A 72,089-nucleotide genomic window follows, 5' to 3' on the forward strand; every position below is an offset into this window, starting at 1 on the left:
AACATATGGGTGAGCCAATCACAATCGATATATATATGTAACCACCAATCAACAGCTAGAAGCTAGGTTCTCTGCTGCTCCTGAGTTTGCTTAGATAAACCTTTCATCAAAGGATAACAAGAGAAGGAAGCAAATTAAATAATAGAAGGAAATTAGAAAGTTGTTTAAAATTGTATTCTCTATCTGAATCACAAAAGAAAAAATGTGGGTTTTATGTCCCTTTAAGTATAAAAAACAGAACTAGCTCCACAAGACCAAAACATTGCTTAAAGGGATACTGAACCCAATTTTTTATTTTGTGATTCAAATAGAGCATGCAATTTTAAGCAACTTTCTAATTTACTCCTATTATCAATCTTCTCTTGCTATCTTTATTTGAAAAAGAAAGTGCAGAACCCTGGACAGCACTTGTTTAGTGGTGGATGAAATTATCCCCCAATCAGCAAGAACAACCCAGGTTGTTCACCAGAAATGGGCCAGTATCTAAAACTTACACTCTTGCTTTTCAAATAAAGATACCAAGAGAATGAAGAACATTCGCTAATAGGAGTAAATTAGAAAGTTGCTTAAAATTGCATGCTCTATCTGAATCACACAAAAAAATGTGGGTAAAGTGTCACTTTAATATACAATAAAAAAAAAAGTTAAAGGGACACTCAGGTCAAATTAAACTTTAACTAATTTTAAACAACTTTCTAATTTACTTCCACTAACAAAAAGTGCACAGTCTTTTTATATTTACACTTTTTGAATCAGCAGCACCTACTGAGCATGTGCAAGAATTCACAGAATATATGTATATGCATTTGTAATTGGCTGATGGCTCTCACATGGCGTAGGGGGAGTAGAAATAGACATAACTTTGAAATTTGTCATAAAAAAATCTACTACTCATTTGAAGTTCAGACTATGGGGGTAGATTTACCAAGCCTTGCCGGAAACTTGAGTTAAGAAGCAGCGGTCATAAGATCACTGCTCCTTAACTCGTCCACCAGCTTTTAGTTGACGGACAGCAATCATTCCAATCAGATACAATCGGGATGATTGACAACCCCTGCTAGTGGCTGATTGGCCGCGAATATGCAGGGGGCGGCATTGCACAAGCATTTCACCAGAAATGCTTGTGCAATGTTAAATGCCGACAGCGTATGCTTTCTGCATTTAGTGATGCAGGGTGGACATAATTCTCTATAGCGAATCATGTCTGTCTGGGTATGATAAATCTACCCCTAAGTGCTATTGCATTGTATTTATATCATGCATTTGTTGTTTAAGCAAATCTAATGTATTTACTGGTTCTTTAATTCAGCAAATGTCTCATACAATCAAAAATATATGCCCCAAAAGTACAAGTCTTTTGAGAGAATAGGCTGAGAACTGATGAATTCCTCAGTTAGTGTCTGAAGCAAAGCACACACAAACTTTAGTCTGTATAAATAACTACCAGGAAAAAAAAAAACACACTCCTTACTCACAAGTGAGGAATCCTCAGTGCAGCTCTGTAGTGTTCCCAGAAACAGAAGCTAACAAGGGGGAGCCAGTCAGCACTACCCTGTAACATGCTATGAACTAAAGTAGTATTACTTTTGGCATATACTTTACATGTTGTGGCTTTTTTTTTACATTTTACATTTCAAGCTGCAGGGCAAAACTACTTTACTTTGGTTATAACTCGCCATGCTATTGTGTTTCCCCTTGTGCCTGCAGCTTTCTTCAAAGCTGTTCTCTTATTTTAACCCTTTACAAGTGCTGATTAGTGAATCTCTGCATCTTCACAATGGGAACAGCCATCTTGGAGTTTAAAGGGACAGTTTATTCCAGAATTGTTATTGTTTAAAAAAAAAAAAAAGATAATTCCTGTCAGGGCCGCCATCAGGGGGTGACAGGGGTGACTCCTGTCAGGGGCCCAATGGGCCAGGGGGGGCCCATGAGGCAAGAACTAAAAAAAAAAAAAAAAAAAAATTTTAATTTTGGCAGCCACCAGTGGGTACTACAGCAGAGTGCTAATTGAGCATGGGAAATGTTATTACAAGGAGTAAAGTATTAGTATTTGAGAGGATTTTTGAGTGTGCACTAAACCACTATGCACAGTCTGAGACAGACTAGGCACTTTGTTTGTACAGTGTGTGCCTGAGTCAGACAGCAGATCACTTTCATTTGCAGAGGAGGTAGGACTTACGTAGCAAATGTTTTTTGTTTCTTTGTGCAATTCTATATTTAAAGCTATGTAGAAATGTTTCCTCCTCAATACACAAATGGTAGGTGCCCTTTTGGCAGATATTAGTTTTTTTTATTACTATATATATTTTCATTACATTCCAGTTTACTGCCCCTTTATGCAAGGACTTTCCAGATGCAAGGAGACATTTTATCTAAGATTTTTACATCTGCATAAAATGAAATGAAGTGAGACAGGTTAACTTAACACTTTTCAGTTTACACTACAGCTGACTTAATTTTAAAATACATACCAACATGCCTAAATCCTGCATTAAACCAGATCTAATGGTATGAGTACCACAGCTTATGGTTCCACCAAGACCATATAGAGTACAGAATTTTAAAAATACATAAGTACAGATGACAGATGGGAACATTTATACACTATATTTGAAGTGGTGCTCTTGGTTGGGGAAAATGGGGAAAAAACAAACAAACATATGTTTACCTTTTAAAAGTGCTTTTCTTCATCTATCCATCTACCCAGATCATTAATGTACAATTTTGAATTCACATAATTATTTTTGTTTACACATTTACAAATATGATTCTTTAAAAAGTGTTCTCTTAATTTCTGCAATTTTTTTATCATGCATGTCACACACTGTTGATTTAGGGGATGCAAGGTGCATAAATGTTTCCTCTTGTGAGTGTTTCTGTGGGTGTCTGTGTTTATGTCTTTGTGCTTTGGTTTGTGTCTATGAGTGTGTATGTATTTTTTTTTCTGTGGGTCTCTCTGTGTGTATGTCTTTGTGCTTTTTCTGTGGATGTTTGTAAGGGTGTGTGCATATGCCTTTGAGCTTTTTCTATGGGTGTCTCTGCGAGGGTGTTTGTATGTTTGCCTTTGTGTATTTTCTCTGGATGCCTCTGTGAGGGTGGGTGTGTATATCTGTTTTCTGTGGATGTCTCTGTAAAGGTGTGTGTGTATGTATGTATGTCTGTGTTTTCTGTGGATGTCTCTGTGAGGGGGTGTGTTTTCTGTGGGTGTCTCTGTGAGGGTGTGTGTATGTCTTTGTGTGTTTTCTGTGGATGTCTCAGTGAGAGTGTGTGTATGTATGTCTTTCTATGTTTTATGTGGTTATCTCTCTGTGTGTGTATGTCTTTGTGTGTTTTCTGTGGGTGTCTCTCTGTGTGTGTGTATGTCTTTATGTGTTTTCTGAGGCTGCCTCTGTTGGTGTTTCCTTGGGTGTATGTGCAAGTTTGAAGTTTGAGTTTGTGTGTCTATTGTCTGTTCCTCTTTAGGACATTTTGAACTTACTACTGATTATTCACATCTTTCTACAGACTTTGAGACTAATGAGACCTTTACGGAAGTCACCAATCTACCATTTAACCTTTAAATTATTGTTTAGGCAGTTCAGGGCCCTTCCTTTCAGCCACTGCATGCTGTTGTCATCATTTAGTTGGCATCTTCCTTTACAAAAAGATAATCAGAACTCTATATTTTGTTTTCTAAATCTCCTTTTTTTTACAAAACTGTAGTCTACCTCATTACTTGTCAGGTCAATGTAATCAAGTGCTGAGTGTCTGTTTGGGTGTCTGTGTCTGAGTGTGTTTGTGTGTTTCTTTGCGTGTCTGCTAGAGTGTCTATATGTGAATCCTTATGTGTGAGTGTGTGTGTGTGTGTCTTTCAGTGTATGAGTGTGTTTGTGTGTTTGTATGTTACTACTTTTACAACGTTTCCAAGTTTAAATAGATACTCAAAAATAAAGTGCATATACGTTTTAGTCACCTGGTCAAAAATTGCACATGTCAAAGGGGAGGGCCCTGATCAATGGTTAAGTCAGGGGCCCCAAAATTTCTAGTGGCGGCCCTGATTCCTGTCATGAGATGCAGGACACAGCAATGATGGTACAACTCTATTTTATTACAGAGCATGGAAACATACATCTATTCAGGTTGATTGTACTAACTAACTGCGACACAGACTACCGGACCTAAGCCCTGCCTCCAAACTAGTGACATCACATCCTGCTCTCATCACATCTTCCCCTTTTTCAAAGGCGAAGCATACATTTGAATATAACAAATAACAAGGTATACGAACAGAGTATACAACAACATTTTTTTTTTTGAACAATATATAAACAAATAGGTTCAGAAAAAATAAACACATAAATTACATCCTGACTTGGACATCGGGGTAGACAACCCTAGTCCACAGTGACCATGGGATTATTCTGCCCATACTTCCGGTCACTGTTCTAGCTAAAGTCAGTCCCTATATCGGGCCAGAAGTTTCACCACTCTTCCGCTTGATGTAACTTTGCATGAACTGTCCTCTGATACAGAAGATGGTGAATAAGAGTCCGCTGGAGGCAAAGATATATCCCTGCTGTGATCTTGCTGAGGGGAAGGCACCTCTCTTAGAACAGGGGATCCCACCGGCGGTGGTACTGAGGCATCCAGTTCCAGACTCTCAGGTACAGGCTGAAGATGTCTTCGGTTACGGCGTGTAACCGTCCCTCCATCAGTAAGGACTGTATAAGACCTTGGTTCTGGAGAACGTCCAATTACCATAGCAGGCGTCTTCCATTTCTTCTCATCATCCAGTTTAATTCTGACACTTTGCCCCGCATTCAGTTCCTGTAAGGACCTGACAGAATGTCTCCTGTCGTAGAAGAAACGATAACCCTTTTTGGCCTCTTCATCCCTCCTAAGGACTTCGTCCCGAGGAACAGGGCCAGGCGGCTTGAAGACACCCACTGAGGGTAAAGTGGTGCGAATCTGGCGTCCTAGCATCAGCTGTGCCGGGCTAAACCCGGTGTCTTGAATGGGCATCGCCCTGTATGACAAGAGGGCTAGGTACAGCTCAGATTGCTTTAGAATGAATTTTGTTGTTTGAACTGCCCTTTCAGCCATTCCGTTGGCCTGCGGATAATGTGGACTTGACGTGGAATGTACAAAGTCATATTCCCTGCTGAAAGCACTGAACTCTGTAGAAGCGAACTGCATACCATTATCACTCACCAGCTCCATTGGAATGCCCCACCGGGCGAACAAGCTCTTCAGACGAATGATAACGGCTTGACTTGTGATATCATTCAGAGGTGCAATTTCCAAATACCTGGAATAGTAGTCGATCACAACAAGGAACTTTTTCCGGTGCAGTTCACACAAATCAGCAGCTATTTTCTGCCATGGCCCCGCAGGCAGCGGAGTAGAAATCAAGGGCTCCCTTCTCTGAGTAGGCCCGGGGTTCCCGGCAAAAGGCACATTTAGACACGTGATTTGCAATGTTGGAGCTGATCCCAGGCCACCACACAGCTATAGCTGCCCTTTCTCTGCACTTTGTAATGCCTAGGTGGCCATTGTGAATCATGTTTAACATCTCCTTCCTCATGCTGACAGGAATTACGATGCGGTCTTGGAACAGCACCAACCCCTCCAGCTCCGTGAGCTGTGACCTCTCTGGCTGGTAAGAACTTAAAGACATCCAGGCTGCCCGGCTCTCGGGCTAGCCTTCTTTTATGTACTTTATAACCTCTTGCAGATCTGTGTCCAAATATGTCTCTTTCTTTATCTCCTCCAGTTTCCTTGAAGAAATGGACTTAGAGGCCAAAACTGAATCAACATACACTTTCACATCAGATTCCGTGGAGGATTCTTCAGCAGCAGCCAGCGGGAGCCTGGATAGCGTATCCGCCACAACCAGTTGTTTCCTCGGCACATGCACTGCCTGAACATTGAACCTGAGCAGTCTCATTAAAAGTCTCTGGCATCTTAAGGGTGTTTTGTCGATATCATAAGAGTTTATTAGAGGGACTAGCGGTTTGTGGTCAGTCTCCAGACTAAATTTCTCCAAACCCACTATATAACGCTGAAAGCGCTCACAGGCCCAAACTGCAGCCAGGCACTCTTTCTCAATTTGAGTGTATTTTGACTCCGCAGCCATCAGTGAGCGGGAACAGTAGGTGATGGGCTGTAGTTTATTTTCATTTAACTGCAGGAGAGCAGCCCCCAACCCATAACTGCTTGCATCAGCACTAACCACAGTCTTTTTGGAAGGGTCGTAGAACCCCAGCACTGGGGCAGACCCCAGCAGGGACTTGGCCTGCATAAAAGCTTTTTCTTGTGAAGGTCCCCAGACCCAGGCAACATCTTTCTTTAGCAACTCTGTGATAGGGTGTAGAACTGTTGATAAATCTGGAAGAAACTTGCCCACATAATTTACAAGGTCCAATATCTGTCTCAGCTCATGTACATCAGAAGGACTTTTCATCTGTTCAATAGCACGAATTTTCTCGGGGTCTGGCTTGATGCCATCCCCATTGATTATATGCCCAAAGTAACATAATTCAGTTTTCCTAAAATGGCATTTCTCTTTATTTAACTTCAGCCCAGACTCTTTGATAGCCTGCAGCACACAACTTAAACGCTGATCATACTCCTCCGCTGTAGACCCATACACCAGAATGTCGTCCATGACGACTACCGTGCCCATGTGGTCACTTAGGAGAGTGCCCACGTGGTCACTTAGGAGAGTGCCCACGTGGTCACTTAGGAGAGAACTCATTTCTGGGGCAGAGGATATCCCGAAGGGGAGTCTGCAGAAGCAAAACCGACCTACCGGTGTGATAAAGGTAGTCAGTTTGCGGCACTTTGGATCCAGGGGGATCTGCCAAAAGCTGCTAGAAGCGTCTAATGTAGAAAAGAACTTCGCCCCAGCCAACTTTGGAGCTATGTCTTCTAATGTCGGCAGCACAAATCTCTCTCTCTTCACTGCCTCATTCAACCTTTTCAGGTCCACACAGATGCGCACCTTTCCATTTTTCTTTGCAACCGGAACAATAGGGGCACACCAGTCAGTTACCTCTTCAATAACCCCCATAGACTTCATGCGCATAAGCTCCTTCTCCACTTGAGGCATGAGTGGGAACGGAATTCTACGGGGAGTAGAAATACTGTATGGGACTGCGTCACTTTTAAGTGCTATAAGAACTGGCTTGCAATTCAGTAGGCCCAATTCGCCAAACATATCTTCGGAGATCTCATTTACTCTGGCCACGAGGCCCAAATCACAGGCTGCTTTTCTGCTCAATAAATTGCTAACACACTGGCCTCAAATCACATGCACCCACATGGGGAATTTCCTTTGCTTGTACTCACAGCTGGCAAGGAATGTCCCCACACAATCAATGCGGCCACCGGGACTATGGACATTTGTAGTAACCTTCGCCAGCTGGGGCTGTCGAGGCAGTTTCATAAATGCAGCAAAAGACATTACAGTGATATCTGCTCCTGTGTCAATCTTAAAATCAACTTTGTCTCCCATTACAGTAAAAGTAGCCTTCCAATCCTCCTCTGAGCTTGCCCGTTCCACAACAGACCCCACAAAAGACACTTCCTGACCCTCTTGGTCACTGTCCACCTGCATCTCCTTAATGTATTCAGTTTTACACACCACTTCAAAATGACCCATTCTGTTACATTTTCTGCATCTTTTATCTCTGGCCGGGCATATAACACTCTGATCATGGGCACGGTAGCACCGTGTGCATCGGGCATGCTGTGCCCATCCACTTCTAAGTCTATCCATTATTTTAGATCTACCGCTCACACTGTGCCTTTCACTAGCAGTTTTCCTGGACTGTTGCACTTCATCCACAATACTCTCAGACCTCAGATCAGCACTTTGCTTTTTCACCAGTTCACTCTGGCGGGCCATCCTAATAGCGCCATCTAATGTTAAATCAGGCTCTACCTGCAGCTTCAGTGAGACTTCAGCATCTGCAATCCCAATAACTATTCTGTCTCTGATTTGCTCCTCTTTAGCAACACCAAACTCACAGAATTCAGCTAGTTCATACAGGCTGCGCACAAATGACTCCACAGATTCTCCCACATGCTGATTACGTTTGTGAAAACAAGCTCTCTCATGAATCACATTTCTTTTGGGCACAAAGTGGGCACTGAGTTTATCCATAACTATATCAAAGTTAAATTCTTCCCCTTCTTGGAAAGTAAAAGCATTGAACACAGGCTCCACATCTTTCCCCATAGAGTATAAAAGAGAATTAACTTGTACTTCACCACTCTCCTTGTCCAGCTTGGAAGCAATCCTGAAGCGCTGAAACCGCTGACGCCATGTGGGCCAAGCTGCAGGCTGAGAGAAGTCAAAAGGCTCAGGTGGGGTAAACTTTGACATCGTCATCGATTAGGAACAGAATCGCAGGACAGAACTTCTGACACCATTTCATGAGATGCAGGACACATGCAGGATACAGCAATGATGGTACAACTCTATTTTATTACAGAGCATGGAAACATACATCTATTCAGGTTGATTGTACTAACTAACTGCGACCCAGACTACCTGACCTAAGCCCCGCCCCCAAACTAGTGACATCACAGCCTGCTCTCATCATAATTCCTTTATTACTCATTCTCCAGCTTTGCATAACCAACAGTTGTATTAATATAATTTGTACCAATGTGATTACCTTGTATCTAAGCCTCTACAGACTTCCCCCTTATCTCAGTTCTTTTGACAGACTTGCATTTTAGCCAATCAGAGCTGACTCAAAAATAACTCCACTGGAGTGAGCACAATATCCGCTATACAGTATGTCACACATGAACTAGCAGTGTCTAACTGTGAAACACTGTCAAAATACACTGAGATAAGAGGTGACCTTCAAGTGCTTAGAAATTAGCATACAAGCCTACCTAGGTTTAGCTTTTAACAAAGAATACCAAGAGAATAAAGCAAATTTGATATTATAATTAAATTGGGAAGTTGTTTAAAAATTGCATGCCCTATCTGTATCATGAAAATTAAATTTTGACTAGACTGCCCCTTTAACCCCTTGAGTGCTAACGACGGCTCTGAGCCGTCACAAATTGTCTCAGTCAGGTGCTAACGACGGCTCAGAGCCGTCGCTAGCACTCTCCCACCTTGAGGGAGATCTGGGGGCTCCCACCTGGATCTGGGGGCTCGCAGAGGCTTCACATTTCTGCGTGGTGACGTCACGCGCAATGATGTGATGACGTCACCAGGCAACTTTATTGAAAATGAAAAATACAAAGTATAGGAAAAGGGGGTATGCTGCTTAGAAGCCTGTATCTCAGGCATCTAAGAAGCTACAGACCCCCAAGACCCACCGTTTGAAAGGTAATTGCCTAACCTTTCCAACGGTGTAAGTCTTGGGTATCTAAAAAAAAAGTTCAAAAATGTTTTAGGTAAAAACATTAAAAAAAAAATCAGCTTAGCACCCAGGTGGAAAGTGCTTAGCACTCAAATATTCACGCACACTGTGACAGAAGTTCACCTTCCCAGATCTGTGATATTGTTGTCTACTTGAAAAGGATTACTGTGCATTGTACAGTACATAGCAGAAGCTGCACATTTTTGCAGTGGCTGCATTTCTCTATATTATTCCTAAGGGCTTTTCATATTTGTTATGTAACTTTTAATCTAAAGGTTCTGCTTTATATTATGTGAGATAATCCAAATTGCAAAATACAGCTGTCAAAAAGCCAATATCATCACTGATCTGTGAAAGCTCAATGCTTCTGTCTCAGGATGCAATAATACTTGTGCTACAAGATGGCGGCACCTTGAGCAACTGGCTTCTGTAATGGCTTAAAGGAATAGTCTAGTCAAAATTAAACTTTCATTATTCAGAGAGAGCAGGCAATTTTAAACAACTTTCTAATTTACTCCTATTATCATTTTTTCTCTGTTCTTTTGGTATCTTTCTTTGAAAAAGCAAGAATGTAAGTATAGGAGCCGGCCCATTTTTGGTTCAGCACCTGGGTAGCACTTTCTGATTGGTGTCTAAATGTAGCCACCAATCAGCAAGCTCTACCCAGGTGTTGAACCAAAAATGGGCTGGCGTCTAAGAAAAATTGATAATAGGAGACATTTAGAAAGTTGCTTAAAATTGCATGCTCTATCTGAATCATGAAAGTTTAATTTTGAACTATTCTTTTAAAATAAGAACATGGAGAGCTGCAGGTACAGATGGAAAAACACTATCATGGTGAGTAGTAACTATACTACTGTAGTTGTACCCAGCAGTTTAATGTCCCTTTAATTTAACATAAATACCAATGCTATTAGGCATTTGGAATTAGACAGGTATGGTGTAGCTTGTACTGTTTTTTAGCTCAATCACTAAACTTTGTCTTGTCGCCAATGTCATGTGTGATGCCATCTGTAATGTCATTTTTTTAAAAGCTCCCAAGGTGAGTTGTTTTAAATTTAGTGTTTTCATGATTATTGACATTTGATTGGGAACTTAACCAGTGTTATTAATACAAGATTTTTTGACATCTATCTATCTATCTATCTATCTATCTATCTATCTATCTATCTATCTACATATTATCTACCTATCTATCTATATATTATCTATCTATCTACATATTATCTATCTATATATTATCTATCTGTCTACATACTATCTATCTATCTGTTTATTATTTATCTATCTATCTACATATTATCTACAGTATATATCTATCTGTGTCTGTCAGTATGATCTATTTCTATTTCAGTATATTTGAGATGTGGTATATATGTTGGGGGAGAGAAATCTACAGAATTTATTTTTCATTATATGTGTGTATGTATGTGTAAATGTGTGCTAATGACAGTTTATTAGTACTATTAATATAAAATGTATTATTTCTATAATGTATAAGTTTTATTGTGTAAGTTCCATTGTCTTCATAAAATGCAATATAAAAAAAATTAATGTACATGGTAATGTTGTTTTATTTTACAAGAACATCAAATTTTGAGTTTAATTTCCCTTTAAAGCATACATGAGAACTAAGTCTGGGTGGAAAAATTAAGTGGTTGTATTTAAATGGTTGTTTGCTTTAAAAGCTAAAAAAAAATGGTGTTTTCTATTAGAAAAAAAGTTGAGGACAGCAAAAAATGAAAGACTAAGGAAAAAACATAACTGTGCTTTCAATAAAATGACAGGGTGTTGCTGAATAAGCATTGCATTAAAAATACAAACTACAATGTAACTGACACCTTGGGATTTTAATAAACACCATAAATGGTCCCAAGTATCTTTTATTGTATTATTTTGCTTCAAATGACTTGTTTAATTCAAGGGACAGTAACACTTTGAGATTTTCGTATATAAAATGTTTAGTTATGTATAATTAAATACTGAATACTGTTCTGCACGCATAAATTATATGTCGGAATTAATATATTACAACGTGTGCGCATTTGAAAGCAGTTTCACACACATGGGCAAAGCGGTAATTGTGTGACTGCAGTCACATGACTGCTAGACAGCAGATGTCGGAGATAGAATCCAAAAAACAATGCGCCTGCGTTAACTTTGGGCACATCAGAGCGCATGCGTTAGGCTTCATCCCTGTACCCGGAACTGCAGGGAAGCGAGAACCCAGGTTGCCCACCGTGATTGACTAATGCAAATTAGCCTCACGTGGGTTTGGAAACTTACATATTTTTGAACCGCAATAGCTGCTGAACAGCACAGAAAAAGCAGAGTGGGGTATTTGGAAAAATGTATCAATAGAATTAAACTGTATAATAACGAACAGAAAATTTCTGACCTTACCATCCCTTTAAGAGTGTGCAGTTATGTTATTCTATGACAACACAACACAAATGTCTTATACTTACAAGGTGTTTACTGTGCCTTTAAGCAGTAGAAGTACACATCTAAAGTCCAAATAAAGCATAAAATTAACTTACTGTGGTAAATATTTTATTTAATTATTTAGGAACTATGCTAGAATAAAACTGATTGCATTCTTTGTTATGAAAAACAAAAGACCCTGACTTCCATGTATTGAAAGCTAGAGAATATTAAACTCTTTACTAAAGGGACATTGAACCCACATTTTTTTCTTTTGTGACTCAGATAGACCATGCATTTTTAAGAAACTTTCTATTTTACTCCTATTATAATTTTTTCTTCATTCTATTGCTATCTTTATTTGAAAAAGAAGGCATCTAAGCTAAGGAGCCAGCCATTTTTTGGTTCAGACCCTGGACAGCACTTGTTTATTGGGATGTTAAATGAGATGACAGGGATATGGGGCTGTGGCTAAAAGTGATGACCCCCCTTAGGTCTTCCCAGCCCTTTTGAGCGGCGAGCGGCGGAACGGCTACGGCCGCTTTACTGGCAGCAGGGAGGAAGGGATTCTGATTTGCATTTAATGAGGGACAATGTAAATGGTGTTCTACCTGCAAATTTAGACACAAGTGCTCAGGTTGCGGAGGGGCCCATGCTTATGCCAAGTGTTTTAAGAAGGGAAAGGGGCTTGGGAAGTCCAATGTACCTGAAAAAGGGGTTGTCCCCAGTCAGAGTGGAAAAGATGGAGCGTTGGTTAGGTCGCTACGCAAATAAAAGGAGTTGTTGGGGAAAGGCAGCCGTTCTGCTGCATGGTTTTACTTTAGGTTTCTTTATCCCGTTGGTGGTTTTGAGCATTTTGCTGGCAACCTAAAATCCGCTAGGGAATGGCCACAGGTTGTTCGGGAAAAACTTATGAAAGAGGTGGAGTTAGGCAGAATGGCTGGTCCTTTTCAGTCTTTACCTTTCCCAGGATTACGGATATCTCCTTTGGGAGTGGTTCAAAAATGGGAGTCGGGAAAGTTCAGGCTTATCCACCATTTGTCGTACCCGAAAGGGAATTCGGTTAACGACGGTATTCCTGCCGAACTGGTTTTGGTAAAATATGTGTCTTTTGATAGCGCAATTGACTTAGTAAGGGTGGCTGGGAGGCACGCGTTATTGGCAAAGGTGGACATTGAGGCAGCTTTCAGGTTGTTACCGGTACATCCGGTTTCACATAGGTTGCTTGGGTGTTGCTTTGATTACTGCTTCTTTGTAGACCTCTCCCTCCCAATGGGGTGTTCCATCTCTTGTTCTCTATTTGAGAGCTTTAGCACCTTCCTTGAGTGGGTCGTCAAGGAGCTATCCGGTTTGTCGTCTGTTGCCCATTATCTGGACGATTTTTTGTTTGTGGGCCCTTCTGGCTCGTCGGCTTGCGAAGTTTTAAGGAATACCTTTTATCACATTGCCGAGGAATTTGGTGTTCCAATTGTGCTTGAGAAGTCTGAAGGCACAGTTACGGTCTTAAGTTTCTTAGGTATTGTCATAGATTTGGACCGCATGGAATGCAGGCTTCCGTGCGATAAAGTTCAGGATTTGATTCGGATACTCCAGCTTTTCCTCTCGTTAAAAAAGGTAAAATCGGTTGAGATGCAATCTTTGCTCGGTAAATTGAATTTTGCCTGCCAAATTATTCCCATAGGGACGGTCTTTTGCCGCAGGCTCTCCCTAGCTACGGTAGGGGTTAAACTGCCCCACCATTTCATCAAACTTACTGCCCCTATTAAGAAGTACTTGGGAGTTTGGAAGGTTTTCCTGGAGAACTTCAATGGGTCCACTTTAATTCAGGCTCCACGTGCCTCCAATGAGGAGCTGGGTCTGGTTACGGATGCTGCTGGTAGTAAGGGGTTTGGGGCGATTTTTGGAAATGAGTGGTGCGCTTCAGTTTGGCCTGCTGCTTGACAGGGGAGTGATTTGATTAAAAATCTGGTGTTCTTGGAACTTTTCCCTATTCTGGTGTCGCTGTTTGTGTGGAGTTCCTCTTTGAGGGTAGGTCGGTCTTGTTCTCCACCGATAACTTGGGTGTGGTATCAGCAATTAACTGTTTGCGTTCCTCTTCTCCTCTGGTAATGTGTTTGTTGAGAGTTTTCTGCCTGCAATGCATGAGGTTGAATGTGTTTTTTAGGGCTAAACATTTACCTGGGCATGGGAGTGAGGGCCTGCTAGGAAGTTGGATTTAATAAGTAGAAATCCCTGCGAGTACTCAATCTATACTTTTCTTCTTCTTTCTCCCTTCTTCTTTCTCTCCTCTTTAAGATAGATGCTCTTCTTATTCTTTCTTTCTCCTTTTGTGTCATGAGGCATATCTGATATAAAGGAAGTCTCCCTTTAATTTTACTTAAGGAAATAAATGGGTCAACCTGTGTTACCCTTGTATACAAGCAAGGTATTTTCTAACACTACTTTACATATTGTGTTTCTTGTGCTATTATTCTGCATTGTAATGTATGGCGGTTCTTGTATTATTGTTATTTTGCTTGTTGAGTTGGAAGACTTTAATAAATAAAAATAAAAAAATTTCATCTAAACATTTACCTGGGGTACAGAACTCAATTGCCGATGCGCTTTCTTGTTCACAGTGGCGGCGATTTTGAGAACTGGCTCCTTTAGCGGACTGCATGGGGCAGGATGTCCCGGAATCGTTGTGGAGCCTGGGCACGGAGGACTGGCCGATCTGGCGAGAGCCTCTTTGGCTCCGAGTTCATGGAATGCATATTCCAAAGTGTGGTTGGCCTGGGAGGAGTTGCTATTAAAGCAAGGTACTGTGGATGGGGACACGGCTTGCCAGGGGGTTCTTCTTGATTGGATGTGGAACTGGAAGCTTGGTAACCTGTCCTCCTCAGTAATGGAAAAATGGCTGGCTGCTCTGTCCTTCTGGTTTAAGTTGCTGAATGTCGTTGACATCACTAAATTATTTTGTATTCGGCAGATCATGAAAGGGCTTAAAAAGAACAAGTGTAAGGGCGATGGCCGTCTCCCGGTGTCTTTTTCTTTATTGATTAGACTATGGGAGGAGCTGAGGGTGGTGTGGGCTTCACGGTACAAGGTGTTACTTTTTCAGACGGCTTTTGCATTAGCCTTTTTTGGTGCTTTTCAAATTTCTGAATTGATCAGTTGCTCTCAAAGCACTCATGGTGGTTTGGGGGTGTCTGACGTTGTGGCTACGGACAAACAGGTGTCCATATTTATGAGGAAATCCAAAATGGATCTGTTGGGTAGGGATACATCAGTTATGTTGTTCCCTACGGGTTTGATATATGCCCATGCCTTGCACTGCAGAGGTTCCTTGAATTTAGGCCTCAGATGGAGGGTTTATTGCTGGTGCATGTTGACGGCATGGCGCTATCTCAGTTTCAGTTCAGGGCAGTGTTGGGGAAGGCCCTTGGCAATTTGGGTTTGAATCCTAGAGAGTTCGGTTCCCACTCCTTTAGGATTGGAGCTGCTACGGAGGCGGCGGGTTGGGTTTAAATGAAGATGTCATCAAGGGTGTTGGGAGATGGCATTCAAAAAGGTTTCGTTCAAATGTTTGTCCACAGTTGCAGGTTTAATGCCAATTGTTCTTTTGCAGATCCAATTCAGGTTTGGGTGGTGGGCCACTCTTTTGTTTACTGGGCAAGCAGAGCAGCTGCGAGTAAGCTGAATGGCTTACAGCTCGGATTTGGGAGAGAAAAGGCTTTGTTTCGTTGGTTTGGAATCCGGGGCCTTCGTTGGGACCAAGTTCTGTTAAAGGTTGTGAATAGTGCATGGTGCTTCCTTCCACCAAATATTCTGGTCGTTCATGCGGCAGGCAATGACCTGGGGTTTCTGCCTCAAAAAGAACTTGTGTGGAGAATTAAGAGGGACTGTGCGAGACTGAAGGTCTTATTTCCTAATTTGTTAATAGTGTGGTCTAATATAATTCCACGTTTGATCTGGCGAGCAGCCTGGGACCACTCTGGTTTGAATAACAGTAGGCGTAAGGTTAACAAATTGGTATGTTCCTTTATGAGGAGACTTGGTTGAGCAGTGGTCCATCATGATGATTTGGAGGATGTTGTGAGTGGTGAGTTCTACATGTGTGATGGTGTTCATTTGAATGAATTTGGTCTGCGACTTTTCATTCTGAATATCCAAGAGAAATTGAAATTGCTGATGTGAGGGGTGGCGGAACTGGGTGTAGTTGTCCTCCCAGTTTATGGCGGGTGTGCTAGTCATCAACATTTTCAGACCATGGCAAAAACTGGGGGTTTTGGTAGCCTCCCCAAGGGGTGGGAGAGCTGGGTAATTAGCTACTTGGGCATGGGGTCCCTTGGAGCTGAGTAGAAGTTAACAAAATAAGGAACGGACTTAGCACATTGCTATGCCCAGCTGGAATGTAAAGATGGCCTGGTCAAAAAGTTTAACCTTTAAAGTTCAAAGGTAAGGTTACATTGGTGCTAGCTCACAAAATATTTTTGCAATACTTTAATGTTGTTCTAAGAGTGGTTATTTATGCAGTCTGTTTATGAGCTCACTGGAGAAGGCAGCTGGGCATAAGGTCAGACCCTCTGCACAGGTAGGGGTTCACTGTTCCAGTGAGCTTACATTCTGCACCATGACCTACCCATTATATACTGTGTATATATATATATATATATATATATATGTGTGTGTGTGTGTGTGTTTTGTCCGACCCTTTGCGCAGCTAGGGGATGTGCACTGTATCATTGACTTTAAACTCTGCAGCATTACTTCCATATATAACAGCTAGGGGGTGGTCACTGTACCAGCACCAGGACCTCAAAATTATATATACATATATATATATATATATATATATATACACTCACCAGCCACTTTATTAGGTACACTTGTTTAATTGCTTGATTACACAAATTGCTAATCAGCCAATCACATGGCAGCAACTCAATGCATTTAGGCATCTAGACGTGGTGATACCAACTTACTGAAGTTCAAACCGAGCATCAGAATGAGGAAGAAAGGGGATTTAAGTGTCTTTGAACGTGGCTTGGTTGTTGCTGATCTACTGGGATTTTCACACACAACCATCTCTAGGGTTTACAGAGAAAGGTCCAAAAAAGAGAAAATATCCAGTGAGCAGCAGTTGTGTGGACATAAATGCCTTGTTGATTTCAGAGGTCAGAGGAGAATGGGCAGACTGGTTTGAGATGATAGAAAGGCAACAGTAACTCAAGTAACCACTGGTTACAACCAAGGTATGCAAGATACCATCTCTGAACGCACAACATGTCGAGCTTTGCAGCAGATGGGCTACAGCAGCAGAAGACCACACCGGGTGCCACTCCTGTCAGCTAAGAACAGGAAACTGAGGCTACAATTCGCACAGGCTCATCAAAATTGGACAATAGAAGATTGGAAAAATGTTGCCTGGTCTGATGAGTCATTCAGATTGTAGGGTCAGAATTTGGTGTAAACAACATGAAAGCATGGATCCATCCTGCCTTGTATAAATGGTTCAGGCTGGTAGTGGTGGTGTAATAGTGTGGGGGATATTTTCTTGGCACACATTGGGCCCCTTAGTACCAATTGAGCATCGATTAAACTCCACGGCCTACCTGAGTATTGTTTGCTGACCATGTTCATCCCTTTATGACTACAGTGTACCCATCTTCTGATGTCTACTTTCAGCAGGATAATGCACCATATCACAAAGCTCAAGTCATCTCAAACTGGTTTCTTGAACATGACAATTAGTTCACTGTACTCCAATGGCCTCCACAGTCACCAGATCTAAATCCAATAGAGCACCTTTGAGATGTGGTGGAATGGGAGATTTGCATCATCGATGTACAGCCGACAAATCTGCATCAACTGTGTGATGCTATCATGTCAATATGGACCAAAATCTCTGAAGAATGTTTCCAACACATTGTTGAATCTATGCCATGAAGAATTAAGGCAGCTCTGAAGGCAAAGGGGGTCCAATTCGGTACTAGCAAGGTGTACCTAATAAAGTGGCCGGTGAGTGTATATATTTATATATATATATATATATATATATATATACACACACACACTTTGTTCAGCCACTTAGGTACAGCCCTGCTGTGCACACAAATGGTTCGTTCCACTATGTTGCATGTCACTTGGCCACAGTTTTGGTATAAATACACCAGAACAACCTTCCTACTAGCAGTTAAGTGTACAAACTGCAGTGAGAATGGGGAAAGGCAGTTATCTGATGGACTTTGAACGTTGCGTGATAGTAGGTGCAAGGTGTGATGGACAAAGTGTATCTGAAACGGCAGTACTCCTGAAATTTCACGTACCACAGTTTCAAGGGTGTATTGAGAATGGTTCAATGAACAAAAAACATCCAGTCTGCGGCAGTCTTGGGGATGAAAATCACTCATTGATGAGAGAGGTCAAAGGAGAATGGTTAGACTTGTGCAAGCAAACCCACAGGCCATAATTTGAACGCATGTAGCTATGACGTATCTGGCAATGAGTGCCATAATGTCGCTGATTGGTGCTACTATGATCTCTAAAAGCTAGAACACTGCTGGTTGGTGGGATTACGATCTCCATGGGCCAGGACGACAATGATTGGTTGAATTACGATCCCCTTTTTTCACTGTCGATTTACTGTTTTGTTTACAGTTTTAATGATATTTAGCTGACTTTTATGTGTGGTTGGACTGAGAATGCCCCCCCTCCTTATTGGCAACACGGAGTTTCATGTTTTAATTACTTTTCACTATCCACTTGAATCACTATATACACTAGTTTTGTATTATAGATAGCTATTGGTCACTTGGTAAGGTGTGTTATGTAACTTTGGCCATGATTGGTCAAACTCGTGGGGAGGGCAGTTTGGTGCCTATTTAAGGCCTGCATTTTCACATTGTTAATTTGTCAGAGGAAGGGACTGTTACTGTCCCGAAACGTCACTAGTTTGAATTAAAACTTTTTGTCACAGTTGGAACCGTTCAGTGAGTGCTTCTTTGCTACATTTTATCTTCTATCTCATAGCACCCTGACAAGTTGCAAAAGTTGGTGAGAGTGCACTTACACCATTGCTTGGAATATTAACTTTTTGTGCAGTGCACCCACATTGGGGTTGTTCTTACAGCCAGATTAATCCTCCCCCTTCCTATCTGTTTCTTTGAGACACACTTGTCTTACCAACAACATGATGAACAGAGAAGACACAGACAATATGGACATTGAGGCCCCGATACATCAGAGTGGTATCACTTCAGAGGATAGATACGAGGATATCTTCACTTTTACAGATGAAGACGCAGAAATGATACGATTTGGCTCCATTGAGGAGCAACAAGTTGAGGAATCTACACAGTCCCTGTACAATACATTGATTAAGTTAAAACAAAGGGAAATAGACTTGAACCTACATGGCTCGTATCTCTCTGATTATCATAAAAAGAGGATGATACCAAGAGGGTTCAGAATCAGAAACATCCCGACCATTGGAAGATCTAATAACGAATTTTGCATCAATTGGTGCAAAATTCTGAACAAGTGCTCATTTGACCTAATGCTACTGGTCATCAGAGAAGTGGGTCGTCTGCTCCAGACAGTTAAAGCTGAAATACAGACATTTGAATTGGAAAAACTGAATATATTCGAATCTGACACCAATACCAACTGGCTCTCCAAACTTAGTCTTCAGATTAAGAGTTATAAACAGCTGATAGCTTTCAAGAATCGCAAGTTACAGACTGTCACACAGGACTATACATATAAATCTATCTATAGGTGGATGCTGTCCCCAGAAGATAGGATAACATACCGACCGAGACGTGAACGTAGATACACCAAGAAATCGATGACAACGGTGGATACTAGCTCTGGTGATAGTTCAGGCACAGAAACCCCATTGGAAAGTTCCACCTCCACTCAAAGAGGGGTCATGACCCGCTCAAGGGGCAATAGAGGTGAATGGGAGACCTCTAGTGCCAATCGAGCAGCTTTACCTCCATTGGCGGCTCATCCAACAGCCAACCGTTTTTTAGGAAGAGGCGGAGGCCACACACGAGGCGGGGGGGCATTGCCCGCCGCCACCAACAACGGAGAACATAGAAAATATTGTGATCAACATCAGTTCATGCACTTTGACTGAGTCTGAGTTGAGCTTATTGAATAAGGGCCTATCCTTCATGCCATCCATGCGGATTAATGAGTTTGATGCCTATATAGACATCAGAGAAATGGGAGAACCTCTAGTGCCAATCGAGCAGCTTTACCTCCATTGGCGGCTCATCCAACAGCCAACCGTTTTTTAGGAAGAGGCGGAGGCCACACACGAGGCGGGGGGGGCATTGCCCCGCCGCCACCAACAACGGAGAACATAGAAAATATTGTGATCAACATCAGTTCATGCACTTTGACTGAGTCTGAGTTGAGCTTATTGAATAAGGGCCTATCCTTCATGCCATCCATGCGGATTAATGAGTTTGATGCCTATATAGACATTCAGAGATTTGGCAGAAACTTAAGACTTAGAGAATTCTTTAACCATGATCAAGAACAAGAATGTGCATTTAGAGCTAAGGGTTCGTTTGATCCCTCCTCCAACAACTCCACTATCCACACTCTTACAAATTTCCTCACCAAATCCATCAAGGATAGACCAAAAATGAGGATTAGAGACAACCTCACCAAGAGTGAGAGGACAGCCCTTAAATCCTTGAAAGAAGACACCTCAATAGTGATCCGCCCAGCCGATAAGGGTGGGGCGATAGTCCTGCTGGACACCACATACTATAAGCAAGAAATCCTTGGACAACTTTCTGATAAGAAGACGTACATGCCACTCAGGGGTGATCCAACATTGAAGCTTAAGCTGAAAATTGACACCATACTAATGGAGTTCAAAGAAAGGGCACTTATCACACAACAAGATTACAATTTTTTATGCCGTAAACATCCAATAATCCCCTTGCTATATACTCTACCTAAGGTGCATAAAAATGCCAATAACCCCCCAGGGAGACCTATTGTCTCAGCGAGGGGTTCGCTACTCCAACCACTAGCACAGTTTGTCGATTATTACCTACAGCCTCTAGTTCAATCTATGCCATCATATATACGTGATTCGAATGACTTCATCACGGGCATCAAGAAGTTGGAGGATATCACTGATGGAGACCTTCTGGTCACTCTCGATGTGTCTAGCCTGTACACAGTCATCCCCCACCAAGATGGCATTACAGCTGTTACACAGGCACTTAGGAAGGCAGCATACATTGGCCCATCAGAAGAGGTACTCATCTGTCTCCTCTCACTATGCCTTATGGAGAACTATTTTCTATTCGACTCTACATTTTATTTACAGATCTCAGGGACAGCGATGGGGTCCAATGTGGCCCCATCGCTGGCCAATCTGTTTATGGCATTGTATGAAACATCCATCATGAAGGTCTTCAATAACGACAACATCAGGTATTACTGTCGATATATAGACGACCTGTTTCTGATATGGTCAGATGGAGAAGATAGTCTAATACGATGGATTAAGCATCTGAATACCCTTGAGAGTCCTATTAAATTTACCCATACAATCAGCCATTCCACGGTGGACTATTTGGATGTTAGAGTCTTCAAAGTGGATGGGAGATTGGGCACAACTTTATTCTGCAAAGCCACGGACCGAAATTCATTACTGCACGCCAGAAGTTGCCACCAACCCAGCCTTATACACAATATCCCCAAGGCCCAGTACCAACGGGTGATCAGAAATAATACCAATGGGATATTGTGCGAAGAACAACTACGGGACATGACACAGCGATTTATTGAAAGAGGATATAGGCAAAAGGATTTGCTAGAGATGAAATCATGTGTGCTATCAGCTGTGGAACCAGGAGAGGAGACTCCATCTAAACAAGATGATCAACTCACTTTCGTGACTACATATTCACCAGAGATCATACCATTAACCCATACCATTAAGGAAGAATGGAAACTGATTGAAGCAGATCACACTCTGCCTTTCAAGAATTGGAAGGCACCGAGGATAGGGTTTCGACGAGGAAGGAACTTGAGAGATCATCTTGTTAAAGCAGACGTCAACCCTGAAGGGGGTGCACGGACATGGCTGAGGACAAACAAGAAAGGGTGCTATCGCTGTATTAGCTGTGTGACTTGCAGTGGGATGATTACTGGCTCTAACTTTCGTCATCCGGAAAGCAACAAGACATACGAGATCAAGTACTATCTAACTTGCACTACTCAATTCGTAATATATCTTCTGAACTGCCCCTGCGGGAAATTCTACATTGGCAAAACAACTGACGATGCTAGGACGAGGATGGCCAACCACAGGTCCAGCATTCGCTTGGCCATAAGAAATAAAAAGGCACACCAGCCGGTGGCAAGACATTTCTTGGAGGCAGGCCACACCGTCAATGATCTGAGATTTCGACTGATCGACCATGTACCGATTCCACGGAGGGGAGGAGACAGAGATAACATGCTACTACGCAAAGAATCAAGGTGGATCTATGAACTGGGTACCCTCAGTCCCAGGGGTCTCAACACCCACACAGGATGGCAATGTTATCTATGAACTTTGAGGTCCAGGTTATATGAACTTTGAGGTCCACTTCATTGAGAGTTCATGATCCATTAGTCCTTATTCTTTATTCTTCTCTCTCCTCCCCATCTATTTATCTCTATATTTATTTCTCTCTACATTTCTTTATCTCTTTATTTATTTTTCTTTTCTTATTTGTTTCACAATTTTTATTTATGATTCCTTTTTTTTCTTTTTCTTTTCTGTTCTTTCTCTTTTTTCTCTTTCTTTCTTTCTCTTCCTTTGTTTGGTTCAGCTTTTCATTCTTCTTCTTTTTTCTTTTTTCTCCTTTATTCTTTTTATTGTTTTTTTTTGTTTCTTTTCTTTCATTTTCCTTCTTTTTATTTAATTTTTCTTTATATTTATCTTTTATTTTTATTTTTATTTTCATTCTTATTTCTATTCTTTATTTTTATGTTTATTTATATTTATTTTTATTTATTTTTATTTATTTTTATATTCATTTTTATTTATATTTATTTTTATTTTATTTAATTTATTTTTATTTTTATATTTATTTATTTTTTATTTTTATTTTTATTTATTTTTATTTTAATTTATATATTTTTATTTATATTTATTTTCATTTATTTCTATATTCACTTTATTTTATTTTTATTATTATTTATTTTTCTTCATTTTTATTTATTCCTATACCTCGAGTACATTTGATTGAACTATGAGCACAATATTACTGATGATGATGCTGATTCCTCTGTCCCATATTGCCCTTATGAAAAAATCCATATGTGGCCCTCTCAACATTATGTTGTAATTTCCCTGTCCATTATATGGACTTATTGATTTTATTTTGTCTTATTCTATTTAATTTTATTTCTCACTTTTTTTGACACCCCGTGTTGCTTTTCATTTGGGTGGTCTGTCTCACTCCGAACTGACATTCAGCACTATTTTGATTGTCAGATAGTTTTAAAGCCTGCAATGATTACATAATGTGCTGACAGTGATATACAGCTGACTTATTTGATATCATCCATTATGGGTGGGGAATGGCTGTCTTTTATTATGATAGAATTGACTTATTCCCTTTATTACTTGGCTTTAATTTTTGTATATAATTTTTGTATACATTTCACTTTAGGTTGATGATTGATGCACTGGAGGTGAACCTGTATTCAGGTAGTTCATACATATAGATGGATCAAAATCACACTTAGGTGCCGTTATGAGACAAAGCACGTATATTTATATTATTTTTTGTAGAGCTGGTCTGATAATGCCATTTCTCCCTTTGTATGTTAATGTGTGCATTTGATGATAACATAGCCAGTGCTAGCTACAAACAGATGAGTGGTAATGGTAAGAACTGACTAGGTGCGCTCATCAGTCATAGTGTGACACATAGATACAGTTAATACTCAGCGATGTTTTGACACGCCCATACGGGGGCGGACACACTACTGATAGGATAGTTTTCGGCATTGCATTTACTTTTGACAGAACGACTTTAGCTGAAGAACAGAGTGCGGTACTAACAGGGCTCACATATTGGTTTTAATCTGCGTGCATAGAGTTACAACTCTGATTTTGTAAGACACTGTCAGTTCGGTATCTGTGCGACCTAAGATGCTTGAGATGGTAGTTTTAACACTGATTCAGATCAATATTGGCTACATATTTAGATTTAACACTGTTTAGTTAAGGGCGGCCTCACTATTTTATTTGTTTATTATTGACATGCAGTGATCTGGTGAGTGCTATATTTGAGAGTTAGCTAGATGGGATATCCTTTGCTGCTGGAGGCAATATGCATCCCTAGTGACAGGTGGGCGTAGCTTGAACGCATGTAGCTAAGACGTATCTGGCACTGAGTGCCATAATGTCGCTGATTGGTGCTACTATGATCTCTAAAAGCTAGAACACTGCTGGTTGGTGGGATTACGATCTCCATGGGCCAGGACGACAATGATTGGTTGAATTACGATCCCCTTTTTTCACTGTCGATTTACTGTTTTGTTTACAGTTTTAATGATATTTAGCTGACTTTTATGTGTGGTTGGACTGAGATTGCCCCCCCTCCTTATTGGCAACACGGAGTTTCATGTTTTAATTACTTTTCACTATCCACTTGAATCACTATATACACTAGTTTTGTATTATAGATAGCTATTGGTCACTTGGTAAGGTGTGTTATGTAACTTTGGCCATGATTGGTCAAACTCGTGGGGAGGGCAGTTTGGTGCCTATTTAAGGCCTGCATTTTCACATTGTTAATTTGTCAGAGGAAGGGACTGTTACTGTCCCGAAACGTCACTAGTTTGAATTAAAACTTTTTGTCACAGTTGGAACCGTTCAGTGAGTGCTTCTTTGCTACATTTTATCTTCTATCTCATACCACCCTGACAAGTTGCAAAAGTTGGTGAGAGTGCACTTACACCATTGCTTGGTATATATATATATATATATATATATATATATATATATATATATATACACACACACTTTGTTCAGCCACTTAGGTACAGCCCTGCTGTGCACACAAATGGTTCGTTCCACTATGTTGCATGTCACTTGGCCACAGTTTTGGTATAAATACACCAGAACAACCTTCCTACTAGCAGTTAAGTGTACAAACTGCAGTGAGAATGGGGAAAGGCAGTTATCTGATGGACTTTGAACGTTGCGTGATAGTAGGTGCAAGGTGTGATGGACAAAGTGTATCTGAAACGGCAGTACTCCTGAAATTTCACATACCACAGTTTCAAGGGTGTATTGAGAATGGTTCAATGAACAAAAAACATCCAGTCTGCGGCAGTCTTGGGGATGAAAATCACTCATTGATGAGAGAGGTCAAAGGAGAATGGTTAGACTTGTGCAAGCAAACCCACAGGCCATAATTTGGTGAATCAGATCAGAATTCAACCTTGGTGTGGAGAAAAACATATCACAATGCACCACTAGGCGCACCTTGTCGCAGATGGGCTACAACAGCCCATTGAAGAGATATCTTAAAAGTCAATGTCGACATTTCGGCCCAAAGTCGGGTCTTTATCAAGACAACATGTCCTGAAAACATACAAAAACAGAGAAATGAAAATAAATGTACATATAAAAGAGTGTGACAACTATTATCTATGTACAAGTTAAAATCATTACAGACCTGTAATATATATACTGACTAGCCACCATCATAGTCTAAGAGCTTAACTATGTAAACTACTCATTAGGTATATGTATACTAATCAAGTGTCCAAATGAATAAATTATCATCAAAGTTATGGTCAGGCTTGACATAATGGATCAGCATATAGACAGACTCACAGAGATCACTCATATTTCAAGTAAATGGAGAGAGGAATAGACATACACAAATGTGTGCTGTGGGAAGTGTAATTATCCAATTAATATACGTAAAACAGCTAAATGAGAATAGGGTAAAGGAAACCAGCTGTGAGTATAGCAATATAAGGGTTCATGATATAACTAAATCACCTAGAATCTGCCAGTAAGTGTCATGATACCAGAGCTCGCCTACCAAACCACAGCATCAGTAGGAACCACAATCAAATACATGTACACTTAAGTGCACATGTATTTCTATGTAACTGAACCCCTGGCCAGTTCTTGGCATGTTATCTGTAAGTTCCGCTGTGGTATTGATGCAGCTATTGCATACTTCTGTGGTAGTGATTTATATTGTCCTCCTTTTGCACTAGATAGGTTAGGAGTCAGCTGTGGTTTCTACGACCCTATCTATAGCTCTTAAGGTTGTTTAAGTGTGAACCCAATTTGTTGCCAGAAAAAGATAAAAAGATTGTGTCTACCTATTCTTTGATTCACTGTATCCAGTGGGATACTATGAAAGTGAAATGTTCTTGGTCTGTTCTAACTTTGCCCACATATACTGTGGGACTCAGGTGATTATGCTGTGGGTCATTGTAACTATATTTTAATATGGCATAATACGAGCACAGAAGCAGCATCAAGCCACCCTCCCAGCTTCAAAAGGTAGAATAGTGTAAAAAGGGAAATGCCACGGAACTTATAAACTGTCGTAGCCGTGACATCACAACAGTAAAACAGCTGATAGTTAAATCATTACAAGTGCAAACCGGGTGATATAATGTACTAAAATACTAAAATATATGTAATTGTGTATAGATAGAAGGACAAAGCTATAAGGTTGGTGAACAATTTAGGACCCACAAACTGAGACCAAAACTGAACCGCTGATCATATCATTAAAACAGTAATTCATAAACAAAATGCATAAACCATATGCAATAAAATATAGTTACAATGACCCACAGCATAATTACCTGAGTCCCGGAGGCTAACGTGTTATAATGACGTGATCAAAACACGTGATACCACAATCGCAGTTAGGAAAATAGAGCCTGTATATCCCAAAGCAGCGATTCCCCAACGATGTGTACAATGTATACAGGTAAATGGGATACAGGAACAGCGTCCAAACAAGAGTACGGCTCCTGTGTGGTATGAGCTATAGTTTTTTTGGATGTTTTTAAACTAAATAAAGATGGACGTTTTCATCTAAATCTTGTTTGGACGCTGTCCCTGTATCCATTTATCTGTATACATTGTACTTTCAACAAAATATACCAAGAGAATGAAGAAATTTGAATAGAGGTAAATTAGAAAGTTGTTTAAAATTGCATGCTCTATCTGAATCATGAAAGAAAATTTGGGTTTCATGTCCCTTTAAGGAAAACTGAACAAAAAATGTAAAGTTTGCAAATTGCATAGTTTCCACTAAACACATTTATAATAAACATGCACAATTGAGAGCTCCCTAGTGAAATTGATTAGTGGGTATTTGGGTAGTAATTTAAATATTAATAAATAGTGATCCATTCCTTTTTTTATATATTTTATGCAGATAAAGAAATTCAGTAATGTCATCTAGATGTGTTTAGTTAGGCAACTGTTGTTAGCTAATACTCTCTGGGCAGCTTCGCTATACAAGTATGTGCTTACAGCAACATCATTATGGCACTTCAGATTCCTTACTGTGGAACAAGTAACCAGAAAACATGTTACCAATCCAGGTCCCTGGCATACACAAAATGAAAAAGTCCAAAAAAATAGGTTTTAATTTGATGCATATTTATGCAAATGTCTGTAAACTTAAGAAAAATAAAAAAACATCAATTTTGTTGGCAGAATCATAGGCCAGTTTTCCTTAAAATTTCATAAAAGTGTAACCTGATTTAGTTTGGAGGATAGCATTATGCTTATCCCAGGCTTTCTTGAAGTCGACCACCTCTGCTGGTTGCTGTACAGCTGTCTGACAGGGCTGTGAGTTTTATGGTGATTTTTATTTTTATATATATAAGCTTACTAGTACACTAGACATTTTCATTTAAAACATGCTTAACTTTGCTAGTCAATTCACATTATCATTTTGCATTTAACAAACAAAGTATAATAAAATGAATGTCTTTATCTATCTATGCATGTGTCCCTATTTGTGCTAATAGCAAACTATTCCAGTGTGTGAGTAGGAGGACCCTGTACAGAAAGTTTTAACTCATAGCACATTGGCATTAAAGGGACAATAAGGTCAAAATGTAACTTAAATCAAAGAACATGACATTTTAAACAAGTTTCCAATTTACTTCTTTGATTAATTTTGCTAGATCTCTGGGTAACCTTTATTAAAGAGTAGTTTTAGGTGACCTCAGGACCATGCACGTGTCTTTAGCCATTTGGCAGCAGTGTTTGCAACAATGTTAAAGCAGGGTGATACAACGTTGCAAATACTGCTGCCATAGACATATGCACACTCATAAGCTCCTATCACCCTGCCTAGGTTTACTCTTTAACAAACAATAACAAGAGAATATGCTCTCTCTGAATCATGAATGTTTAATTTGGACTTTACTGTCCCTTTAATCGGATACCTTTTTGTTTGCTGCTGTTAAAAAGGCAGTGTGAGTGAATATATATATAATATATATATATATATATATATAAAACAGTCTCATAGGTATGGGCACTCGCAGGATTTTAAAAATAATTCAAACTTTATTGAAGAGATTTCTTAAAAGTCAATGTCAACTTTTCGGCCCAAAGTTGGGCCTTTATCAAGACAATATGTCCTGAAAACATACAAAAACAGAGAAATGAAAATAAATATACATATAAAAAAGAGTGACAAAAAAAAAAAAGAAACACCATGTATCCCCTAAACATACTATAGTTCAATATTTGTCTATTAGAACTATTATCTATGTACAAAGCACGAGTTGAAACACAGTACCTGGGAAAACTTACAGTGAAGCATTACCCCACAAGTAACCGGAGGCTAGAAGGTAAGACACACGCAACTGATCATTTTGGAATACAATATACATTGGTGTTTTGTGATGCAGGGACAGTGAACCTCTGCAGCTTGATGCAGTGAATCTAATACTAATACTTGTGTTTTTGCTATTGCTAATGTCCTTCACATGTCAAGTTCCACATTGATACACCTGACTTGTTACATCTGTATCAGGAGTTTGTGTTTTAGTTTGGAATCAGTTCATCTTTGGTTGAAAAGCAGGGACATAAGCTCAGGAGCATGCACACTTTGGTGCCGATTTATTAAAGTGCGGATGGACAGGATACGATGTAGCGTATCATGTCCGCCGCACATCGATAAATACAGACGGCATACGCTGTCAGCATTTATCATTGCACAAGCAGTTCTTGTGCAATGCCGCCCCCTGCAGATTTGCGGCTAATCGGCCGCTAGCAGGGGGTGTCAATCAACCCGATCATATAGGATCGGTCATATTGAAGACCGCAGCATCAGAGGCAGCGGATCAGTTATGGAGTTTTTAGGCCGCTGCTTCATAACTGCTGTTTCCGGCGATCATGAAGGCTCGCGCAGAAACAGGGGCATCAAGCTCCATTTGGAGCTTGATAATTCGGCCCCCATATGTCAGCAGTTTTGCAATAATGTTATCTATTTACAAAAGTACTAGAGGGCAGCACTATTTCCTGCCATGTAGTGCTCCAAACACCTACCTAGGTATCTTTTCAACAGAGATTCCATGGGAACAAAGCAAGTTTGATAATAGAGGTAAGTTACATTTACAAATGTCATAAATATAATTTTTCCTTTGTCTGAAAAAGGGGAATAAAAGTGAAAATTAAACTTTTACGGTTCAGATTCTGCAGGCAATTTTGAGAGGCTTTTCAATTTACGTCAAATTACTTCTTTTCCAAGGTGTCCTTCCTAGGAAAGGATGCCCAGGTAGGCTCAGGAGCAGCAATGCACTACTAGGAGCTAGTTGGTGATTGTCAGCTATACGCATATGTCTGTTGTCATTGGCTCACCACATATATTCAGCTATGTCCCAGTAGTGCATTGCTGCTGGAGAGCTGACTTTACTTATATGTTTAACCTCTTTTTCAAGAGTTTAACACAGTTTTATGCATAGTAAAATGCAGCTCTAACACATTACAGTATTTTCATTTCGCATTTTTATGTCTCTTTAAATAAAAAGCTGTTTGCAAATAAATTAAAATGAATACTGGTTTCATACTTCACACTAATCATCACTGGCTGATGGGGACTACAGCCAATGATAAGAAAATATTGGTTTATTCAGGGCAGGAACATGTTTTTTTTTTTCGTACTGAAATTGAAATAACAATTTGAAATGCCCTCTTTTAGATGAAACAAAGAAAAAGTTGACTAAAATGTCCCTTTAAAGGACATATGTTTTAAAGTAATTAAGCTAGGTGCTACCTTCAATGGGCCTGCTATCTAGTATCTCACTTAGCTTAGTAGAGGCATGTCCCTTACAAACTTACAATGACAACTTACAGACAAAACTAAGACAAGACAAATCAGTGTGCCCTGTGCATGGAAACCGTGTATAGCAATTCACACAGAGCCGTAGGAAAATTACAAACACACTAAAATAATGGCTTGTTCAACTCCATCCCCCCACAAAGTAGAAACCCTAGACGAGGAAGGTGTTAATTGACCCCAGTTGGAGGAATGCAGGTTCAAGAAAAGGGCAAGGGGTGGGGACTTGGGCAGAGTCTATAAGTAGGGACTGTGCAATTGTTTGGCGCTCTTTTTCACTTACCTGACAGGTGAGAACAGCTGAAGTGACTATACTTACCATAGAGAATCTGCTGGATGAGTTGATGAGATGCAGGGGAGCTGAGTGGATCTGGAAGCAGCTTCATACGACATAGGTGCCTGGCAGAGGTCTGGAGGATGATGCTGGTGACAGCGGGTCCAGGAGAAGGAGGACGGTGCGTTTGGCACGCCCTCCGATGCGGCTGATTCCTGAGGAGGCATCTGGTTCCAGGAGGAGGTCCGCAGCGTGGCCTGGTAAGCTGAGGGCATTGGGTCTAGAAGAAGCGATGTGGAGGCAGCGGCGGGTGCCGGTGAGATAATGACGGCACACGGTGATGACGTCACTGTGCGCTGGGTTACGGCGAGACCAGAAGCTCCGGTCATTGCAAGCGGTAGGAATGAGGCCTGCAACGAAGAGAGATAGAATCGGGAGTGTGGCGGTTGAAAAAGGGTGCTGGCAGTGGCTGGTGGGGCATATTATGAGCAGTAGATTGGGGTTTTCTTTTGAAGGTGGGGTATGGCAGTAATATGGGAGTTAAATTTGGTCTAGGATATCAGGAACTTAGTTATATTTTTGGATGGAAGTTAAAGGGCTGTTTTTAGTACTGGGGTATGCTTGGGGGTATAGGGGTGTTTGTGTAGGGTAGCCTGAGTGGTTGGGGCAAGATTGGAATTTGTATAGAGAGGTTTAGGCTGCTGAGTGTATTATTAAGGGTTGTTGGGGGAGTTATCTGTGAGGGGGAGTTGATTAGGGGAAATGGTGCATATGAGTTTTTTTGGGGTGAGTGGGGAGAGGGGTTTATGTCATGAGGTGAGTTGGGGTATGTAGGGGCGGGCGAGTGTTAATTGAATAGGGGAGCTGGTGATGGGCGTGGGTTTAATGTTTTTCATTTTTCTATGCAGAGAATGTCTTAGATACACACGGCCTTTCTAGTGGAGGGGGAGAGGCCCCTACAGCGCAACGGGACCAGGTGACGAAGCCGCTGCTGGAATTGGATGCTGGCAGCAACTTTGAAGAGGAGGAAGTGGTGGAGGCCGCCTCAACGGGAGCGAGAATGACTGGTCAGGTAGGCGATATGTCTGCCCTAGCGCAGCTATTTCAATTCATTACACCTCAAAGGGGGTTTAGGGAGATGGGTTTAGGGGGGTCTGGGGAAGTAGGGGTTAGTGGGGGTGAAGATAGGGCAGGTTTGCAGGGGGTTAGGGGTTCAGGGGGGCTCTGGCACTCACACCCTCCCATGCATTTGAGTCCCTAGGAGCTGGAGCTAGTACTGTGTCAAGCAGGCACTGGAAGAGATTGTTGTCTTGCCTTGGCTGTCGCAGGTCACGTTCCCCTATTAGGAGGAAGGTGGAGGTCCACTCACCTATGTGGGTGAGGGTTGAAAGGTCGAAGGAGGGGAGTGTGAGGAGGGAGAAAGGGCGATCACCGCCAAAGAGGACAAGTGGTGGGCGCAGATCAGGGCGTTGAGAAGCGGATCAGAGAGGAGATGTTGGGAAGGTGACCCAACCTGGAGGAGCGGCTAGTCTGGAGGGATCGGGGATGGTGCCTCAGCCTGCAGGTGAGACGGCTGGGGGTGCCGGAGGGGCAGGGGCTGGATTGCTGAGTGGTGAGCGTTAAAAGCTGCTGAGTGGTTTGAAGGCATTAATGGCAAGTCTGGAGGCTCCAGAAGGGCGGGGATTTGATGGCAAAGGCATGGGTTTCGGTTAGTAGTGCGGCAGCAGCGGGGGCTGAGGTTCATGGGAGTGGCGTGGGTGCGGTTTCAATGGGGTCTGGGGCATCAGGGAGATCTTTGAAAGTGGCTGAAGAGGCTTTGAGGCGCCCGTACTTATGTTCCATTGGCCTGTTGGGAATTCATCTCACGAGTGAGGTAAAAGAAAAAATCTGGAAACTGGAGTTTCTTGAAAACTTCTCATTGTTACCTATGGATAAGGTGCTGGAGATCAAGGAAGATGACAAGTTGTAGAAAGGAAAGAAGGAGGAGGAGCGCAAGAAGAGATATCGTAAGCTACGGTGAGAGTAGAAAAAATGGTGGTGTGGTTCGAGGCTTGCGCCAGTAGGCCGGGGAGAGGGGAGGACGCGGAACTGCTGATGTCAGAGTTTAGTTCCTGGTTTGTTATCCCTTTTAAGGATCGGGGGTGGGATTTTTTCCAGTAATCTAAAATCGGCATGGGAATTCCCGGAAGTGGTGCGTGAAAAATTGTGGAAGGAGGTGGCTGTGGGTCGCATGGCGGGGCCTTTTGGGGCCTCTCTATTTCCCAATCTAAGGATATCTCCTTTAGGGGTGGTGCCCAAAAGGACAGAGGGTCATTTTCATATGATCCATCACCTTTCCTACCCAAAAGGTTTGTCTGTTAATGATGGCATTGACCCGGAGTTAGTCTCTGTTAGGTATGCTTAATTTAATAAGGTGGTTGACTTGGTGAGGAGGATGGGTCCTGGAGCTCTGATAGCCAAGGTGGATGTCGAGGTGGCATTTTTGGTTGCTTCCAGTTCACCCGCGGCTTCACCATTTGCTGGAATGTAGGTTTGAAGGGGAGATCTTTGTGGACCTGTGGCTGTCTATGGGGATCTTGATCTCTTGCTCTTATTTTGAAAAGTTCAGCACGTTTATAGTGGGTGGTAAAACAATGGTCAGGTTTGTTGTCAGTGGTTCATTACCTTGACGATATTCTGTTTGTGGGTCCTGCAAAGTTGGTGGTTTGTCAGAGCCTTATGGACATGTTTGGGATGGTGGCTGCAGAGTTTGGGATCACGGTGACTGAAGAAAAATCTGAGAGCCCAGTGACTTCCCTCAGTTTTTTGGGCATCAAGGTGGATTCTGTCCTGATGGAGTGTTGGCTTCCCTGGGACAAGGTGGATGATTTTAATTAATCTATTCAGAGGGCTTTGGGATCAGAGAAAATTAAACTACGGCAGCTTCAATCTCTGCTTAGGAAATTGAATTTTGCATGTCGCATCATTCCGGTGGGAAGGGTGTTCTGTCAGAGGCTGTCTTTGGCTATGGTAGGGGTTACAGCCCCTCATCACTGTATCCGGTTGATGAAGGAATTGAAGAAGGATCTGAGGGTATGGACTGCTTTTTTAGTGGACTTCAATGGCCAGTTGTTGATGCAGGAGGTTGGTTGGTCCAATGAACTTTTGTGTTTGTTTACAGATGCAGCGGGGGCACGTGGCTTTGAAGCTTACCTCAAGTGTAAATGGTGTGCAGAGGCTTGATCTGAGAGTTGGGAGGCCAAGGGGCTGACAAAAGAAAATTACATTTCTGGAGGCTGGTGGCGTTGAAGGTGTGGGAAGATGAGCTTCATGATAAGTGAGTGTGTTTCCATTCTGATAACATGAATGTGGTGTATGCAATCAACAACTTGACTGCCAATTCACCTCCTGTGGTGCGTCTGTTGCGGTTGTTTGTTCTGGAGTGTTTGAGACTTAATGTGACCTTTAGAGCTGTACTTTAAGTCAATTGCTGATGCTTTGTCCCGTTTTCAGTTGGAGCAGTTCTGGCTGGAGGTATTGGAAGTGGAAAAAGAGGGTGCAGCTAGCCCAAGGGAACTGTGGCTACTGGGCTTTTAGTAGTGTTGGATCTGGTAAAGGGGGATCTAGCTCAGTCTACGTGGAGGGCTTACACCTGGGTGTGACAGTTGTGGGAGTCTGTGGCTTGGAGCTGGGATTGGATGGTTTCCAGCAAGATCTGTTTGGATGTTTTTCTGGGCTGGTTTAAGCAATGGGGGGGTGGAGCAGCTTTCCTCCGCAGAGGTGCATAGGAGGATGGCTGCTATGGCTTTCTTGTTTCAGTTGGGCGGTTTGACTGACCTGACAAAACATTTTGTGGTCAGGATGGCGGTTCAGGGTTTATGCCGGGGTAGGGTCAGTAAGGATGGGAGGTGTCCGCTATTAAAAAAAGGTTGTTGGATTGTTATCTGAGGTTTTGTTTAGGGCTGCTTTTGTTTTGTTATTTTACAGGGCTATCCTTGTCTTGGAGCTGGTGGGCAAGAATAAGAAATTTGCAAGTGGGCTCCGTTTTCAGGATGTGCTTTTGAATAAGGGGGTGTTGGAGGTGTGGTTGCATCAATCAAAAACTGACCAAATGGGTAAGGGCAAGCTTATATGCTTGAACGTGGTTGGGGGTCATTGTTGCCCAGTTGGAGCGGTGTTGGAATTTTTGAAAGTGAGACCGGAAGGTAGGGGGGCATTCTTCATTCATGCGGATGGTTTGGTTTTATCTAGGTTCCAGTTCGTGGCAGTCTTTAGAAAGGCTTTAGGGTTGTTGGGTTTGAAGCTAGGGATTTTGGATATCATTATTTTCGCATTGGGGCTGCCACAGAGGCAGAGGGTTTGAGGTTGGAGCCTTCTGTCATTAAAAGAAATGGAAGATGGAGGTCTGAGTGTTTAGAATGTATGTGAGGCCCAGGTTAGTGGTGTAAAGGTGGGATCTAAATGTCCTTTTTTTCTGCAGGTCCGGTGGGGTGCTGGCTGATGGGACACTCTTACGTGTATTGGGCAAGGAAGGCAGCATCTGTAAAGGAAAATGGGATTCAGCTAGGTTTCTGCCGGGAAGAGTTGTCTTTGAGATGGTTTGGTATTAGAGGAATGGGGTGGGACCAGCTGGTGGGGACGATTGTGAATTATGCCAGGCTCTTTGCTCTCCTTCATATATTGGTAATTCATCTGGGGGGAATAATTTGGGCTTCATGTCACAAAAGTTGTTTGTTCATAGGATTACGTGGTCTTGAACAGGTTGAGTGTCTTATTTCCAGGGTTGATGATTGTGTGGTCAGACACTGAATGTAGGTTGGTGGGGAGTTTGGCTTGAGATGTAGCGAAACTGGAAAATTCTTGGTGAAAGGTGAATAGAATGATCAGCAGTCATGTTAGAAAGTTGGGGGTCCTTGCTTTGAGTCATGTTGAGTTTAAAGGGGGAGTCTGGGAGGTGTTTTTTCCTGTAGGATGGGGTTAATCTGAATGAGGTGTGGTTACACTTGTTCAACTTTACTTTGAAAGAAGGAATTGAAAGGGCCGAGGCTGTTTTGGGCAGTGATCGTCGGTAGGATGAGCTGTGGTGGGGTGCTTACCCTGGGTATGTTGGCTTATGCCATTGTGTGGGCAGTTGATATCTCCTGTTGGGGTGACAGGAGAGGTGTTTTATATGGGGAGGCATGCCTTATGATTGCAGGCACAGCAAAATGTGTTTTACAGGACAAGCTCTGTTTTTTGTTTACAAAGTTTATATGTTTGTGTTACAGTTTAAATAAACAAGCTGCAGCCTTTTTTATCCTATTTTGGAGTATGTGTTTTATTTGGGGTGTTTTTAAAGGGGTGATCGGAATGAATGGACAATGTGGGGTAAAGGTGAAACCCCGGACAAGGGCAATGGAGGAAGGGGTTAATTGACTCCAATTGGAGGAATGCAGGTATAGGAAAGGGGCAAGGGGTGGGAACTTGGGCAAAGTCTATTAGTAGGGGCTGTGCAATTGTTTGGTGCTCTTTTTCACTTACCTGACAGAAGAGAACGGCTGAAGTGTCCACCCTCCCTCTATGTTTTTCAGTATTATCTTTGTCGCAGCAGTGGCGGAGTGCTTGCCCTGTGTGTGTTGGCTTACGCCATTGTGTGGGCAGTTGGTACCTCCTGTTGGGGTTGACAGGAGAGGTGGTTTTCATGGGGAGGAGTGCCTTATGATTGCAGGCACAGCAAAATGTGGTTTACAGGTCAAGCTCTGGTTTTTTGTTTACAAACGCCTAGATTTAGAGTTCTGCGGCCAAAGGGGTGCGTTAGCTACGCGTGCTTTTTTCTGGCTGCACCTTTTAAATACCGCTGGTATTTAGAGTTCACAGAATGGCTGCGTTAGGCTCCAAAAATGGAGCGCATAGCATATTTACCGCAACTTCAACTCTCGATACCAGCGGTGCTTACGGACGCGGCCAGCTTCAAAAACGTGCTTGTGCACGATTCCCCCATAGAAAACAATGGGGCTGTTTGAGCTGAAAAAAAACACCTGCAAAAAAGCTGCGTTCAGCTCCTAACGCAGCCCCATTGTTTTCTATGTGGAAACACTTCCTACGTCTGCACCTAACACTCTAACATGTACCCCAAGTCTAAACACCCCTAACCTTACACTTATTAACCCCTAATCTGCCGCCCCCGCTATCGCTGACCCCTGCATATTATTTTTAACCCCTAATCTGCCGCTCCGTACACCCCCGCCACCTACATCCCTATCCCTATGTACCCCTAATCTGCTGCCCTAACATCGCCGACCCCTATATTATATTTATTAACCCCTAATCTGCCACCCCCACCTAACTACACTTATTAACCCCTAATCTGCCGACCGGACCTGAGCGCTACTATAATAAATGTATTAACCCCTAATCTGCCTTACTCCCGCCTCAATAACCCTATAATAAATAGTATTAACCCCTAATCTGCCCTCCCTAACATTGCCGACACCTAACTTCAAGTATTAACCCCTAATCTGCCGACAGGAGCTCACCGCTACTCTAATAAATTTATTAACCCCTAAAGCTGTCTAACCCTAACCCTAACACCCCCCTAAATTAAATATAATCAGCCAATCAGAATCAAGTTCAATCCGATTGGCTGATCCGATCAGCCAATCAGATTGAGCTCGCATTCTATTGGCTGTTCCGATCAGCCAATAGAATGCGAGCTCAATCTGATTGGCTGATCGGATCAGCCAATCGGATTGAACTTGATTCTAATTGGCTGATTCCATCAGCCAATCAGAATTTTCCTACCTTAATTCCGATTGGCTGATAGAATCCTATCAGCCAATCGGAATTCGAGGGACGCCATCTTGGATGACGTCCCTTAAAGGAACCGTCATTCTTCAGTTGGACGTCGTCGGAAGAAGATTGATCCGCGCTGGAGGTCTTCACGATGGAGCCGTTCCTCATCGGATGAAGATAGAAGATGCCGCTTGGATCAAGATGGTTGCCGGTCTGGATCGCCTCTTCTTCCCGGATAGGATGAAGACTTTGGAGCCTCTTCTGGACCTCTTCAGCCGCAGGATTATGGATCGCCAGCCCCCGCTTGGGTTGGATGAAGATATCGGAGCCAGGACCGATCGGTGATACCCGGCGAGGTGAAGATAAGGTAGGAAGATCTTCAGGGGCTTAGTGTTAGGTTTATTTAAGGGGGGTTTGGGTTAGATTAGGGGTATGTGGGTGGTGGGTTGTAATGTTGGGGGGGGGTATTGTATGTTTTTTTTTACAGGCTAAAGAGCTGAATTTCTTGGGGCATGCCCCGCAAAGGGCCCTGTTCAGGGCTGGTAAGGTAAAAGAGCTTTGAACTTTTTTAATTTAGAATAGGGTAGGGCATTTTTTTATTTTGGGGGGCTTTGTAATTTTATTAGGGGGCTTAGAGTAGGTGTAATTAGTTTAAAATTGTTGTAATATTTTTCTAATGTTTGTAAATATTTTTTTATTTTTTGTAACTTAGTTCTTTTTTATTTTTTGTACTTTAGTTAGTTTATTTAATTGTAGTTATTTGTAGGTATTGTATTTAATTAATGTATTGATAGTGTAGTGTTAGGTTTAATTGTAGGTAATTGTAGGTATTTTATTTAATTTATTTATTGATAGTGTAGTGTTAGGTTTAATTGTAACTTAGGTTAGGATTTATTTTACAGGTAATTTTGTAATTATTTTAACTATTTTAGCTATTAAATAGTTCTTAACTATTTAATAGCTATTGTACCTGGTTAAAATAAATACAAAGTTACCTGTAAAATAAATATAAATCCTAAAATAGCTATAATATAATTATAATTTATATTGTAGCTATATTAGGATTTATTTTACAGGTAAGTATTTAGCTTTAAATAGGAATAATTTATTTAATAAGAGTTAATTTATTTCGTTAGATTTAAATTATATTTAACTTAGGGGGGTGTTAGGGTTAGGGTTAGACTTAGCTTTAGGGGTTAATCCATTTATTACAGTAGCGGCGAGATTCGGTCGGCAGATTAGGGGTTAATAATTGAAGTTAGGTGTCGGCGATGTTAGGGAGGGCAGATTAGGGGTTAATACTATTTATTATAGGGTTATTGAGGCGGGAGTGAGGCTGATTAGGGGTTAATAACTTTATTATAGTAGCGGTGCGGTCCGCTCTGCAGATTAGGGGTTAATAAGTGTAGGCAGGTGGAGGCGACGTTGAGGGGGGCAGATTATGGGTTAATAAATATAATATAGGGGTCGGCGGTGTTAGGGGCAGCAGATTAGGGGTACATAGGGATAATGTAGGTAGCGGTGGTTTACGGAGCGGCAGATTAGGGGTTAATTATTGTAGGTAGCTGGCGGCGACGTTGTGGGGGGCAGGTTAGGGGTTAATAAATATAATATAGGGGTCGGCGGTGTTAGGGGCAGCAGATTAGGGGTACATAAGTATAACGTAGGTGGCGGTCGGCAGATTAGGGGTTAAAAAAATTTAATAGAGTGGCGGCGATGTGGGGGGGCCTCGGTTTAGGGGTACATAGGTAGTTTATGGGTGTTAGTGTACTTTAGAGCACAGTAGTTAAGAGCTTTATGAACCGGCGTTAGCCCATAAAGCTCTTAACTACTGACTTTTTTCTGCGGCTGGAGTTTTGTAGTTAGATTTCTAACGCTCACTTCAGCCACGACTCTAAATACCGGCGTTAGAAAGATCCCATTGAAAAGATAGGATACGCAAATGACGTAAGGGGATCTGCGGTATGGAAAAGTCGCGGCTGGAAAGTGAGCGTTAGACCTTTTAATTACTGGCTCCAAATACCAGAGGGCGGTAAAAACCAGCGTTAGGAGCCTCTAACGCTGGTTTTCACGGCTACTGCCCAACTCTAAATCTAGGCCATAGTTTTTATGTTTGTGTTAAAGTTTAAATAAACAAGCTGCTGCCTTTTTTATCCCATTTTGGAGTATGTATTTTATTTGGGGGGCTTTTAATGGGGTGAGTGGAATGAATGGACAATGTAGGGTCAATATACCATTTTCAGACACTGCATTAATATAAAGCATCCGGGTCAATTTAGTGCACCTGCTGAATCATTTCAAAATCACCATATTAATTTACACTGCACTAACCCCACTGCATTGAACATTACAGCAACCTACCCCCAGCAAGATAATTAACCCACCAATGGAGCCGCACTCTTAAAAGGATAGGAAAGTCAAAATTAAACTTGCATGATTCAGATAGAGCGTGTCATTTTAAGACACTTTTAAATTCACTTCTATTTTCCAATGTGCTTCGTTCTCTTAGTATCCCTTGTTAAAAAATGAATACGCACATATCATACACTAGTGGGAGCTGCTGCTAATTGATGCCTGCACACATTTGTCTCTTGTGATTAGCTAAATAGATAGTTTCAGCTTCCTGTCAGTTGTGCAATGCTGTCCCTTCAGCAATGGATAACAAGAGAATGAAGAAAGTTTGATAATAGAATTAAATTGGAAAGTTGTTTAAAATTGTATGTTCTATCAGAATCATAAAAGAATATTTTGGGGTTTACTATTCCTTTAAAAGACCTTCATTATAATCACTGATAAGTACACAACAAGGCCAGCTCGTGGGTGGAGCTAAGGAAAATTCTGTATATAAAGACTTATGGTTGACTGAGAGGGACAGTGCAGCATATCCCAGAATCAGGGACTGTCCCTCTAAAATAGGGACAGTTGGGAGGACTGCAAAATATGATATAAAAAAATAGGTACGTACGTATGCATGGTCTAGGGCAGGGTTTTGACATCTCAGTTCTGCGAAAAGAAATCGGGATAAAAATAAAGGAGGACAGTGGAACACGACGTGAGTGGTGTCAAACAACACAAAAAAATCGTCAGCTTCTTGTAATTCATCATGAGATGAGGAGAGAAAAAAATCGAATATTACCATGTATGCTATGGTTACATTTTAGGAAGTATTATGCATACACTTACATATCAGCTAGTAAAAAGCTAGTACATGCACGCCTATCCCATTTCCTTACATTAAACTCCCTCCTCGACCCACTGCAATCTGGATGTTGTCCCCATCACTCCACAGAGACAGCAATCGTTAAGGTTACCAATGACCTACTTACAGCAAAAACAAAAGGCCACTACTCTCTGCTTATCCTCCATCTGTCTGCAGCCTCTGATACTGTTGACCACCCTCTTTTGCTCCAAACCCTCCAATCCGTCGCCATTTATGCCACAGCCCTCTGGTTCTCTTCCTACCTGTCAAACTGTACCTTTAGTGTAGCCTTCTCTGGGGCCTCCTCTGCCCCATCACCACTTTCTGTTGGGGTACCGCAAGGCTCTGTCCTTGGTCCCCTTCTCTTCTCTTCTCAATATACACAGAATATTATATGCCAACGACACCCAAATCTACTTCTCTGCACCAGACCTATCTCCTTACTCACTAACTGTCTTTCTCACATCTCTTCCTGGATGTCCTCTCACTACCTCAAGCTAAATCTCTCCAAAACTGAGCTCCTTATCTTCACCCCTTCTTTCAAAATCTCCACCCCCCATTTCTCTATAACTGTCGACAACTTCATCATTACCCCTACCCCTGCATGCCCGATGTCTTGGGGTCACACTTGACTCAGATCTTTCTTTCACTCCTCACATTCAGTCCTTGGCTAAATCCTGCTGCTTATACCTTAAAAGCATCTCTAAAATTAGACATTTCCTTACACAAGACACAACTAAGATTTTAATCCACTCTCTCATCCTTGCCCGCCTCGATTACTGCAACTCTGTCCTCTCTGGTCTCCCCAGCTGCCGCCTAGCTCCTTTACAATCCATAATGAATGCCTCTGCCAGGCTCATCTTCCTTACACGTCGCTCTTCATCTGCTGCACCTCTTTGCCAATCCCTTCACTGTCTTCCTCTTGCCTCCAGGAATAAACACAAAATTCTCACTCTGACATACAAAGCCCTCAACTGCACTGCTCCCCCCTATATCTCAGACCTTGTCTCCAGATACTCTCCTTCCCGTCCCCTGCACTCTGCTCATGACCTCCTCCTCTCCTCCTCTCTTGTTACCTCCTCACACTCCCGCTTACAGGACTTCTCCAGACTGGCTCCCATCTTGTGGAACTCTCTGCCTCGCTCCACAAGACTCTCCCCTAGTTTTGAAAACTTCAAGTGCTCCCTAAAGACTCTACTGTTCAGGGATGCATACAACCTACACTAACCTTTCTTTATACCATTTCCTCTCCTCCATTGCTATCCCCTTGAACTCCCTTAGCATGTAAGCCTAAGAGCTATGCTGTTTGTAGATCACCTTCTTTAGAGTTGACTACAACAGTGTGACTCTTGGCAGGGCCCTCTACCCATCTGATCCCTATAAATGTTTCCTTGTATTCTGCCTATTCTTATAACGCTGTGGAAGGCGCTCTACAAATAACCGATAATAATAATAATATCAGAAAAAATACAGGTCTCAGTTTCACAATCTCGGATGTATGCACTAAATAAACAAACAACCTATAATCACGGTTAAAAAACAAACAAATTTGATAGTATGCCTTTATTACTTCCACATATTATTTTTAAACCAAGTGCCATAGATAACGATCAAATGCCACGAATCAGAAATAATGATAATGCAGTCTCTCTAGCCAAAATAGTTTGGTAATCTCTTATTTTAGCGTATTTTATTAGGAGCATCTGCCCACTTTAGTATTTTAGCGTTCTTAATTCTCAGTGCTGTCACTGGTAACACAATGTTTATACAATGATGCAGACTGCATGAAAATCTGTGAAGTTAACAATTGCATACCTTCAGTTTCAGTTTTAACAACTAGTATTATGCCCTGTAAAATTAACCCTTTATTGCCCACAGTAACTATTATACACTATGCAATTAACCCTTTATTGCCCACAGTAACTACTATTATGCACTGTAAAATTAACCCTTTATTTCCTACAGTAACTAGTATTATGCCCTGTAAAATGAACCCTTTATTGCCTAAAGTTTATCTGACATACCAAATTCAATCCTAGGGGCCGAATTATCAAGCTCCGAATGGAGCTTGATGCCCCTGTTTCCACACAAGCCTTCAGGCTCGCCGGAAACAGTAGTTGTGAAGCAGCGGTCTAAAGACCGCTGCTCCATAACTTGTCCTCTGCCTTTGAGGCTGCAGTCTTTAATTCTCCCGATCCTATACAATCTGGCTAATTGACACCCTCTGCTAGCAGCACAAATCTACAGGGGGCAGCATTGCACAAGCGACGGACATAATACTCTACATTGTATCATGTCCGTCCGCACTTTAGTAAATCAGCCCATAGAGTCATGTGTCTTACACTAATTCTACTAGTTTTTTTCCCTACAAAAAAATTCTAAATTACCTTGAATAACGGCGTGTCCCACATATGCACGCACTCATATACACAATCATATACCCTTACATTCAAACACTTATATACACAGACTGGAGTGCTTCCACCCAGTCAGAACTCACTCCAGTGGGCCCATGTCCCTTCGTACAGTGTCTGAGACCCTATAAGATGTGCCTATGTTTTCTCACTGATGTCTCACTGATCTACAATAATTAAATACTCTAAAATACTTAATTGTAATGAATGACAAACTCAGATGTGCCAGGTGTGCCTCAACCCAGTCAGAACTCCAATATGCCTGTGTACCTCTGTACGTTGTTTGAGACCCTATAAGATGTGCCTATGTGTCCTTACTTAAATTTCACTGACCTACAATAATAGGAATGAATGGTTAACTCAATTGTGCCTGGAGCACCTCCACCCAGTTAGAACTCACGCCAGTGTGCCCATGTCCCTCTGTACAGTGTCTGAGACCCTCTCAGGTTTGCCTATGTTTTCTCACTAAAGTATCACTTGCCCACAATAATTAAATACTCTAAAATACTTAATTGTAATGAATGATAAACTCAGATGTTCCAGCCAGGTGTGCCCCACCCAGTCAGATCTCAATCCAATGTTCCCATGTGCCTCTGTACAGTGTTTGAGACCCTAAGATGTGCCTATATGTCCTTACTGAAATCTCACTGACCTACAATAATTAAATTTTTAAAATACTTAATAGGAATGAATGGTTAACTCAGTTGTGCCTGGATTGCCTCCACCCAGTCAGAACTCTAGTGTGCCCATGTGTGAGACCTTGTCAGGTTTGCCTATGTGCTCACTTATGTCTCACTGATTTATAATAATTAAATACCCTAAAATACTTTATAGGAATGAATGGTAAATTCAGTTGTACCTGGAGTGCCTCCACCCAGTTAGTACTCAATCCAGTGACCCCGTGTCCCTCAGTACAGTGTCTGAGACCTTTTCAGGTGTGCCTATGTGTCCTCACTTAAGTCTCATTTACCCAGAATAAATAAATACTTCTAAAATACTTCATAGCAATGAATGTAAATGCAGTTGTGCCAGGAGTGCCTCCACCCAGTCAGAACTCACTCCAGTGACCCCGTGTCCCTCAGTACAGTGTCTGAGACCTTTTCAGGTGTGCCTATGTGTCCTCACTTAAGTCTCATTTACCCAGAATAAATAAATACTTCTAAAATACTTCATAGCAATGAATGTAAATGCAGTTGTGCCAGGAGTGCCTCCACCCAGTCAGAACTCACTCCAGTGCACCCGTGTCCCTCCTTACAGTGTCTGAGACCCACTCTGGTGTGCCTGTTTCTTCACTTAAGTCTCACTGACCTACAATTAAAACCGCTAAAACACTGCATTAAAGTAAACTGTAAATTCAGTACTATTTATAGTGCTTCTACCTAGTCAAAACTCACTCCTGTATGTCCATGTCCCTCTATACAGTGTCTGAGACCCTCTCATCCATATCTAGGTTTCCTCACTGACCTACAATAATTAAATACACCAAAATATTTCATAGGATTGAGTGGTAAACTCAGTTTACCTAGAGTGCCCATACCCAGAAAAAATTCACTCCAGTGAACTCTGGTCCTGCCTTACAGTGTCCGAGACCCTCTCTGGTGTGCCTGTTTCCTCATTTAAGTCTCACTGACCTACAATGATTAAATACACTAAAATACTGCATAGGAGTCAACAGTAAATTCAGTAGCAGTAGTGCCCACACTCAGTCAAAGTTCACTCCAGTGTGCCTGTGTCCCACCATACAGTGTGTGAGACACTTAAATCTATTTTACCTACTGTCAGGGTATCTGTGAAGTAACTTTAAATAAACTACGGATGTATCATATAATCTAATATTTAATTTAGTTAATACCTACTATGAATTGATTTAGCTGCATTGCGAACAAACACTGGAATGGGTGATACCAACCCCTCCCTTTTGCTCTCAACTACAGACTTGTAGAACAAAAGAAATATAGACAGGACTTCAAAAGATAAACAAACATTGGTTCCAAATTATAAGAGATAATGTCACATCTAAAGGGCCTTTGATCATGGTCTCAGAAGAGAGATAACTTCTAAAGAATTATTGCTGGATAGCCTTCCCAGATTGAAATCTCTAAATTAATTTAGCCAAAGAGATTCATTACTTAGATCACAGGAACCCCTGGAAGGAACAGAGGGTCCGTCTGCAAGAATAAGGGATTATACAAACTTACTCAGAGGATACAGCTGTCCTGTTAAATTACCCCTGATGAGATCTGATACGCATTCTCAGTTGAGAAGGCATCTGAACTCAAGTTACATACAGCACATGAGAAACAAGATCTTAGATAAAGAAATTGTGTCTAAATCCTCATAATAATTTAAAATAAACTGATCGTTTTTAAAACATACATATATATGTATACATATATGTATATATATATGATATATATGGAGAGAGAAAGAGATCTGAAAATTATACTATGTTAAATATATATATCTGTTGTATTGAATAATAACTGCATTGGTAATTAGTATATAGAAATATTGACCCATTTATTTCAAGATGAACACATTTTTCTTTGTTTTCCAGAAATCTAGTGAAAATTACAAGGAAAAACTGATGTGAAAATGAGATTTCTAAACAAGATGTCCTATGAACATTGATCATAAACATGAATCTATGCACTCAAAAATTATTAAAAACGTGAAATGTGCTGTATTTATTTAAGATGCAATACAATACCAGGATGTTGAATGCTATGATTTTGTGAAGAAGGATGGTTAACAGCGAGCTGCTTATTAATATGATTACTAGAAGTATAATCATATTTAATATTACAATAAATAGAGATAATGACACTATATGGTCCCATATATGTTGGTCAGATAAGTTTATTAATACTGAAAATTATAGTAAATAAAATAAACATTTTATAGTGTCAGGGTACAGGTAAATGACATTTATATATTATATATATATATATATATATATATATATATATATATATATATATATATATATGTACTAACATAGATATATGTAAATAGGGCAGGGGAATGTGTTTATGTATGAAACCACATTTTTATCAGGTATTATTAAAATAGGATTGAAATTCTGATGTCAGGATTTAACTCAAAACCCCCTACAAGATGATTTTGGCTGGGTGGAAACATGTTTATCATAATTGAAAGTTAGCATAGCCTTTGAAGCTCACCTCCTGCTATGTAAAAGACAACATTCTGGTGCCTAGATCAGGATACATGCTCATATATGGACTTCCTACCAACGAAGGTGCCGAGCCGTCTGGGAAGATGTTGAAAATACAAATGTTTTCCAAGGGAACTATGGTTTAGCAGCCATGTGTTAAGTGACCCCCTGTGAACTAAGGGCACATGTTAAGATGTAACTTTGAAATAAGGAAAATAAACATTTTTTTTAATGGATGCCTCAGAATGTATTAAATATAGAAATTTGGGAGATTGACTAATTTTCTAATATTACATGAGTATTTACTAAGCTTGGTAGGTAACTATTTTTAGTCGGTCTAAAATGTTTAACTGTATCAGAATAATAACCTCTGTACTGTTTTTATTTTTCAGACATATAATTTCAGATCTGCATAGAAAGGATTCATACATCCAAGATTTATTAGAAATGTGAAATATGGTATATTCATGTTAGAATACAATACAATACTGAATACAAAATAGGCTGTTAATTGTATATAAATGCCAGGATACTAATAAAATTGTAATGGATTTTAAGCTAATAATTAGCAATATAATTATTTTAATATAAAGTAATATTAAAAAGCACATGATGTTTCATATCAAAATGATCATAAAATTCACATGATACCACCCTGCCTGGAATTCAGATTGTAAGTGATAAATGCAATGTTATAGTATTGTTTAATATAATCATTATATCATATCATATCTAAATCATTATATGGGATATGTAAGATTTAGAAACAGAAATGCTAGATATGGTTAAAAGGAATCTGTTTTGTGTTGTCTGCTGCCCCCAATGGACAAGGTCCGGTGTTGCGATACAGGTATTACAGCCAGGAGATGATTGGCTGTTAAAGAATGCATCTCCTAGGCAACATACATTCACAGGGTGAACCAATCAGAAGGGACCAGCACGTGGGCGTAACCAAACAAGATTATATAACAGGAAAGTTAATGTAAGGAGGGCAGTTTTTTGTGATTTGCTTAGACTGGTGATTGATAACTGGCGGTCATACTTGGAACACAGTCACTTAAAGCAAGGAGCTAAAACTAACCTTGATCTATGCAAAATAACTTTCCTTCAAATGAGGACATCTAAAGATATTTGGAAAAGACTGAAATACAATTTGGTTCAAACTGGTGATGTATGATTGTCCTAACTTTTAATATTTTAAACAAAGGTTATTGGTAATATCATAGTCAAATTGAAATTAACAGATGAACACTCAGTATTTTAAAACTGGTATACATAGCCCTGTATAGTGTCAAATTTGTATCTTGTAGGCTAAGTAATTTATCTGTACAATTTCTGATGATTAGAATTGTATTAGGATAAAGTGCAGCTAAATAGCTTAATATATATATTGTTCTAGTGTTTATTAACACTGTTAATTGTATTGCTGAATATTAGTAGCTGTTATTTTAAGTCTCACTGTGATATTTTAGTCTCATTGTGTTAATTTGAATGAAAGGCTATTTGTAAATAAGGCTGGTTTTAAAGGTAAACTTTATGAGTTTTGTAAGAAGTATAGCATATCTTAATAGTCTTTTTAAACGCATATAATATTGTTTCATGTTCTGGTATTACAAATATATTCCAATATGTTCATAGATATTAACTAAATAAAAGAATTCAGATATTTATATTAATTTTAGTATTTTAATTTTATTTTCTAGTAGATGCATATTGATTGAGGGTTTATATTTTAAAGGATAATTATTAAATGTATTGTATTATAGCCCTGCCATAGACTGATATATTATTTGGAGAGCACTACTGAATATTCTTATAAATATACTGACATATTGTATGGAGGCACTTGCATGAGATTTATTAATATTTATCATATTGATATCATATATTTGTAGTAAATAGAAATTATAATAAAAGAGAGAAAAAAATTCATATTTCGAAATTAATATTTTGAAAATAAAAGATTTTTTTTAAAGATTGAAATATTGATGTTCATATTTCGAGATTGATATTGATATTTTGAAATATTGTTAAAGATTAATTTTTGAAAAATTGATAAAAATATAAATTTTTCATATTTCAAAATTAATCAAAAATATAAATTTTTCATATTTCAAAATTCATCAAAAATATTAATTTTTCATATTTCAAAATTCATAAAAATATTATTTTTTTCATATTTCAAAATTAATATTAATTTTTTTTTAAATATAAATTTTTTCTTCTCTTGTATTAGTGTTTTAATTTAACTAAATACTAAACCAATATAATAATGTCTATAGCCAGAAGTGACTCATTTAATTCTGTACATATCATTGAAAATGGTCCCATCACAATATCCCTTACTAAAGGTCAGGTCCTTAAGAAAGACATTATAAACCACATTAAAGAGAAGTTTAATATTGCGGGTGAATTAAATGATTTTATAGATATGCTTGAAATTAGGGCTAAAAATATTACCGTTAATAATAATATGTGGAATGAAAAAAATGAATTTTTCCAAGAATTATTAATGATTAATCAATGTAAGACTCTCAAAAAGTGAGACGAACTAATACTAAAATCTTGGCCCCTTATGATATGCATTATTGACGAAATGTCGCTTTGTGTCATAGAAAAACAATTGCAGATACAGGAGCTAGAAAGTAGTATTCGTTCCTCATGCAGACGCGAAGAGGATGTAAAAATAGCCAATAATAAAATGGATGAATTTGCCCAAAACCTAACCGCCTTAGATAAGCATAACATAGACTTACTCGCACAGATACAAGAATTAAATAAACAGCTTGCGCAAAGCCAGAAGGAACTAAGTGATTTAAAAAGGTCATATCGCCATAATGAAAACCCCTATATTAACAGTGAGAATAATGCAGATAATGCTAACTCCCTTAGAGAACGCGTCAGGGACGAGGTACAAACATATATAGAAGAGTATAGACAAATGACCCCTAATGGGTCAGAAATAGATTTCCCAAATAGACAATCACCTCATGATGTATATCCAGAGAACTGCTGTAACTCAGCTGGTGCAGGTGAGGGAAACTCTAATAGAGAATCCCAAAGTAAGTCTGATAAGGTCTATGATTCCCATAAAATAGTTACTTTCATACAGGGTGCAGTACCTATATTCTCCAATAAGGGAACAAAATCTGTAATTTATCACTTAGAGGCTTTTGAAAATGCATTAGCTATAATGAATGTTACAAGTGAGAAATTAAAAATGTAATTTCTGCCCTGGGTATTTGACAGTAAACATCACAAATTCTTTACTTCACTAAAGGATATGAACATTCATTCCTGGGGTGAAATAAAACAACAATGCAGAAAAGTATTCAGACAACATTGCACTAAAACTGCTGTGAAAATAGCGGTATATGGTTTAAAATGTAGTGTGAATCAGAGTCCCATCGAATTCTTTCTGAATTGAAAAATGCGTACAGTATGGCTGAAGATAATCCCAGATTTGATTGCTCAGAATTTGTAAATTTATTTTTTGAAGCTCTGCTTACACCCATCAAAATTAACTTAGCTAGAGATTTTGATGAGGACTGCTCATTGGAATGGCTGATCAAAGAGAGTACAAAATTATACTCTATTCAGCAGTCCAGTGAGCAGGGGGTTAAAAAGGAATCAAAACCCAAAATTGTAGCAAACAATTGTAGCAAAATTGTAATTGTGTCACCTAACCCCCTCAATTTGGAGTCTAAAAAGAAAACCTATGCGGAGGTGGCCAGTCAAAACAGGCCATCTCCACAGAGGTTTAACTCTGCCCCTTCCCCTACACGGGCTGAGGTGCAGAGAGACTATAACCAAAGTGGGGGACATAATCAGGTGAATAATTACTCACAAAGAGAATACTCACCAAATAATTGGAACCCACGCAAAGGTAGATACAATAGATGGCGAAGATATTCTCAGGGTAACCAGACACCCCAAGTATATAATGCTCCTCAAAGTAATAATACTGAACAAGCTGAACCCCAGGGGCAACCACGCCAGAATAGAAATAGCGGCCCTGATTCTGAGTGGATCCAATGGTCCAGGAATCACTATTATGGGGCATCAAGAGATAGGCCCAGGGGTAGAGGTAACTTGTACAATCAGGTAGATATGCTTTTTACCCAGTTAAATCGGTTGAGCGAACAATTCACTAATATGAGTCAACCTTCTACGGTTCAGCAACCGAACAATACTTTTTTAGGGGTACAGCCAGTGGTCAACAGTGGACCACAGGCACAGTCATAAATACTGCAGTATCACCTGAGAGGGAGGGGAGAGATATACAAAATGTAATGATAAATGTCAATGGTACTAATCATGTTATCTCCCCACAGACCAGAAACGGATAATTTAGCTTTGAATACGAGCAACCTCGGCCTGAAAGCATTAACCAATTTTTCCCTTTGCAGTGTTCTCTTAACCTTATTTCCACAGATGCAGTACACAAGAATCCAGCTGACCCTGTCATAGAGGAGACCGGTAGGTATGAAGCTTCCTCTGCACGGGAAAACATGGCGGATTCAGGTAACACATGGCGAAGCCCACAGATGTACAATAACAAAAATTTTACGTGTGAAATGGTAGAAACTGCAGGGAGATATTATGTATTAGCTGAGCTGCAAGATTCAGTCTCTAACCCTATCATGGGATTAATTGATACTGGGTCTCAGGCAACTATTTTATCCCACAGGTACTACACACAGCTAAATGAGCTAACACCCCACAAACCTAAAATAAAAGAATTTGATGGTTCTCTAATAGGAGTTGGGGGTGACTCCCTAAACGTTTACGGCACTGCCTGGTTAAAATTTAAATTGGGGAACAGGGTCATAAGACACCCTGTCATTATAGTGGATCTGCCAAATGATTGTTTAATTATTGGTAGTGATCTCCTGAAGCGATTAAGCACCATAATTGATTGCATAAATAATGTAATTTGGTCACAAGTAAAATGGCCAATAAATTATGAGCAATCTGGTATATTTCGCACCCGACATAGCTGTCACGTGGTGGAAGAGAAACCAGATGCTGTGGAGATTCATTTTAGGAATAACTCTATACCTGAAATCCCTATTTTACAAATAGATGATCAGACTCCTTTAAGTGGCTCTGATGGTAATACTTTTAAAATTTCGCCTGGAAAGATAGCGAATATTTCCCTAAATGGCGACATATTAACCATATCTCTCCACAAGGGGGATCATAAAATCCCTAAGGGGGGAGGCCACGCTCAATACCTCACAGGGATTGAGAGAGTTAAAGAGGATCTATTTATCCCTATACAAGTGCATGACCTTGGTACAACAAAATATGCCAAATTGAGTTTAAAACAGGAAGCTAGCTATATAAGTGAAGGCTTGTTAGCACAGATAGCTGAACCTAAAGTGATTAAATATCTTTATCCCCAAGACCACTGTGTCCACAACCTGGATAACCGGTTTGAAAACTATAACATCGCAGCTAAGTGCTTATTATCTATATCTATAGGAAATAAGTCAGTGAAGCACCTGTATTTAGTTTTAAATACTTCCCATAATCAAATATACATTGGCAATGATATCTTAAATAGATATGCCATACAAATAGATTTGATTAACTCTTGCCTCTGGAGCAGGTTAAAGGGGGACCCTGAAGTATTTCAGGATGAAAGTGCAGCCCGGAAATCAAACCAGCAATTGCCATATGCTGTGAATATGCAAGTGTCTAATGATGTTGTAATTCCTGCAGGGGCTGATAAATTTCTTTTACCTTTACAGGTAAAGAGAGGTCAGAAATTAAAAACTTATGAAACACTAATTTGCCTCTCCCATAGAATACAAAATCTGGGTGTTACTATGGCCCGCACTCCTTTGGTGAATATTGGAACTACTCCAATACATATTATTGTGCATAACATGACCCCACAGGATATAACCTTATCTAAAGGAACCACCATAGGATATGCACTGGAATCAAGTTATTACACTTTTGGATTCCAAAATAATGTAATTGGGCTAATACCTGAAGGATACTTAACTGAAGAACAATTAATAGAACAATCCTTTGCATCTATGCCAGAGGGTCTATTTAATATTCAGTCTATTTATCCCTTGAGCTCAGAGGAAGGCATCTGTAAAATTGAAGAAGCCGCTCTAGTATTTGATCAGCCAATCAAACATCAAGATTACCCCAATACCCAGAGTAAGGGGGCAATGTAAATTATAATCAAGGGGATCTCACCTCTAAATTGGAAGAAGCCTATGAAATAGGACAGCCTGCAATCTTTCCAGGATTTCAGCAAATAGTCGAAGAGCAAACATCCTTAGCTAATGGCTGTTCCAGCGATGATGAACGCCAAATGCTGCGAGAACTCCTGATGGAGTACAAGGATATTTTTGCTAGGGATTCTTATGACTGTGGTACTACAGACTTGCACATTGCAAGAATACAAACAGATCCCAATGCACCACCTGTCTTTGTTAAACAATACAGACTTCCTTTAGCCTCATATTTCTCTTGCAGAAATCATAAGGAACTTTGAGGAAAGAGATATTATCAGACAGGTGCACAGCTCTTACAACAATCCTATTCTAGGTGTTCTCAATCCCAATGGACAATGGCGTTTGTGTGCTGATTTAAGACAGCTAAACAAACGAGTGTACATGTCTGGCTGGCCTGTGCCATACATTGACCAGTGCCTAGTGCAAATACAGGGATCCAAAATATTCACTGCCATTGATTGTGCGCAGGGATATTGGACCATAAAGGTACATGAGGAGGACCAATATAATCTGGCATTCTCCTTCCAAAAGGTCCAGTATGCATTTCAGAGACTCCCTTTTGGGTACATAAATTCTGGACATGAATTTGCTGTATTCATGCATAAGGCTATGCCTGATGCACTGGAAAGGAGGACCTTATCTTATGTTGATGATGTTTTAATCAAAAGCACAGAATTTGAAAAACACATTGCAGAGCTTAAACATGTCCTCAGCCAACTTAAAAGGGCAGGTGTCAAATTATCCCTACAAAAATCTCAATGGTGCCGCACTCGTGTAAGCTTCTTGGGACATGAAGTTATTTCTGAAGGACTAAATCCTCAGAAGAAAAAGGTGGAAGCTATAGTAAATTCTAAAAACCCAACTAACTTAAAGGAATTGAGATCCTTCCTGGGTATGACGAATTATTCTTGCAAATTCATTGATAATTATGCAGAATCAGCTAAACCACTACTACTTCTTCTAAAGAAGGATGTGAAATGGCACTGGAGTGAGTCTCAAGAGACAGCCATACAAGAGCTGAAAAGAAAACTCACTCAAGCACCTTGCTTTGCGTACCCTGAAGGTGGTAAACCTTTCTTCTTAAAGACAGGTTACACGGATGTAAGCATGAGTGCTGTCTTATACCAAAAGCATGATAATTTAAGCAAAGCCATAGCTTAGCGAGCAAAACTCTATCCCCAGTAGAAATAAAATTTAGTGATTGCGAAAAAGCCCTCTTATCTACTGTATGGGCTCTACAAAATTTCTGCAGCTATATACAGGGCGAGAAAATTATTGTAGAAATGGCCCACCAGCCTTTGCTATATTTGCAAAGTGAGAGAATAAGAGATGGGAATTTGTCTAATAGCCGCATAACAGCGTGGACTCTTTCCTTACAAGGCTGGCCTTTAGAAATTCGCTACAAGCAGAATAAAAAGAATCCAGTCGCACAGGGGCTTGCTGAGCTCCACGACTGTACTGCTAGAGATCCTGGGGAAGAATTATCAGAAGATGATTTCCTGGAGGAACAATTGCTCCCCATATAAAATGTACAATGAGGACCATTGTCAAACATTACCTTGGGTATATGTTGATGGTTAATCTTACCATGCCACTATTGATAATTAGCGCCGATTAGTCACTGGCATTGGTATAACTTGGGCAAATGGATTCTCAAATATATCTATAGGTTTTAACATTGGACCAAGATCCAGTCAAGTTGCAGAACTCACTGCTGTTCTAAAAACAATTGAAATGGCTATTGGGCATGATATTCATGAATTTTTGGTCATAACTGACTCAAATTATGTGCGTGACAGTTTGTTGAATACCTGCCAACTTGGAAAAGAAATGGTATGCAGAAAAAGCAATAACAAACCAGTCAAGCATGGCACTGGAAAAAGACCAAGGGTCATTCCAGGGTTCTAGGCCCAGATAAGGAAGGCAATGATCTTGCGGATTCATTAGCCAAACAAGGAGCCATAACTGGGGAACTCCTTAATATTGACCACTTAATGGGTGCAATTCAGGTAGAAGCCATTACCAGAAACCAGGCAAAACAACAGAGTGAACCTAACCTGGTACAATGGAGTCAGGATTCTTCTAGTGAGGACCGGATCACTAGTCAAAAAGAAGACCCCATTGTAGGCATCTTCTATAAACACATAGAAGATCCTGAAAGCAACCCCATCTCAAAAGATGATTGTATTGGCAAAGAAGATCTTAGAATCTTAACGAAGTCCAGATCACAATTCAAGTTACAGGATGGTTTGTTAATTAGAACTTCCAAAACTGGCATCCAGCAATGGGTAGTACCCACCAAGTTCAGAGGTCTAATGCTTCAACATGCCCATGATGCTCCCACATCTGGTCATCATGGTGCCCAACTCACATATGAAATATTGCATGATTACGCTTTTTGGCCACACATGTTGAAAGATGTTCAAACCTACTGTCAAGGGTGTTTAATCTGCCCACAGTTCCAACCCACTGCACCAACGCATAGAGCGTCATTGCAGAAAAGGGGGATGGTAATGCCATGGTCAGATTTACAAATTGATTTTATTGGTCCAGTAACAAGGTCATCAAGAGGTAAAATGTAAAACTCTTGAGAAAACTTAGGTTTCAACTCTTGGGAGAATCACAACTGCAGATGAAAAAATATATATATTTGTATCACCAAGACAATTGGGCTATTATGACAGCATAGGCCAAGCAGTCTGAGGTGAAATATAATAAACTTAGGTAAGTTGCTGTTAATGCAAGCACAGCAAATAAAAGCACACTGATTTCTCAGATCTGTTATTGCCTCACAGATAGGAATCAGTGTAGAATTGCAAGTAATTATAAAAGTCTTTTATGGTCACTAATAAGCAACACTAAACTTCCTTTATATACCTGCCTGCAATAAATTGAGAGATTATGCAGGAGTGGTTGTTTGTACAAAAAAGAAGAGAGAGAGCAGCTTGATGTTTCTAGTTGTACTGTCTCTTTAAATAGCACACCAGAGCAGGTCTTGTGAATAAGCAAGTAAGTTGAAAGGAGCACAAAGTTTGTATAAGCAGAGTAGAGCTTTAGTTGTTATGGCTGTATATATATGCAGTTAAATGGAAAGCAGATTCTATTTAAGCAAAGCACTCTGTGCTGTTAAGCTCAAGATGTATTGTGAGCTTAAAACAGATAAATAGTCCTTACTTTACAATGGTAGTCTCCCAGGCTTGTCTGTGTAATGCAGCAGGGAATGCACACAGCTTGAACTCCAGGCAGGCTGACAGGTTTAGTTCAGTACTTCAGTAGAAATAAATTAAGCTTGTAATTTTGCAAAGCAATGATATCCGTTTGCAAACAGGTGGCAGAGGTGCAATGAATCCAATTAGGAAGGATCAAGAAAGGAGTCTGAAATGAAGGCTTAATTTCCAAGTAGCAGGAACAAACAAACAAACTGTGAAACAGTACTATCTGCAATAACTAAGCACCTGTTTAATGTCAGGTGATCCCTTAAGTAAAGGGAAAGGTAAAACCATGTGATGTGGAAATGGAAGGAGAGATGCAAAACACGGAGTGGAATCCTAACATAACAAATACATGTTAACCGTTAAAAGTTTGTGAGTGAAACAGGTAAAGACTGGGATGTAAAACTACCTCTAGTCCTAATGGCATTAAGAGTAACTCCAAGTAGTGCTACCAAGATGTCACCTTTTGAACTGATGACTGGTAGAAGAATGGTTCTACCTCAGCATCTGCTGTACCGTACATCAGACCAAAACTTGATAAACGCTGCCAATACACATCAATACGTGGAGAACCTAAAAAAGCACCTGCAATATGCCTTTGCATTTGCTCAAAGGAATTTAGAAAGAGCCGCAACTCCCACTAAAACCTATTATGATCTCAAAACGTCCAAAAAGAAATATAAAATAAGTGATAAAGTTTATCTTTATAACTTTGTAAGAGATCAGGTTAGGGAGAAGAAATTTCTTCCCTCATGGAAAGGTCCTTTTGTCATTACTGACAAAATATCTCCAGTAGCCTATAAAATAAGGATTCCCAAAAATGAAAGTTTCATAGATAAATGGGTCCATATCAATCAGCTGAGAGCATGTCATCCTAGATCCCAACTACAAGTCATAGAGGGAGAAGGAAGTGTCATATCCCCAAATGCGCTAAAGACATACTGTAGTTTAAAAATGCCTAGCTGATAAGCATGAAGGCTAAAAAATGACGGACTTTCTACATAGAAGGCTGTCTATGATGTATACGGTCAACATCCCCGCCGAGTACCACTAACTTTGATCCAATTCAAATACATGTGTCCTACATATATTTGAATTCAAAAGGGGGAATTAGGTCAGGGAACAGGTAAATGACATTTATATATTACAGGGAGTGCAGAATTATTAGGCAAATGAGTATTTTGACCACATCATCCTCTTTATGCATGTTGTCTTACTCCAAGCTGTATAGGCTCGAAAGCCTACTACCAATTAAGCATATTAGGTGATGTGCATCTCTGTAATGAGAAGGGGTGTGGTCTAATGACATCAACACCCTATATCAGGTGTGCATAATTATTAGGCAACTTCCTTTCCTTTGGCAAAATGGGTCAAAAGAAGGACTTGACAGGCTCATAAAAGTCAAAAATAGTGAGATATCTTGCAGAGGGATGCAGCACTCTTAAAATTGCAAAGCTTCTGAAGCGTGATCATCGAACAATAAAGCGTTTCATTCAAAATAGTCAACAGGGTCGCAAGAAGCGTGTGGAAAAACCAAGGCGCAAAATAACTGCCCATGAACTGAGAAAAGTCAAGCGTGCAGCTGCCAAGATGCCACTTGCCACCAGTTTGGCCATATTTCAGAGCTGCAACATCACTGGAGTGCCCAAAAGCACAAGGTGTGCAATACTCAGAGACATGGCCAAGGTAAGAAAGGCTGAAAGACGACCACCACTGAACAAGACACACAAGCTGAAATGTCAAGACTGGGCCAAGAAATATCTCAAGACTGATTTTTCTAAGGTTTTATGGACTGATGAAATGAGAGTGAGTCTTGATGGGCCAGATGGATGGGCCCGTGGCTGGATTGGTAAAGGGCAGAGCTCCAGTCCGACTCAGACGCCAGCAAGGTGGAGGTGGAGTACTGGTTTGGGCTGGTATCATCAAAGATGAGCTTGTGGAGCCTTTTCGGGTTGAGGATGGAGTCAAGCTCAACTCCCAGTCCTACTGCCAGTTTCTGGAAGACACCTTCTTCAAGCAGTGGTACAGGAAGAAGTCTGCATCCTTCAAGAAAAACATGATTTTCATGCAGGACAATGCTCCATCACACGCGTCCAAGTACTCCACAGCATGGCTGGCAAGAAAGGGTATAAAAGAAGAAAATCTAATGACATGGCCTCCTTGTTCACCTGATCTGAACCCCATTGAGAACCTGTGGTCCATCATCAAATGTGAGATTTACAAGGAGGGAAAACAGTACACCTCTCTGAACAGTGTCTGGGAGGCTGTGGTTGCTGCTGCACACAATGTTGATGGTGAACAGATCAAAACACTGACAGAATCCATGGATGGCAGGCTTTTGAGTGTCCTTGCAAAGAAAGGTGGCTATATTGGTCACTGATTTGTTTTTGTTTTGTTTTTGAATGTCAGAAATGTATATTTGTGAATGCTGAGATGTTATATTGGTTTCACTGGTAAAAATAAATAATTGAAATGGGTATATATTTGTTTTTTGTTAAGTTGCCTAATAATTATGCACAGTAATAGTCACCTGCACACACAGATATCCCCCTAAAATAGCTATAACTAAAAACAAACTAAAAACTACTTCCAAAACTATTCAGCTTTGATATTAATGAGTTTTTTGGGTTCATTGAGAACATGGTTGTTGTTCAATAATAAAATTAATCCTCAAAAATACAACTTGCCTAATAATTCTGCACTCCCTGTATATATATATTTATATATATATATATATATATATATATATATATATATATATATTTGTACTAACATAGATATATGTAAATAGGGCAGGGGAATGTGTTTATGTATGAAACCACATTTTTATCAGGTATTATTAAAATAGGATTGAAATTCTGATGTCAGGATTTAACTCAAAACCCCCTACAAGATAATTTTGGCTGGGTGGAAACATGTTTATCATAATTGAAAGTTAGCATAGCCTTTGAAGCTCACCTCCTGCTATGTAAAAGACAACATTCTGGTGCCTAGATCAGGATATATGCTCATATATGGACTTCCTACCAACGAAGGTGCCGAGCCGCCTGGGAAGATGTTGAAAATACAAACGTTTTCCAAGGGAACTATGGTTTAGCAGCCATGTGTTAAGTGACCCCTTGTGAACTAAGGGCACATGTTAAGATGTAACTTTGAAATACAGGAAATAAACATTTTTTTTTAATGGATGCCTCAGAATGTATTAAATATAGAAATTTGGGAGATTGTCTAATTTTCTAATATTACATGAGTATTTACTAAGCTTGGTAGGTAACTATTTTTAGTCGGTCTAAAATGTTTAACTGTATCAGAATAATAACCTCTGTACTGTTTTTATTTTTCAGACATATAATTTCACATCTGCATAGAAAGGATTCATACATCCAAGATTTATTAGAAATGTGAAATATGGTATATTCATGTTAGAATACAATACAATACTGAATACAAAATAGGCTGTTATTTGTATATAAATGCCAGGATACTAATAAAATTGTAATGGATTTTAAGCTAATAATTAGCAATATAATTCTTTTAATATAAAGTAATATTAAAAAGCACATGATGTTTCATATCAAAATGATCATAAAATTCACATGATACCACCCTGCCTGGAATTCAGATTGTAAGTGATAAATGCAATGTTATAGTATTGTTTAATATAATCATTATATGGGATATGTAAGATTTAGAAATAGAAATGCTAGATATGGTTAAAAGGAATCTGTTTTGTGTTGTCTGCTGCCCCCAATGGACAAGGTCCGGTGTTGCGATACAGGTATTACAGCCAGGAGATGATTGGCTGTTAAAGAATGCATCTCCTAGGCAACATACATTCACAGGGTGAACCAATCAGAAGGGACAAGCACGTGGGCGTAACCAAACAAGATTTCCAATGATTATATAACAGGAAAGTTAAATGTAAGGAGGACAGTTTTTTTGTGATTTACTTGCACTGGTGATTGATAACTGGCGGCCATACTTGGAACACAGTCGCTTAAAGCAAGGAGCTAAAACTAACCTTGATCTATGCAAAATAGCTTTCCTTCAAATGAGGAGATCTAAAGATGTTTGGAAAAGACTGAAATACAATTTGGTTCAAACTGGGGATGTATGATTGTCCTAACTTTTAATATTTTAAACAAAGGTTATTGGTAATATTATAGTCAAATTGAAATTAACAGATTTAAATGAACACTCAGTATTTTAAAACTGGTATACATAGCCCTGTATAGTGTCAAATTTGTATCTTGTAGGCTAAGTAATTTATCTGTGCAATTTCTGATGTTTTAAATTAGAATTGTATTAGGATAAAGTGCAGCTAAATAGCTGAATATATATATTGTTCTATTGTTTATTAGCACTGTTAATTGTATTGCTGAATATTAGTAGCTGTTATTTTAAGTCTCACTGTGATATTTTAGTCTCATTGTGTTAATTTGAATGAAAGGCTATTTGTAAATAAGGCTGGTTTTAAAGGTAAACTTTATGATTTTTGTAAGAAGTATAGCATATCTTAATAGTCTTTTTAAGCGCATATAATATTGTTTCATGTTCTGGTATTACAAATATATTCCAATATGTTAATAGATATTAACTAAATAAAAGAATTCAGATATTTATATTAATTTTATGGTTTCTAGTAGATGCATATTGATTGAGGGTTTATATGTTAAAGGATAATTATTAAATGTATTGTATTATATCCCTGCCATAGACTGATATATTATTTGGAGAGCACTACTGAATATTCTTATAAATATACTGACAATAGGTTGGATAATTAAGCTGTAGCAGCATCACTGATGGTAAGACTGCATATCTGGTTGTTTGTTGCCCCCTAGGGGATTGAGACTGGTATGATAGCCAAACGAATTGACTGTTTAAAACATATGCCAAACCAAATAGCCTATGAGATTTTCAGATCCCAGAGCGAATCAGAGACAAGCTCCGTTAGAGCCAATTCAAAGACAAGCTCCAAGGGCCTATCATACCAATTTCACCAATGATTAGAATAAAAATGTGTGGGGTATATCATGTGAAATAACCTCAGGCAAAGGAATAGGAGAGACTGTCTGTTTGCTAAATTTTTGACTTATAACCTTCCTGCCATATTGGGACACCGTCACTATAAGCAAAATTGGGCTACCTTTTATTATCCATATTGCAATACCTTTATTCATATGAGGTGAAACAAGAAAATTTGGAAACTGAAACATCGATTTGGTTATTTGGGGTAAAGTATACACAATTGATAAATATATACAGTATATATATATATATATATATATATATATATATATATATATTAAAAGTATTTGGTAACTATAACTAGACTGCAGTTAGTAATATTAAAATGGCATAATTTGTATTTTAAGCTCATGTTCATAGTCCTGTGTAGTTTAACTAGTCATATTTAGTGCTAAGTAATTCATATTTGCAACTGTATATATATTTTAGAACTTGCCTTAATTGTAGGTAACATAAGATTTATTTCAGCTCAGATAACTTGTCATAGAAATTGTCTGTTAAAGTATCTTGTTATATTGTTTAACTAGGCACTGTGAAAGTTAGCGATCCATACTCTGGTATTTTATTGTGGTATTTAAATGTGCTCATTGTGAATAAGGTAAATTGTAAAAGTATATTTTTATGATCTTTGTATAGAATATTATAATAGCATAAGTGTGGATCATTTGATTAATAATCTGGTTTTCTATAAATATAATTCAATGTGTTTATAACTTTAACTAATATAAAGAATTTAGGAATAAAATATTGATTTTAATTGTTTCATATATGCATTTTATTGGGGTTTGTTTTAAAGAATAATTATTAAATAAATTGTATTATAACCCGGCCATATACTGCCATACCGCAGTAGATATTATTAAATTTATCACATTGATATAATATATTTTGTAGTAAATAGAAATTATTATCTCCAAAAAAAAATTATTATAATTATTTTTAACTTTTAAGATTAATTTTTTTTTTCTTTCTCTTGTTGGTCAAAATTGTATTAGCGTTTAAATGTAAGTAAATACTAAGCCAATATAATAATGTCTGTTACTAGACAACATAGTGTTGAAATATGTTCCCCAAGATTACCCCTCACTCAGGGCGATGTCCTTAAGATGGACATTATAGGCTAATTGTATTAGCGTTTTAATTGTATTAGCGTTTTAATGTAAGTAAATACTAAGCCAATATAATAATGTCTGTTACTAGACAACATAGTGTTGAAATATGTTCCCCAAGATTACCCCTCACTCAGGGCGATGTCCTTAAGATGGACATTATAGGCTACATTATAGGCTACATTAAAAAGAGGTTTAATATGGTGGGTGATTTAAATGATTATATGGATATGCTTGCAATTAAGGCTAAAAATGTTGCTATTGATGATGGACGGTGGAATGAAAAAGTGAATTATTCCAAGAATTATTGAAAATTAATCAATGCAAAAATCTCAAAAAACGTGATGAGCTAATACTAAAATCTTGGCCCCTTGTAATATGCATTATTGACGAAATGTCTACACTTCTTATAGAAAAGGAATTGCAAATACAGGGGATAGATAATGATATTCGCTTATCATGCAAGTGAGAATAGAGTTTAGAAAAGGCTGAAAAATAAATTGTTACATTTAAGCAAGACATGGACGCCTTAGATAAGCATAGCCTAAATTTACTAGCGAAAATACAAGAGTTAAATAAACAACTCATGTAAAGCCAGAAAGAACTAGGGCCTAGATTTAGAGTTCGGCGGTAAAAGGGCTGTTAACGCTCCGCGGGTTTTTTTCTGGCCGCACCATAAATTTAACTCTGGTATCGAGAGTTCAAACAAATGCTGCGTTAGGCTCCAAAAAAGGAGCGTAGAGCATTTTTACCGCAAATGCAACTCTCGATACCAGAGTTGCTTACGGACGCGGCCGGCATCAAAAACGTGCTCGTGCACGATTCTCCCATAGGAAACAATGGGGCTGTTTGAGCTGAAAAAAAACCTAACACCTGCAAAAAAGCAGCGTTCAGCTCCTAACGCAGCCCCATTGTTTCCTATGGGGAAACACCTCCTAAGTCTGCACCTAACACCCTAACATGTACCCCGAGTCTAAACACCCCTAACCTTACACTTATTAACCCCTAATCTGCCGCCCCCGCTATCGCTGACCCCTGCATTACACTTTTAACCCCTAATCTGCCGCTCCGTAAACCGCCGCCACCTACGTTATCCCTATGTACCCCTAATCTGCTGCCCTAACATCGCCGACCCCTATGTTATATTTATTAACCCCTAATCTGCCCCCCACAACGTCGCCGACACCTACCTACACTTATTAACCCCTAATCTGCCGAGCGGACCTGAGCGCTACTATAATAAAGTTATTAACCCCTAATCCGCCTCACTAACCCTATCATAAATAGTATTAACCCCTAATCTGCCCTCCCTAACATCGCCGACACCTACCTTCAATTATTAACCCCTAATCTGCCGACCGGAGCTCACCGCTATTCTAATAAATGTATTAACCCCTAAAGCTAAGTCTAACCCTAACACTAACACCCCCCTAAGTTAAATATAATTTTTATCTAACGAAATAAATTAACTCTTATTAAATAAATAATTCCTATTTAAAGCTAAATACTTACCTGTAAAATAAATCCTAATATAGCTACAATATAAATTATAATTATATTATACCTATTTTAGGATTAATATTTATTTTACAGGCAACTTTGTAATTATTTTAACCAGGTACAATAGCTATTAAATAGTTAAGAACTATTTAATAGTTACCTAGTTAAAATAATTACAAATTTACCTGTAAAATAAATCCTAACCTAAGATATAATTAAACCTAACACTACCCTATCAATAAAATAATTAAATAAACTACCTACAATTACCTACAATTAACCTAACACTACACTATCAATAAATTAATTAAACACAATTGCTACAAATAAATAAAATTAAATAAACTATCTAAAGTACAAAAAATAAAAAAGAACTAAGTTACAGAAAATAATAAAATATTTACAAACATAAGAAAAATATTACAACAATTTTAAACTAATTACACCTACTCTAAGCCCCCTAATAAAATAACAAAGCCCCCCAAAATAAAAAATTCCCTACCCTATTCTAAAATACAAATATTACAAGCTCTTTTACCTTACCAGCCCTGAACAGGGCCCTTTGCGGGGCATGCCCCAAGAATTTCAGCTCTTTTGCCTGTAAAAAAAAACATACAATACCCCCCCCCCCAACATTACAACCCACCACCCACATACCCCTAATCTAACCCAAACCCCCCTTAAATAAACCTAACACTACCCCCCTGATGATCTTCCTACCTTGTCTTCACCATGCCAGGTTCACCGATCCGTCCTGGCTCCAAGATCTTCATCCAACCCAAGCGGGGGCTAGACATCCACTGAAGAAGTCCAGAAGAGGGTCCAAAGTCTTCCTCCTATCCGGCAAGAAGAGGACATCCGGACCGGCAAACATCTTCTCCAAGCGGCATCTTCTATCTTCTTCCATCCGATGACGACCGGCTCCATCTTGAAGACCTCCAGCGCGGATCCATCCTCTTCTTCCGACGACTAGACGACGAATGACGGTTCCTTTAAGGGACGTCATCCAAGATGGCGTCCCTCGAATTCCGATTGGCTGATAGGATTCTATCAGCCAATCGGAATTAAGGTAGGAATTTTCTGATTGGCTGATGGAATCAGCCAATCAGAATATAGTTCAATCCGATTGGCTGATCCAATCAGCCAATCAGATTGAGCTCGCATTCTATTGGCTGATCGGAACAGCCAATAGAATGCGAGCTCAATCTGATTGGCTGATTGGATCAGCCAATCGGATTGAACTATATTCTGATTGGCTGATTCCATCAGCCAATCAGAAAATTCCTACCTTAATTCCGATTGGCTGATAGAATCCTATCAGCCAATCGGAATTCGAGGGACGCCATCTTGGATGACGTCCCTTAAAGGAACCGTCATTCGTCGTCTAGTCGTCGGAAGAAGAGGATGGATCCGCGCTGGAGGTCTTCAAGATGGAGCCGGTCGTCATCGGATGGAAGAAGATAGAAGATGCCGCTTGGAGAAGATGTTTGCCGGTCCGGATGTCCTCTTCTTGCCGGATAGGAGGAAGACTTTGGACCCTCTTCTGGACTTCTTCAGTGGATGTCTAGCCCCCGCTTGGGTTGGATGAAGATCTTGGAGCCAGGACGGATCGGTGAACCTGGCATGGTGAAGACAAGGTAGGAAGATCATCAGGGGGGTAGTGTTAGGTTTATTTAAGGGGGGTTTGGGTTAGATTAGGGGTATGTGGGTGGTGGGTTGTAATGTTGGGGGGGGGGGTATTGTATGTTTTTTTTTACAGGCAAAAGAGCTGAAATTCTTGGGGCATGCCCCGCAAAGGGCCCTGTTCAGGGCTGGTAAGGTAAAAGAGCTTGTAATATTTGTATTTTAGAATAGGGTAGGGAATTTTTTATTTTGGGGGGCTTTGTTATTTTATTAGGGGGCTTAGAGTAGGTGTAATTAGTTTAAAATTGTTGTAATATTTTTCTTATGTTTGTAAATATTTTATTATTTTCTGTAACTTAGTTCTTTTTTATTTTTTGTACTTTAGATAGTTTATTTAATTTTATTTATTTGTAGCAATTGTGTTTAATTAATTTATTGATAGTGTAGTGTTAGGTTAATTGTAGGTAATTGTAGGTAGTTTATTTAATTATTTTATTGATAGGGTAGTGTTAGGTTTAATTATATCTTAGGTTAGGATTTATTTTACAGGTAAATTTGTAATTATTTTAACTAGGTAACTATTAAATAGTTCTTAACTATTTAATAGCTATTGTACCTGGTTAAAATAATTACAAAGTTGCCTGTAAAATAAATATTAATCCTAAAATAGGTATAATATAATTATAATTTATATTGTAGCTATATTAGGATTTATTTTACAGGTAAGTATTTAGCTTTAAATAGGAATTATTTATTTAATAAGAGTTAATTTATTTCGTTAGATAAAAATTATATTTAACTTAGGGGGGTGTTAGTGTTAGGGTTAGACTTAGCTTTAGGGGTTAATACATTTATTAGAATAGCGGTGAGCTCCGGTCGGCAGATTAGGGGTTAATAATTGAAGGTAGGTGTCGGCGATGTTAGGGAGGGCAGATTAGGGGTTAATACTATTTATGATAGGGTTAGTGAGGCGGATTAGGGGTTAATAACTTTATTATAGTAGCGCTCAGGTCCGCTCGGCAGATTAGGGGTTAATAAGTGTAGGTAGGTGTCGGCGACGTTGTGGGGGGCAGATTAGGGGTTAATAAATATAACATAGGGGTCGGCGATGTTAGGGGTAGCAGATTAGGGGTACATAGGGATAACGTAGGTGGCGGCGATTTGCGGTCGGAAGATTAGGGGTTAATTATTTTAAGTATCTTGCGGCGACGTTGTGGGGGGCAAGTTAGGGGTTAATAGATATAATACAGGGGTCGGCGGTGTTAGGGGCAGCAGATTAGGGGTACATAAGTATAACGTAGGTGGCGGTCGGCAGATTAGGGGTTAAAAATTTTAATCGAGTGGCGGCGATGTGGGGGGACCTCGGTTTAGGGGTACATAGGTAGTTTATGGGTGTTAGTGTACTTTAGGGTACAGTAGTTAAGAGCTTTATAAACCGGCGTTAGCCAGAAAGCTCTTAACTCCTGCTATTTTCAGGCGGCTGGAATCTTGTCGTTAGAGCTCTAACGCTCACTGCAGAAACGACTCTAAATACCAGCGTTAGAAAGATCCCATTGAAAAGATAGGCTACGCAAATGGCGTAGGGGGATCTGCGGTATGGAAAAGTCGCGGCTGAAAAGTGAGCGTTAGACCCTTTAATCACTGACTCCAAATACCAGCGGGCGCCCAAAACCAGCGTTAGGAGCCTCTAACGCTGGTTTTGACGGCTACCGCCGAACTCTAAATCTAGGCCTTAGTGAATTAAAAAGACAATATCGTCATAATGAAAACCCCTCTATTAGCAATAAAGATAATACAGATAATTCTAACTCCCTTAAGGAATAAATCAGAAATTAACTGCAGAAATTTATGGAAGAATTTAAACAAAGGACCCCTATTGGGTCAGAGATACATTTCCCAAATAGACAGTCACCTCATGTTTTAAATTCAGGGAACTGCTATACCTCAGATGAGAAGGGGGAGGGCATCTCTAGTAGTGAGTCAGAGGGCGGAGCTAGCTACCCAAATAGCCCACGTAGTACCAATGTACATAGGGGGTCTCCCCATAGTAAATATAGGTCCCTAGGAAAGCCCAAGATATGTCTAATAAGGTATATGGCACCCCTAAAATAATTACTTTCTTAAAGGATGCTGTACCTAAATTTTCCAAAAACTGAACCACTTCTATAATTGACCACTTAGAGGCCTTTGAAAATGCTTTATCCATAATGAATGTTGCTAATGAGCAGTCAAAAATTGAATTTCTGCCCTGGGTATTTGAGGGTAAACATCACAAACTCTTTGCTTCACTAAAGGATATGAATATTCATTCCTGGAATGATACGCAAAATCAGTGCAAAAAGGAATTTGGGAAATATTGCACCAAAACTGCAGTGCAAATAGCTGTATGCGGTTTAAAATGTGGCGCAAATCAAAGCCCTATAGACTTCCTTTCTGTACTGAAAAGTGCATGCAGTATGGTTGAAGATTACCCCATATTTGAAATCTCAGAATTTGTAAATTTATTTTTCGAAGCAAAGCCCGCGCACATGAAAGTAAATTTAGGTAGAGATTTTGATGAGCACTGCTCATTGGACTGGCTGATCAAAGAGAGTACAAAGTTATACTTTATTCAGCAGTCCGGTGAACAGGGGGTTAAAAGGGAACCAAAACACAGTCCCAAAATTGTGGCAGAAACTAGGGTGTCACCTAGTCCCCTCAATTTGGAGTCTAACAAGAAAACTTATGCGGAAGTGGCCTGAGAAAACAGGCCTTCCCCATAAAGTTTTAACTATGCCCCTCCTCCAACATGGGCTGAGGCACAGAGAGAATATACTCAAAATGGGGGGCATACCCAGGTAAATAATTATCCCCAAAGAGATGAAAACCCACAAAGTTATCGGTATCCCCGTAAAAGTAAATACCAAAAGTGGCAAAAATACTCTCAGGATACTCTCAGTATAACCAGACACCCCAAGTAAATAGTGCTCCCCAAAATATTAATGCTGAACAAGTTGAACCCCAAAGACAACCATGTCAAAATAGGAACAATAGCTATGATTCTGAGGGATCCCAACGATCCAGGAATCAATACTCTGGGACATCCAGGAATCAATACCCTGGGAAATCAAAAAATCGGTCCATGGGTAAAGATAGCCATTCAAGTGGGCCAACTCAGTACACAAATAAGTCAATTATGTACACTATTTACTAATATGAGTCAAGCTTTGATGGCTTAGAACCCTAGCAATCCTTTTTTAGGGGTGTAGCCAGTGGTCAGCAGCGGGCCACAGGCACAGTCATAAATACTGCAGTATTACCTGAGAGAGAGGGGAGAGATATACCAAATAAAATGATAAATGTCAATAATGGTACTAATCATATTCTCTCCCTACAGAACAGGAACGGAAGATTTAGCTGTGATGACGAGCAACCTCAGCCTGAAAACTCTAACAAATCCTTTGCATTATTCTCTTAACCTTATTTCCACAGATGCAGTACACAGGAACCCTGTTGATCCTATTACAGAGGGATGGACTGGTAAGAATTAAGATTCTTCTGCATCAGGTAACGGGGCAAATACAGGTAAAACTTGACAAAGCCCACATATATGTAATCATGCTCATTTTATGTGTGAAATGGTAGAAACTGCAGGAAGATATTATGTATGTGCTGAACTCCAGGATTCAGTCTCCAACCCTATCATGGGATTAATTGATACTGGATCTCAGGCAACTATTTTATTCCACAGGTACTACACACAGCTAAATGAGCTAACACCCCACAAACCTAAAATAAAAGAATTTGATGGTTCACTAATAGGAGTTGGGGGTGACTCTCTCAAAGTCTATGGCACGGCATGGTTAAAACTAAGGCTAGGGAACAGGGTAATAAGACACCCTGTCATTATAATGGATCAGCCAACTGATTGTTTAATAATTGGTAGTGATCTCCTGAAGTGATTAAGCACCATAATTGAATGCATAAATAATGTAATTTGGTCACAAGTTAAAAGGCCTATTAATTATGAGCTGTCCGGTATATCTCACACCCAACATAACTGTCACGTGGTGGAAAAGAAGCCAGATGCTGTGGAGATTCATTTCAGGAATGACTCTATACCTAAAATCACAATCCTACAAATAGATGATCAGACTCCTTTAAGTGGCTCTGATGGTAATATTTTTAAAATTTCGCCTGGAAAGATAGCAAATATTTCCTTAGACGGCGATGTATTAACCATATCTCTCCACAAGGGGGAATCATAAAATCCTTAAAGGGGGAGGCCACACTCAATACCTTGCAGGAATTGAGAGAGTTAAGGATGATCTATGTATCCCTATGCAAGTACATGACCTTGGTAAAACCAAACATGCTAAATTGAACTTAAAAAAGGAAGCTAGCTACATAAGCAAAAACTTATTAGCGCAGATAGCTGAACCTAAAGTGATTAAATATCTTTTTCCCCAAGACCACTGTGTCCATGACCTGGATGACAGGTCTGAAAGCTATAATGTCACAGTTAAATGTTTATTATCTATATCCATAGGTAATAAATAAGCAAAGATATGCCATACAAATAGATTTGATTAACCTTTGACTCTGGAGCAGGTTAAAGGGGACCCTGAAGTATTTCAGGATGAAATTGCAGCCCTGAAATCAAACCAGCAATTGCCATATGCTGTAAATATGCAGGTGTCTAATTATGTTGTAATCCCTGCTGGGGCTGATAAATTCCTCTTACCCTTACAGGTAAAGAGAGGTCAGAAATTAAAAATTTCTGAAACACTAATTTGCCTCTCCCATGGAATGCAAAATCTGGGTATAACAATGACCCATACTCCTATGGTAAATATTGGAACTATTGCAATACATGTTATTGTTCATAACATGACCCCACAGGATATCACCTTATCCAAGGGAACTACCATAGGATATGCGCTGGAATCAAGTTATTACACTTTTTGATTCCAAAATAATGTATTTGGGCTAATACCTGAAGGATACTTAACTGAAGAACAATTAATAGAACAATCCTTTGCATCTATGCCAGAGGGACTATTTACAATTCAGTCTATTTATCCAATCAGCTCAGCCTCTCTAGTATTTGATCAGCCGATCAAACAGCAAGAATACCCCAATATCCAATGTAAATTATAATCAAGGGGATCTCACCTCTAGATTGGAAGAAGCCTATGAGATAGGACAGCCTGAAATCTTTCCAGGATTTCAGCAGATAGTCGAAGAGCAATTCTCCTTAGCTAATGGATGGCTGTTCCAGTAATGATGAACAGCAACAGCTATGAGAACTCCTCATGGAGTACAAGGATATGCTTGCTAGGGATTCTTATGACTGTGGGACTACAGACTTGCACATTGCAAAAATACAAACAGATCCCAATGCACCGCCTGTCTTTGTTAAACAATACCGACTTCCTTTAGCCTCATATAATTCTCTTGCAGAAATCATAAGGAACCTGAAAGAACGGGGTATCATCCGACAGGTGCACAGCTCTTATAACAATCCTATTCTAGGTATTCTTAAGCCCAATGGACAATGGCGTTTGTGTGCTGACTTAAGACAGCTAAACAAACGAGTGTACATGTCTGGCTGGTCCGTGCCATATATTGACTAGTGCCTAGCACAGATGCAGGGATCTAAAATATTCACTGCCATTGATTGTGCACAGGGATATTGGACCATAAAGGTACATGAGGAGGACAAGTATAAGCTTGCATTCTCATTCCAAAAAGTTCAGTATGCATTCCAAAGGCTCCCGTTTGGATACATAAATTCAGGACATGCCTGATGCACTGGAAATGGGGACCTTATCTTATGTTGATGATGTTTTAATCAAAAGCACAAACTTTGAAAAACACATTGCAGAACTTAAACATATCCTCAGCCAACTTAAAAGGGCAGGTGTCAAATTATCCCTACAAAAAACTCAATGGTGCTGCACTCGTGTAAACTTCTTAGGACATGAAGTTACTTCTGAAGGGTTAAATCCTCAGAAGAAAAAGGTGGAAGCTATAATAAATTATATGAACCCAACTAACTTAAAGGAATTGAGATCATTCCTGGGTATAACAAATTATTCTCGCAAATTTATTCATAATTATGCAGAATTAGCTATACCACTGCTACTTCTTCTAAAGAAGGATGTGAAAAGGCACTAGAGTGAGTCTCAAGAGACAGCCATCAAGGAGCTGAAGAGAAAACTCACTCAAGCACCTTGCTTAGCATACCCTGAAGGTGGTAAACCTTTTACTTAGAAAAAGGTTACACAGATATAAGCATGAGTGCTGTTTTATACCAAAAGCCTGATAATTTAAGCAAAGTCATTGCTTATACGAGCAAAACTGTATCCTCAGTAGAAATAAAATTTAGCGATTGCGAAACAGCCCTCTTATCTACTGTATGGGCTCTACAAAATTTCTGCAGCTATAGTGGATATAAAAAAGTCTACACACCCCTGTTAAAATGTCAGGTTTCTGTGATGTAAAAAAATGAGACAAAGATAAATCATTTCAGAACTTTTTCCACCTTTAATGTGACCTATCAACTGTACAACTCAATTGAAAAACAAACTGAAATCTTTTAGGTAAAGGGAAATAAAAATAAAAAAATAAAATAATATGGTTGCATAAGTGTGAACACCCTTAAATTAATACTTTATTGAAGCACCTTTTGATTTTATTACAGCACTCAGTCTTTTTGGGTATGAGTTTTTCAGCATGGCACATCTTGACCTGGCAAGATTTGCCCACTCGTCTTTGCAAAAACACTAAAAAAAAAAAAAAAACTAAATCTGTCAGAATGCGAGGGCATCTCCTGTGCACAGCCCTCTGCAGATCACCCCACAGATTTTCAATTGGATTCACGTCTGGGCTCTGGCTGGGCCATCCCAAAACTTTAATCTTCTTCTGGTGAAGCCATTCCATTGTTGATTTGGATGTATTCTTTGGGTCGTTGTCATGCTGAAAGATGAAGTTCCTCTTCATGTTCAGCTTTCTAGCAGAAGCCTGAAGGTTTTGTGCCAATATTGTCTGGTATTTGGAACTGTTCATTATTCCCTCTACCTTGACTAAGGCCCCAGTTCCAGCTGAAGAAAAACAGCCCCAAAGCATGATGATGACACCACCATGTTTCACTGTGGGTATGGTGTTCTTTTGGTGATATGCAGTGTTGTTTTTGCGCCAAACATATCTTTTGGAATTATGGCCAAAAAGTTCAACTTTGGTTTCATCAGACCAGAACACCTTTTGCAACATGCTTTTGGGAAACTTCAGATGTGTTTTTGCAAAATTAAGCCGGGCTTGGATGTTTTTTTTTGTAATAAAAGGCTTCCGTCTTGCCACTCTACCCCATAGCCCAGACATATGAAAAATACGGGCGATTGTTGTCA

Source organism: Bombina bombina, chromosome 3 (genome assembly GCF_027579735.1).
Source record: "Bombina bombina isolate aBomBom1 chromosome 3, aBomBom1.pri, whole genome shotgun sequence".
NCBI lineage: Eukaryota > Metazoa > Chordata > Amphibia > Anura > Bombinatoridae > Bombina > Bombina bombina.